Below are 72089 nucleotides of genomic sequence, written 5' to 3' on the forward strand. Positions count from 1 at the left end.
CTGGTGTTGAGCGCTGTCCGACATCGATAGCACCACCTTTGGATCAAGGCAACCTAACATGTCCGCCTGCATCTTCCTCACAGACCGGCAGTTTGCCGGGGACACCCTTATCAACCCCGTCTCAGCACAATAGCCAGCCCTCGGTCCCTCAGATGTGGATAAGTTAAAGACCATTTCCTCCTAGCCATGAGAAAGCTAAGAGGTTGAATTTCACCATCTGCAAGCTCTTGGCTACAGAAATGCTGCCTTTCCGCCTGGTGGACACAGAGGATTTTCGAGACCTTATGTCCGTCGCAGTGCCCCAGTACCAGATGCCCAGTCGGCACTACTTCTCAAAGAAAGGTGTGCCTGCGCTCCACCAGCATGTCACACACAACATCACCGCTTCTTTGAGAAACTCTGTGTGTGACAGGGTGCATTTCACCACAGACACTTGGATGAGTAGGCATGGACAGGGGCGTTACATGTCGCTGACTGAGCACTGGGTAACTATGGTGACAGCAAGACAAGGGGCTGCTGTCCAAGTCTTGCCGTCCCCACGAGTTGTGCGCCAATCCTCTTTATGTCAAAGTTCCTCCACTGCTTCTGCCTCCTCAACCTCCTCTCGGTCTTCCACCTGCACCCAAAGCCTGTCTGGTCATGCCACAAGCTTTCTAACTGCGCAGAAGGGATCCTGCACACCTCCTTACTATGCTGGCAGTAGGGCTCAACATCATCAGGCGGTTTTTACTTTGAAATGTCTGGGAAATGTGAGTCACACAGCTGAGGAGTTGTGGTCAGCTCTGGAGAACCAAATTCATGAATGGTTGTGTCCACTGGACCTGAAACCAGGGAAGGCCGTGTGCGACAATGCTGCAAACCTGGGTGCGGCCCTTCGCCGGGGCAATGTCACACACGTGCCTTGTATGGCTCACGTGTTGAACCTGGTTGTCCAGCAATTTTTAGCCCACTATCCCAGACTAGATGGCCTTCTGCAGAGGGCACGGTCGCTGTGTGCTCACTTCCGCCGTTCGCATCCCGCAGCTCAGCGACTTACATCTCTACAGAAGTCGTTGGGCCTGCCACTTCACCGGCTAAAATGCGATGTGCCTACCCGGTGGAATTCAACTCTGCACATGTTGCAGCGACTGTGGCAGCACCAACAAGCCCTGGTGCAATACGTTCTGATGTATAGCCTGGGCCAACGAGATCCAGACGTGGGGCAAATCACGCTGGAGGAGTGGTCTCAGATCAGGGACCTATGCACCCTTCTGCACAGTTTTGAAATGGCGACGAAGATGTTTAGTGCTGACGATGCCATTATCAGCATGACTATTCCGGTGATTTACATGCTGGAGCACATGTTAAACAGAATTCGGAGTCAGGTGGTGGCACAAGAGGAGGTGGAGGAAGTAGAGGAGGAATAGTTGTATGCGGAAGGGCTAACATCTGCAAGGTCCAGACGGTCGGCAGCACCAAGGCGGCAGGCATGTGAGGGTGGGGGAGATGGTTTTACCAGGGCGCATGGTAGCAGCCAAACTAGTGAGGAAGGTGCAGGAGCCCAGGAAGAAGTGGAGGACGAACTGATGGAAGACTCATCAGATGAGGGAGACCTTGATCACATTTCTGTTGTGCGAGGTTGGGGGGAGAGGACAGAGGAAGGAAACATGATTGTTACCTCGCCACCAACACAACAGGGACTTGGTGCTCCTGGATGCGCAACACACATGAGTGCCTTCTTGCTGCACTACCTGCAACATGACCCTCGAATTGGGAGAATTAGAAATAATCCTGACTACTGGGTTGCCACAATGTTAGATCCCCGGTACAAAAGTAAATTTGCAGAAATTATTCCTGCCATAGAAAGGGATGCACGCATGCAGGAGTATCAGCAGAGACTGTTGCAGAATCTTACATGTGCTTTTCCACAAAACACCAGTGGTGCACGTAGTGAATCTCACAGTTCCAACTTGCCAACCGTGGGACCGTCAAGTGTTCAGCACTCAAACCATAACAGAACCACAGTATCTGCTGGTAACATCAATTTTGCGCAATCATTTCACCACTTTTTTAGCCCATCCTTTGCAAGGCCACAGGAGACAAGAAGTCTGACACATAGTCAACACCTAGAGACGATGGTACAGGAGTATCTCCAAGTAAACATTGAAGCCATGACTGTGTCACTGGACCCTTGCTCTTTTTGGGCTTCCAATCTGGATAAATGGCCGGAGCTAGCCACTTACGCCTTGGAGATCTTGTCATGCCCCGCAGCCAGCGTTCTGTCTGAACGTCTGTTCAGCACTGCTGGTGGTGTGCTGACAGATAAGCGCACGCGGCTCTCCACTGATAATATAGACAGACTCACGTTCATAAAGATGAACAAATCATGGATCCGAAACGACTTTTCTACCCCTGTGTCATCCTGGGGAGAGTAAAAGATGGATGATTGGTTAAAATCACCCTACCAACTGTTTTAAGCTTTCAAATTACTAATCATGTTTATCTGTATCTTGACTGGAAAATAATTTGGGCTTTGTAGCAGTGTGCAGCACTGATTCTATTAGGCCATCTATAATAAGCTCCACCAGATTTAAAATTACTAATCATGTTTATCTGTATCTTGGCTGGAAAATAATTTGGGCTTTGTAGCAGTGTGCAGCACTGATCCTATTAGGCCATCTATACTAAGCTCCACCAGATTTAAAATTAATAATAATTTTTAGCTGCATCTAGCCCGGAAAATTATTTTGGGGCTCCGAGATGCGCAAGACACATAAGTGCCTTCTTGCTGCACTACCTGCAACATGACCCTCATATTGTCAGAATTCGAAGTAATCATGACTACTGGGTTGCCACACTCTTAGATCCGCCAAACTTTTCGATCAACCTTTTCATTTTAATAAAGACCAAAAAAATGGTCATTTTTGAAATTATAAGCATTAGCAGGTTATTAGAAACTGAAATCAAACAGTTTTCAACTCAAAACTTTATTCTAGGTGATGTTACATTTTCACATAGGACCCCTTGTTCGAAAGGAGCTTCTGAACTCTCTCGTCCATTGAATTTGTCAGGTTTTGGATGGTTTCTGCTTCAATTGTTTTGCATGAGGACAGAATACCCTCCCAGAGCTGTTGCTTAGATGTGAACTGCCTCCCGCCATCATAGACACTCCTTTTGATGATGCTCCAGAGGTTCTGAATGGGGTAGAGGTCAGGGGAGCATGGGGGTCACACCATAAGTTTGTCCCCTTTTATGCCCATATCAGCCAGAGATGTTTTATGTACAGCATGAGATGGTGCATTATCATGCAAAAAAATGATCTTGCTGTGAAACACACGGTTCTTCTTCTTGAACCATGGCAGGAAGTGCTGTTTGAGAAAATCCACATACATTATGGAGTTCATCTTTAGCGCCTTCAGGGATCCTAAAGGGGCCGACAATCTCTCTCCCCATGATTCCAGCCCAAAACATTACTCCACCTCCTCCTTGTTGGCGCTGTAGCCGTGTTTGCGTGGGGTGTCCATCAACCAGCCATCCTCCACTCCATCCATCTGGACCATCGAGCGCTGCACGGCACTCATCCGTGAACAAAACAGTTTTGAAATCAGTCTTCATGTAATGTTTGGCCCACTGGAGCCGTTTCTGCTTGTGTGAAGTGGATAGAGGAGGTCGACAGGATGGCGTATGCACAGCTGCAAACCTCTGAAGGACCCTGCATCTTGTTGTTCGGGGGACGTTGGAGGCACCAGCAGCTTCAAAAACTTGTCTGCTGCTATGACAAGGCTTTTTTGCCGCTGCTCTTTTAACCTGACGTAATTGCTTGTAGGAAAGAGTCCTCAATTTGCCCTTATCAGCACGCACACGTGTGTACTGTGAATCAGCTACATACTTCTTGATTGCCAAGACACTTCATCCTGATCATCGCACAATGTTGATTGTAGTCATGCCTTGACCTAAACACTCCACAATTTATTGCTTCTCAGCAGCCGACACATCCTTTTTCTTTCCCATTTTGGCAGAAAATGTAGGCTGCTTAATAATGTGAGACAGCCTTCTTAAGTAGTCTTGCCTTTCATTGGACACACCTGCCAAACTAATTAGCACAGGTGTCTGCAATTGCTTACAGTGATATAAAGAGCCCTGACACACATCACCATCAGTGAGTTTAACTGAAAAACAAACAAATTCTTCCCTTATCACTCCTAAACACTTTTTGCATAATAATTTGGAACACAGTGTACATGTGCTTTTCCACAAAACACAAGTGGTTCACGTAGTGAATCTTACAGTTCTAACTTGCCAACCGTGGTCTGTATGGAGTTGTTCAATAAAGGGCCCAAAATTAAGATAACATAGATGGGAGAGGTCTCTATGAATAGGAATTCCTAAGTATTTGATACCCTGTGAGGGCCAGGCAAAGGGAAAGTTGGACTGGATGGAATCCTATATGGATTTGGGGAGGGAGACATCGAGGGCCTCAGACTTCGCTGCATTGATTTTAAAATTTGACCATGTAACAAAGTGATCTATTTCAGCCATAACAGCATGGATGGATATATGTGATTGAGTGATATATACTAGGACATCATCAGCAAATAGAGAGCACTTGTACTCGGTGCCTCCCACCTCAATCCACCTAATATTGGGGTTATGGCGAATTGATGAGAGCAGGTGCTCCATCACTAGGATGTATAAGAGAGGGGACAGAGAACATCCCTGCCTTGTCCCATTGGTGATTGTGAAAGGTGATGAAAATGTTCTGACGCGCCCCCTGGGCCTTGGGACACCCGGAGCCGGACCCTTTTTGGTGGATGCTGGTGGTTGTAGTCTCCGTGGCGGCGACCCGGTTCCGTGGATCAGGGCGGTCAAACCAGTGGCGGAACTATTTATTTGGTTTTGATGTTTAAATGTCCGACTACGCCACCCGTGGATTGCGGTCAGAGTGAACCGCCGCTCCAGGGCAGACCGCTGAGGCTGGTGTTGTGGGTGCAGCAGAGCGTAGCATAACTCCCCACGGGAGGAGTATAGCCTCAGGGCAGTGTATGCGGAGGATGGGGTGATGGTGCAGGGCAGCAGCAGTAACGACACAGAGTCAGTGATGCAGTCCAGGGCCTTTACTCACAGTTCTTATTATCCAGACCACGTCTGCAGGTAACGGCTGCCCACGTCGTACTGTGCTCACCAGGTGAGGGGCTCAGACAACTCCCAGATAACTTTGGAGCGCTTCACAGGACCCCCTTTGTGTGTCCTTTGTCTGGCCTTTCTTACCAACCCTTCTGTCCGGCTGCCTCGGGCCTCCTCTTGGTAAACTTGGCGCCAGTTTCCCTGACCCTATGTGGTGCCTTCCTAGCGGGTGTAGCGAGGGGCTGCGCCACATAAAATGTCACAGCCTCCGGTTTCTAGCTGAGGGTCGTTTCCTGCCTCCACTAGTTTCGGGGACCGGTCTCCCCCTTTGGCCGGACGCCTCCACGCAGGTGGATTCGGGCGTGCGGTGGCGACTCGCCCGTCCGCACCCCTGGGATCCCTTCATTCCTCGTTCCTGGAGCCTTCTCCGCTCCTCTTCCTTCCTTCTCCCTCTTCCAGGCCTGGGCCTCTGTTACTAGGCCCGCCTCCAGAGCAGATCTCATGCAGAGCCCCTGCTCCCTGCCACTTCTGCTCAGACTTCTCTGCACTGAACTAAGATGGTGCCCACCTTTTATACTCCCTTCTCATTGCACCCAGGAACTGCTTCCTCCCTGCTCCTGCAGTACAGGGTTCCCCTTCCTCAGTGTTCCCTCCCCCCACTCCAGCCAGGGACAGGGACTGTCGTGCCCATCTCAGGGGCATATTGGTCGCCCTGCCCCACGGCAATGTGGTGTAATGCATGCAGGTGTCGGGTCCTGATCCACACTCCATCCTTACCTGAGAGTGAGATATCACACCTCTGGGTGAGGTGCAATACCTCTGTAGCAACCGAGCCCTCAGGGTGCTACAGTTCCATTTATCTTCAGCCTAGGTGACGTATTGCGATACAGGGCCGTGATTTTGGCTATAAAAGGGTCCCCTAGACCCCTACCCCAAGCTTTTAAAGAGAATCGTATATATCGTGCCAGGAGACTCTATGGAATGCTTTCTCAGCATCCAACGAGAGTATCTAATTACAAATTTTTAACTGCATCTAGCCCAGGAAATACTTTGTGCCTAGTAGCAGTGTCTGCTAGTCAGCGGATTATCCCGGCTGTTAAGCAAGCTACACCACCTGTAGTTTTGACACTTAATTTTTTCAAAGGAAATGCTTTGGGACCACAGGATACTCAGTGAAGAGCATCAGGAGGCACCCCAAGGCATAGGGGCTGGGACTGGCAGTAGGATGCCTTGCGGTGGACAGCCGAGCTCGATCCTTATAAAAGCTTTTTAACTGCAGCAGCTTTAGTGGACGCTACTGGAGCTGGAATTACGCAGCTGCTGGCATGAGACTTGCCCTCCAATAGATCCTTGTAAATGGATTTAAAGTGTATTCATTCAAATTAGAGAGACAATTTAAATTAAAAAGCTTAGAGCTGCCTCCACCACAGGGGGGCTCGCTCGACCCACCAGCGGACAGGCACCAGTATTGGGAGAGGGGGGCTGGCCGTCAGGGTTCACCGCGGCTCTGGCACAAACCCGGCGACACGGAGGTGGCACGGGCAGGAGCGGATTGAACGTGTCGGCTTCTCACTTTTTGGATTTTAGAAGGGCATGACATGCCTATATCTGTGTCTCCCCCTCCTTTTACTCCTCCACCTCTTTTCTTTTCGCATGACTATATGTACTTGTCACTTTTCCATGTGTTAGTTGTGTCTTCAGAGCAGTTTGTCAGCTTTTGGACACCTTTGAAGGTGTTTTCTATGTGTTTCTATGTGTTTTTGTTTGCCTGCCATTGGTTTTAACGGTGTTCGAAGGTGTTCGACGAACAGTTCGACGAACAGTTCGGCGAACACACGGGTGTTCGACGAACCGAACCGAACTCGAACACTACGGGGGTGGCTCAACACTAGACAAGAAGTCTGACACATAGTCAACGCCTAGAGACGATGGTACAGGAGTATCTACAAGTAAACATTGAAGCCATGACTGTGTCACTGGACCCTTGCTCTTTTTGGGCCGTACCGAACTCGAACACTACGGGGGTGGCTCAACACTACTCTCTATTTGCTGATGATGTCCTAGTATATATCACTCAATCACATATATCCATCCATGCTGTTATGGCTGAAATAGATCACTTTGTTACATGGTCAAATTTTAAAATCAATGCAGCGAAGTCTGAGGCCCTCGATGTCTCCCTCCCCAAATCCATATAGGATTCCTTCCAGTCCAACTTTCCCTTTGCCTGGCCCTCACAGGGTATCAAATACTTAGGAATTCCTATTCATAGAGACCTCTCCCATCTATGTTATCCTAATTTTGGGCCCTTTATTGAACAACTCCATACAGACCACGGTTGGCAAGTTAGAACTGTAAGATTCACTACGTGAACCACTGGTGTTTTGTGGAAAAGCACATGTACACTGTGTTCCAAATTATTATGCAAAAAGTGTTTAGGAGTGATAAGGGAAGAATTTGTTTGTTTGTCAGTTAAACTCATTGATGGTGATGTGTGTCAGGGCTCTTTATATCACTGTAAGCAATTGCAGACACCTGTGCTAATTAGTTTGGCAAGTGTGTCCAATGAAAGGCAAGACTACTTAAGAAGGCTGTCTCACATTATTAAGCAGCCTACATTTTCTGCCAAAATGGGAAAGAAAAAGGATGTGTCGGCTGCTGAGAAGCAACAAATTGTGGAGTGTTTAGGTCAAGGCATGACTACAATCAACATTGTGCGATGATCAGGATGAAGTGTCTTGGCAATCAAGAAGTATGTAGCTGATTCACAGTACACACGTGTGCGTGCTGATAAGGGCAAATTGAGGACTCTTTCCTACAGGCAATTACGTCAGGTTAAAAGAGCAGCGGCAAAAAAGCCTTGTCATAGCAGCAGACAAGTTTTTGAAGCTGCTGGTGCCTCCAACGTCCCCCGAACAACAAGATGCAGGGTCCTTCAGAGGTTTGCAGCTGTGCATACGCCATCCTCTCGACCTCCTCTATCCACTTCACACAAGCAGAAACGGCTCCAGTGGGCTAAACATTACATGAAGACTGATTTCAAAACTGTTTTGTTCACGGATGAGTGCCGTGCAGTGCTCGATGGTCCAGATGGATGGAGTGGAGGATGGCTGGTTGATGGACACCCCACGCAAACACGGCTACAGCGCCAACAAGGAGGAGGTGGAGTAATGTTTTGGGCTGGAATCATGGGGAGAGAGATTGTCGGCCCCTTTAGGATCCCTGAAGGTGCTAAAGATGAACTCCATAATGTATGTGGATTTTCTCAAACAGCACTTCCTGCCATGGTTCAAGAAGAAGAACCGTGTATTTCACAGCAAGATCATTTTTTTGCATGATAATGCACCATCTCATGCTGCACATAAAACATCTGCATCTCTGGCTGATATGGGCATAAAAGGGGACAAACTTATGGTGTGACCCCCATGCTCCCCTGACCTCTACCCCATTCAGAACCTCTGGAGCATCATCAAAAGGAGTGTCTATGATGGCGGGAGGCAGTTCACATCTAAGCAACAGCTCTGGGAGGGTATTCTGTCCTCATGCAAAACAATTGAAGCAGAAACCATCCAAAACCTGACAAATTCAATGGACGAGAGAGTTCAGAAGCTCCTTTCGAACAAGGGGTCCTATGTGAAAATGTAACATCACCTAGAATAAAGTTTTGAGTTGAAAACTGTTTGATTTCAGTTTCTAATAACCTGCTAATGCTTATAATTTCAAAAATGACCATTTTTTTGGTCTTTATTAAAATGAAAAGGTTGATCGAAAAGTTTGGCGGATCTAAGAGTGTGGCAACCCAGTAGTCATGATTACTTCGAATTCTGACAATATGAGGGTCATGTTGCAGGTAGTGCAGCAAGAAGGCACTTATGTGTCTTACGCATCTCGGAGCCCCAAAATAATTTTCCGGGCTAGATGCAGCTAAAAATTATTATTAATTTTAAATCTGGTGGAGCTTAGTATAGATGACCTAATAGGATCAGTGCTGCACACTGCTACAAAGCCCAAATTATTTTCCAGCCAAGATACAGATAAACATGATTAGTAATTTGAAAGCTTAAAACGGTTGGTAGGGTGATTTTAACCAATCATCAAGCTTTTACTCTCCCCAGGATGACACAGGGGTAGAAAAGTCATTTCGGATCCATGATTTGTTCATCTTTATGAACGTGAGTCTGTCTACATTATCAGTGGAGAGCCGCGTGCACTTATCTGTCAGCACACCACCAGCAGCGCTGAACACACTTTCAGACAGAACGCTGGCTGCGGGGCATGACAAGATCTCCAAGGCGTAAGTGGCTAGCTCCGGCCATTTATCCAGATTGGAAGCCCAAAAAGAGCAAGGGTCCAGTGACACAGTCATGGCTTCAATGTTTACTTGGAGATACTCCTGTACCATCGTCTCTAGGCGTTGACTATGTGTCAGACTTCTTGTCTAGTGTTGAGCCACCCCCGTAGTGTTCGAGTTCGGTTCGGTTCATCGAACACCCGTGTGTTCGCCGAACTGTTCGTCGAACTGTTCGTCGAACACCTTCGAACACCGTTAAAACCAATGGCAGGCAAACAAAAACACATAGAAACACATAGAAAACACCTTCAAAGGTGTCCAAAAGCTGACAAACTGCTCAGAAGACATAACTAACACATGGAAAAGTGACAAGTACATATAGTCATGCGAAAATAAAAGAGGTGGAGGAGTAAAAGGAGGGGGAGACACAGATATAGGCATGTCATGCCCTTCTAAAATCCAAAAAGTGAGAAGCCGACACGGCCAGTCCGCTCCTGCCCGTGCCACCTCCGTGTCGCCGGGTTTGTGCCAGAGCCGCGGTGAACCCTGACGGCCAGCCCCCCTCTCCCAATACTGGTGCCTGTCCGCTGGTGGGTCGAGCGAGCCCCCTTGTGGTGGAGGCAGCTCTAAGCTTTTTAATTTAAATTGTCTCTCTAATTTGAATGAATACACTTTAAATCCATTTACAAGGATCTATTGGAGGGCAAGTCTCATGCCAGCAGCCGCGGTAATTCCAGCTCCAGTAGCGTCCACTAAAGCTGCTGCAGTTAAAAAGCTTTTATAAGGATCGAGCTCGGCTGTCCACCGCAAGGCATCCTACTGCCAGTCCCAGCCCCTATGCCTTGGGGTGCCTCCTGATGCTCTTCACTAAGTATCCCATGGTCCCGAAGCATTTCCTTTGAAAAAATTAAGTGTCTAAACTACAGGTGGTGCAGCTTGCTTAACAGCCGGGATAATCCGCTTACTAGCAGACACTGCTACTAGGCACAAAGTATTTCCTGGGCTAGATGCAGTTAAAAATTTGTAATTAGATACTCTCGTTGGATGCTGAGAAAGCATTCCATAGAGTCTCCTGGCACGCCATATATGATTCTCTTAAAAAGCTTGGGGTAGGGGTCTAGGGGACCCTTTTATAGCCAAAATCACGGCCCTGTATCGCAATACGTCACCTAGGCTGAAGATAAATGGAACTGTAGCACCCTGAGGGCTCGGTTGCTAAAGACGTATTGCACCTCACCCAGAGGTGTGATATCTCACTCTCAGGTAAGGATGGAGTGTGGATCAGGACCCGACACCTGCATGCATTACACCACATTGCCGTGGGGCAGGGCGACCAATATGCCCCTGAGATGGGCACGACAGTCCCTGTCCCTGGCTGGAGTGGGGGGAGGGAACACTGAGGAAGGGGAACCCTGTAGTGCAGGAGCAGGGAGGAAGCAGTTCCTGGGTGCATTGAGAAGGGAGTATAAAAGGTGGGCACCATCTTAGTTCAGTGCAGAGAAGTCTGAGCAGAAGTGGCAGGGAGCAGGGGCTCTGCATGAGCTCTGCTCCAGAGGCGGGCCTAGTAACAGAGGCCCAGGCCTGGAAGAGGGAGAAGGAAGGAAGAGGAGCGGAGAAGGCTCCAGGAACGAGGAATGAAGGGATCCCAGGGGTGCGGACGGGCGAGTCGCCACCGCACGCCCGAATCCACCTGCGTGGAGGGGTCAGGCCAAAGGGGGAGACCGGTCCCCGAACTAGTGGAGGCAGGAAACGACCCTCAGCTAGAAACCGGAGGCTCTGACATTTTATGTGGCGCAGCCCCTCGCTACACCCGCTAGGAAGGCACCACATAGGGTCAGGGAAACTGGCGCCAAGTTTACCAAGAGGAGGCCCGAGGCAGCTGGACAGAAGTGTTGGTAAGAAAGGCCAGACAAAGGACACACAAAGGGGGTCCTGTGAAGTGCTCCAAAGTTATCTGGGAGTTGTCTGAGCCCCTCACCTGGTGAGCACAGTACGACGTGGGCAGCCGTTACCTGCAGACGTGGTCTGGATAATAAGAACTGTGAGTAAAGGCCCTGAACTGCATCACTGACTCCGTGTCGTTACTGCTGCTGCCCTGCACCATCACCCCCATCCTCCGCATACACTGCCCTGAGGCTATACTCCTCCCGTGGGGAGTTATGCTACGCTCTGCTGCACCCACAACACCAGCCTCAGTGGTCTGCCCTGTAGCGGCGGTTCACTCTGACCGCAATCCACGAGTGGCGTAGTCGGACATTTAAACATCAAAACCACATAAATAGTTCCGCCACTGGTTTGACCGCCCTGAGCCACGGAACTGGGTCGCCGCCACGAAGACTACAACCACCAGCATCCACCAAAAAGGGTCAGGCTCCGGGTGTCCCAAGGCCCAGGGGGTGCGTCAGAACATTTTCATCACCTTTCACAATCACCAATGGGACAAGGCAGTGATGTCCTCTGTCCCCTCTCTTATACATCCTAGTGACGGAGCACCTGCTTTCATCAATTCGCCATAACCCCAATATTAGGTGGATTGAGGTGGGAGGCACCGAGTACAAGTGCTCTCTATTTGCTGATGATGTCCTAGTATATATCACTCAATCACATATATCCATCCATGCTGCTATGGCTGAAATAGATCACTTTGTTACATGGTAAAATTTTAAAATCAATGCAGCGAAGTCTGAGGCCCTCGATGTCTCCCTCCCCAAATCCATATAGGATTCCATCCAGTCCAACTTTCCCTTTGCCTGGCCCTCACAGGGTATCAAATACTTAGGAATTCCTATTCATAGAGACCTCTCCCATCTATGTTATCTTAATTTTGGGCCCTTTATTGAACAACTCCATACAGACCACGGTTGGCAAGTTAGAACTGTAAGATTCACTACGTGAACCACTGGTGTTTTGTGGAAAAGCACATGTACACTGCGTTCCAAATTATTATACAAAAAGTGTTTAGGAGTGATAAGGGAAGAATTTGTTTGTTTGTCAGTTAAACTCATTGATGGTGATGTGTGTCAGGGCTCTTTATATCACTGTAAGCAATTGCAGACACCTGTGCTAATTAGTTTGGCAGGTGTGTCCAATGAAAGGCAAGACTACTTAAGAAGGCTCTCTCACATTATTAAGCAGCCTACATTTTCTTCCAAAATTGGAAAGAAAAAGGATGTGTCGGCTGCTGAGAAGCAACAAATTGTGGAGTGTTTAGGTCAAGGCATGACTACAATCAACATTGTGCGATGAACAGGATGAAGTGTCTTGGCAATCAAGAAGTATGTAGCTGATTCACAGTACACACGTGTGCGTGCTGATAAGGGCAAATTGAGGACTCTTTCCTACAGGCAATTACGTCAGGTTGAAAGAGCAGCGGCAAAAAAGCCTTGTCATAGCAGCAGACAAGTTTTTGAAGCTGCTTGTGCCTCCAACGTCCCCCGAACAACAAGATGCAGGGTCCTTCAGAGGTTTGCAGCTGTGCATGCGCCATCCTGTCGACCTCCTCTATCCACTTCACACAAGCAGAAACGGCTCCAGTGGGCCAAACATTACATGAAGACTGATTTCAAAACTGTTTTGTTCACGGATGAGTGCCGTGCAGCGCTCGATGGTCCAGATGGATGGAGTGGAGGATGGCTGGTTGATGGACACCCCACGCAAACACGGCTACAGCGCCAACAAGGAGGAGGTGGAGTAATGTTTTGGGCTGGAATCATGGGGAGAGAGATTGTCGGCCCCTTTAGGATCCCTGAAGGCGCTAAAGATGAACTCCATAATGTATGTGGATTTTCTCAAACAGCACTTCCTGCCATGGTTCAAGAAGAAGAACCGTGTATTTCACAGCAAGATCATTTTTCTGCATGATAATGCACCATCTCATGCTGCACATAAAACATCTGCATCTCTGGCTGATATGGGCATAAAAGGGGACAAACTTATGGTGTGACCCCCATGCTCCCCTGACCTCTACCCCATTCAGAACCTTTGGAGCATCATTAAAAGGAGTGTCTATGATGGCGGGAGGCAGTTCACATCTAAGCAACAGCTCTGGGAGGGTATTCTGTCCTCATGCAAAACAATTGAAGCAGAAACCATCCAAAACCTGACAAATTCAATGGACGAGAGAGTTCAGAAGCTCCTTTCGAACAAGGGGTCCTATGTGAAAATGTAACATCACCTAGAATAAAGTTTTGAGTTGAAAACTGTTTGATTTCAGTTTCTAACAACCTGCTAATGCTTATAATTTCAAAAATGACCATTTTTTTGGTCTTTATTAAAATGAAAAGGTTGATCGAAAAGTTTGGGGGATCTAAGAGTGTGGCAACCCAGTAGTCATGATTACTTCGAATTCTGACAATATGAGGGTCATGCTGCAGGTAGTGCAGCAAGAAGGCACTTATGTGCCTTGCGCATCTCGGAGCCCCAAAATTATTTTCCGGGCTAGATGCAGCTAAAAATTATTTTTAATTTTAAATCTGGTGAAGCTTTAGTATAGATGGCCTAATAGGATCAGTGCTGCACACTGCTACAAAGCCCAAATTATTTTCCAGTCAAGATACAGATAAACATGATTAGTAATTTGAAAGCTTAAAACGGTTGGTAGGGTGATTTTAACCAATCATCAAGCTTTTACTCTCCCCAGGATGACACAGGGGTAGAAAAGTCGTTTCGGATCCATGATTTGTTCATCTTTATGAACGTGAGTCTGTCTACATTATCAGTGGAGAGCCGCGTGCGCTTATCTGTCAGCACACCACCAGCAGCGCTGAACACACGTTCAGACAGAACGCTGGCTGCGGGGCATGACAAGATCTCCAAGGCGTAAGTGGCTAGCTCCGGCCATTTATCCAGATTGGAAGCCCAAAAAGAGCAAGGGTCCAGTGACACAGTCGTGGCTTCAATGATTACTTGGAGATACTCCTGTACCATCGTCTCTAGGCGTTGACTATGTGTCAGACTTCTTGTCTCCTGTGGCCTTGCAAAGGATGGGCTAAAAAAGTGGTGAAATGATTCCGCAAAATTGATGTTACCAGCAGATACTGTGGTTCTGTCACGGTTTGAGTGCTGAACACTTGACGGTCCCACGGTTGGCAAGTTGGAACTGTGAGATTCACTACGTGCACCACTGGTATTTTGTGGAAAAGCACATGTAAGATTCTGCAACAGTCTCTGCTGATACTCCTGCATGCGTGCATCCCTTTCTATGGCAGGAATAATTTCTGCAAATTTACTTTTGTACCGGGGATCTAACAGTGTGGCAACCCAGTAGTCAGGATTATTTCTAATTCTCACAATTCGAGGGTCATGTTGCAGGTAGTGCAGCAAGAAGGCACTCATGTGTGTTGCGCATCCAGGAGCACCAAGTCCCTGTTGTGTTGGTGGCGAGGTAACAATCATGCTTCCTTCCTCTGTCCTCTCCCCCCAACCTCGCACAACAGAAATGTGATCAAGGTCTCCCTCATCTGATGAGTCTTCCATCAGTTCGTCCTCCACTTCTTCCTGGGCTCCTGCACCTTCCTCACTAGTTTGGCTGCTACCATGCGCCCTGGTAAAACCATCTCCCCCACCCTCACATGCCTGCCGCCTTGGTGCTGCCGACCGTCTGGACCTTGCAGATGTTAGCCCTTCCGCATAAAACTCCTCCTCCTCTACTTCCTCCACCTCCTCTTGTGCCACCACCTGACTCCGAATTCTGTTTAACATGTGCTCCAGCATGTAAATCACCGGAATAGTCATGCTGATAATGGCATCGTCAGCACTAAACATCTTCGTCGCCATTTCAAAATTGTGCAGAAGGGTGCATAGGTCCCTGATCTGAGACCACTCCTCCAGCGTGATTTGCCCCACCTCTGAATCTCGTTGGCCCAGGCTATACGTCAGAACGTATTGCACCAGGGCTTGTCGGTGCTGCCACAGTCGCTGCAACATGTGCAGAGTTGAATTCCACCGGGTAGGCACATCGCATTTTAGCCGGTGAAGTGGCAGGCCCAACGACTTCTGTAGAGATGTAAGTCGCTGAGCTGCGGGATGCGAACGGCGGAAGTGAGCACACAGCGACCGTGCCCTCTGCAGAAGGCCATCTAGTCTGGGATAGTGGGCTAAAAATTGCTGGACAACCAGGTTCAACACGTGAGCCATACAAGGCACGTGTGTGACATTGCCCCGGCGAAGGGCCGCACCCAGGTTTGCAGCATTGTCGCACACGGCCTTCCCTGGTTTCCGGTCCAGTGGAGACAACCATTCATGAAATTGGTTCTCCAGAGCTGACCACAACTCCTCAGCTGTGTGACTCACATTTCCCAGACATTTCAATGTAAAAACCGCCTGATGACGTTGAGCCCTACTGCCAGCATAGTAAGGAGGTGTGCAGGATCCCTTCTGCGCAGTTAGAAAGCTTGTGGCATGACCAGACAGGCTTTGGGTGCAGGTGGAAGACCGAGAGGAGGTTGAGGAGGCAGAAGCAGTGGTGGAAAAATGACATAAAGAGGATTGACGCACAACTCGTGGGGACGGCAAGACTTGGACAGCAGCCCCTTGTCCTGCTGTCACCATAGTTACCCAGTGCCCAGTCAGCGACATGTAACGCCCCTGTCCATGCCTACTCGTCCAAGTGTCTGTGGTGAAATGCACCCTGTCACACACAGAGTTTCTCAAAGAAGCGGTGATGTTGTGTGCGACATGCTGGTGGAGCGCAGGCACACCTTTCTTTGAGAAGTAGTGCCGACTGGGCATCTGGTACTGGGGCACTGCGACGGACATAAGGTCTCGAAAATCCTCTGTGTCCACCAAGCGGAAAGGCAGCATTTCTGTAGCCAAGAGCTTGCAGATGGTGAAATTCAACCTCTTAGCTTTCTCTTGGCTAGGAGGAAATGGTCTTTTACTTGTCCACATCTGAGGGACCGAGGGCTGGCTATTGTGCTTAGACGGGGTTGATAAGGGTGTCCCCGGCAAACTGCCGGTCTGTGAGGAAGATGCAGGCGGACATGTTAGGTTGCCTTGATCCAAAGGTGGTGCTATCGATGTCGGACAGCGCTCAAGACCAGCTGGTGTTACCACCTCCAAAGAAAATGATGACCTGCCAATCACGCTGGCTGTTGCGGGTAAAGAGGTGGCAGGTCTGCGCCCCAAAACAGGTGTGACTGCTGTCCCCCCAGTCACAGAGGATGAAGAGGCCGCGGATGCACAAGATATGGCAGACGGTGGTTGGCCCGGCCGGCTAGACCGCATTGTAGCACACTGAGCTTCCCACTGCAACTTATGCTTCATGTCCATGTGCCGGTTCATGCATGAAGTACTCAAACTATGTATTTTTTGGCCTCTACTTAGCTTTTGCTGACAAATGTTACAGATAACACGAGTTGGGTCATCTTTATCGATCTGAAAAAATGCCCAGGCTATGCAAGGCTTAGCACCCATGCGACCTGAAGAGCCACCACGACTTGTGGTGAGAGGCAGAGTTGTGTTTGAGGATGCAGTTGTTGACGTGCTTCCAGTACTACGTCTCTGTCCAGGAAGGCGCAACCTGACCTCGTCGTCACTAGCATCTTCCTCCACCTCCTCTGCTGACCTCATCTCTTGGCTGACTGTGGGTTGACAGTAAGTGGGATCTCCGACCTCATCATCATCACCCTGTGCGTTATCACACCCGTCGTCCTCAGAGCCAACCTGTTCCTGCCCTGACAAAAAACTAAAGTTGTCGCTCCAATCAGGTATTTGAGTCTTATCATCGTCTTCCTCATTGTCTCCACCAACAGGAGTTACAGTTTGGGAATGAGGGTCTACATTATGGTCAGAACCTTCTGCGTCTGGTCCTGGATCCGACTCATAAAGATTCTGGGCATCAGTGCAGATCATTTCCTCGTCTGGATTCACAGAAGCGCTGGAGTCGACCTCTGATTCCCAGGCTATAGTATGAGTAAACAGCTCTGCAGACTCAACCATCTGTTCTACCTCATACTCAGACGGGCAGCTGGAGATTTGGGAGCTGTGAGGAAGCAAGTGCGATTTGGGTGACACCTTTGAGGACTGGAGTATTTGTGATGTTGAAGTTGATGTGGAGGAGAGCCCACTTAAAGGAGCACTTGATATCCGTTGAAGCACCTGCTGTTTTTGTGCCTCATCTGGAATTTGTAGCGATTGGCGTGGCCGTAAGAAAGGGATCTTATCACATTGTCCGCTAAAAGAAGTAGACATTTTAGTTTGGCTGGAAGATGGTCTTTCTTCTGCACCTACCCCACGGACACAACCTTTTTTCCCCTTCCCAACACGCCTATTCCCCTTTCCACCAGCAGCAGGCCTTTTTCCACTCATTTTGGTGGTTAACTAATTCACAACTCTGGAGTTGTTTGCACAAAAAAACAATGGATGGTAACCGAGCAGAGCTGAGTGGCCAAACTGTGGTATTAGGCCAAAACTATTGGCTGGGTTAAATGCAGAAAAAAATTATTTTTAATTTGCAACCTGATGGAGGTCAGTATAGATGGACTAATAGACCAAGTCCCACACACCGCTAGAAGCCCAAATATTTTTTCAGAGCTAGATGCAGAAAAAAATTATTTTTAATTTGCAACCTGATGGAGGTCAGTATAGATGGACTAATAGACCAAGTCCCACACACCGCTAGAAGCCCAAATATTTTTTCAGAGCTAGATGCAGAAAAAAATTATATTCAATTTGCAACCTGCTGGAGGTCAGTATAGAAGGACTAATAGAACAAGTCCCACACACTGCTAGAAGCCCAAATATTTTTTCAGAGCTAAATGAAGAAAAAAATTATTTTTAATTTGCAACCTGATGGAGGTCAGTATAGATGGACTAATAGACCAAGTCCCACACACCGCTAGAAGCCCAAATATTTTTTCAGAGCTAGATGCAGAAAATTTTTTTATTCAATTTGCAACCTGATGGAGGTCAGTATAGATGGACTAATAGACCAAGTCCCACACACTGCTAGAAGCCCAAATATTTTTTCAGAGCTAGATGCAGAAAAAAATTATTTTTAATTTGCAACCTGATGGAGGTCAGTATAGATGGACTAATAGACCAAGTCCCACACACTGCTAGAAGCCCAAATATTTTTTCAGAGCTAGATGCAGAAAAAAATTATTTTTAATTTGCAACCTGATGGAGGTCAGTATAGATGGACTAATAGAACAAGTCCCACACGCTGCTAGAAGCCCAAATATTTTTTCAGAGATAAATGAAGAAAAAAATTATTTTTAATTTGCAACCTGATGGAGGTCAGTATAGATGGACTAATAGACCAAGTCCCACACACCGCTAGAAGCCCAAATATTTTTTCAGAGCTAGATGCAGAAAAAAATTATTTTTAAATTGCAACCTGATGTAGGTCAGTATAGATGGACTAATAGACCAAGTCCCACACACTGCTAGAAGCCCAAATATTTTTTCAGAGCTAGATGCAGAAAAAAATTATTTTTAATTTGCAACCTGATGGAGGTCAGTATAGATGGACTAATAGACCAAGTCCCACACACTGCTAGAAGCCCAAATATTTTTTCAGAGCTAGATGCAGAAAAAAATTATATTCAGTTTGCAACCTGATGGAGGTCAGTATAGATGGACTAATAGAATGATGCTATGCCCAAAAGATTTTACTTCACTAGGTGCAGTAAAAAAATTGGTATTCTATACACAGGTGTTATATCTTGCAACACAGATAGGCTACTCCACTGACTAACACACTCTGCAATAGGCCAAAAAGGATTAGCTTTGCTAGATTCAGCCAAATGCTGTGAAAAAAACTTGCACAGCACTGGCACAGACCTGCCTGGCAAAAACTGATAGGAACTCATGTAACCTAGTCCTGAAAAGGACTCCAATTACAATTAGTCTTTACTCCCACAACCTATCTATTTAAGAGCACAGACCTCCCTGATAAAAGTCGTAGGAAATGCTGTAACCTAGTCCTTAAAAGGACTGCAATCACAACTATTCCCTACTCCCAAGCTATCTGTAGATTTCAGAGAAAATTGGCTTGAAATTAACAAGGTATAGCACACACAGCAACAGCGGTGCCGTCTAACACGCAGCTGCAGCAGTGAGAAAATGGTGGCGACGGGGAAAATGGCTTGGTCTTATAGGGCAAGGACATGTGACATACACTGCCAATCACACATGCCCTTGCTTGTGTGAAAAAAAGCACTTCGCTCCGTGTGTGCGCTGCTGATAGGCTGACAGATTGCACCTCCCCACTGGAAATGCGGGAAAGAGAAAAAAAAATGGAGATCTTCATTGTTCCTGCAGAGATCCATCCCCTGCCCCTCCCCCCGCCCCGCTGTACACTCAAACTGCGTATTAACATTAATTTTCATCATTACTGAGAAAAAATCCAGTTATGATTTTGGTGCACGAACAGTTATCGAACATAACCTCGAACAGCCGAATTTTTCTCAAATTGTTCGTGTTCGCCGACCGGCTCGAACACCGCCCAAAACAGCTCGAATTTGAGATTGGCGAACAGTTCGAGTAGAACAACGCTCATCTCTATTCTTGTCTCCTGTGGCCTTGCAAAGGATGGGCTAAAAAAGTGGTGAAATGATTCCGCAAAATTGATGTTACCAGCAGATACTGTGGTTCTGTTACGGTTTGAGTGCTGAACACTTGACGGTCCCACGGTTGGCAAGTTGGAACTGTGAGATTCACTATGTGCACCACTGGTGTTTTGTGGAAAAGCACATGTAAGATTCTGCAACAGTCTCTGCTGATACTCCTGCATGCGTGCATCCCTTTCTATGGCAGGAATAATTTCGGCAAATTTACTTTTGTACCGGGGATCTAACAGTGTGGCAACCCAGTAGTCAGGATTATTTCTAATTCTCACAATTCGAGGGTCATGTTGCAGGTAGTGCAGCAAGAAGGCACTCATGTGTGTTGCGCATCCAGGAGCACCAAGTCCCTGTTGTGTTGGTGGCAAGGTAACAATCATGCTTACTTCCACTGTCCTCTCCCCCCAACCTCGCACAACAGAAATGTGATCAAGGTCTCCCTCATCTGATGAGTTTTCCATCAGTTCGTCCTCCACTTCTTCCTGGGCTCCTGCACCTTCCTCACTAGTTTGGCTGCTACCATGCGCCCTGGTAAAACCATCTCCCCCACCCTCACATGCCTGCCGCCTTGGTGCTGCCGACCGTCTGGACCTTGCAGATGTTAGCCAATCCGCATACAACTCCTCCTCCTCTACTTCCTCCACCTCCTCTTGTGCCACCACCTGACTCCGAATTCTGTTTAACATGTGCTCCAGCATGTAAATCACCGGAATAGTCATGCTGATAATGGCATCGTCAGCACTAAACATCTTCGTCGCCATTTCAAAACTGTGCAGAAGGATGCATAGGTCCCTGATCTGAGACCACTCCTCCAGCGTGATTTGCCCCACCTCTGGATCTCGTTGGCCCAGGCTATACGTCAGAACGTATTGCACCAGGGCTTGTCGGTGCTGCCACAGTCGCTGCAACATGTGCAGAGTTGAATTCCACTGGGTAGGCACATCGCATTTTAGCCGGTGAAGTGGCAGGCCCAACGACTTCTGTAGAGATGTAAGTCGCTGAGCTGCGGGATGCGAACGGCGGAAGTGAGCACACAGCGACCGTGCCCTCTGCAGAAGGCCATCTAGTCTGGGATAGTGGGCTAAAAATTGCTGGACAAACAGGTTCAACACGTGAGCCATACAAGGCACGTGTGTGACATTGCCCCGGCGAAGGGCCGCACCCAGGTTTGCAGCATTGTCGCACACGGCCTTCCCTGGTTTCAGGTCCAGTGGAGACAACCATTCATGAAATTGGTTCTCCAGAGCTGACCACAAATCCTCAGCTGTGTGACTCACATTTCCCAGACATTTCAAAGTAAAAACCGCCTGATGACGTTGAGCCCTACTGCCAGCATAGTAAGGAGGTGTGCAGGATCCCTTCTGTGCAGTTAGAAAGCTTGTGGCATGACCAGACAGGCTTTGGGTGCAGGTGGAAGACCGAGAGGAGGTTGAGGAGGCAGAAGCAGTGGAGGAACTTTGACATAAAGAGGATTGACGCACAACTCGTGGGGACGGCAAGACTTGGACAGCAGCCCCTTGTCCTGCTGTCACCATAGTTACCCAGTGCCCAGTCAGCGACATGTAACGCCCCTGTCCATGCCTACTCGTCCAAGTGTCTGTGGTGAAATGCACCCTGTCACACACAGAGTTTCTCAAAGAAGCGGTGATGTTGTGTGCGACATGCTGGTGGAGCGCAGGCACACCTTTCTTTGAGAAGTAGTGCCGACTGGGCATCTGGTACTGGGGCACTGCGACGGACATAAGGTCTCGAAAATCCTCTGTGTCCACCAGGCGGAAAGGCAGCATTTCTGTAGCCAAGAGCTTGCAGATGGTGAAATTCAACCTCTTAGCTTTCTCATGGCTAGGAGGAAATGGTCTTTTACTTGTCCACATCTGAGGGACCGAGGGCTGGTTATTGTGCTTAGACGGGGTTGATAAGGGTGTCCCCAGCAAACTGCCGGTCTGTGAGGAAGATAAAGGCGGACATGTTAGGTTGCCTTGATCCAAAGGTGGTGCTATCGATGTCGGACAGCGCTCAACACCAGCTGGTGTTACCATCTCCAAAGAAAATGATGACCTGCCAATCACGCTGGCTGTTGCGGGTAAAGAGGTGGCAGGTCTGCGCCACAAAACAGGTGTGACTGCTGTCCCCCCAGTCACAGAGGATGAAGAGGCCGCGGATGCACAAGATATGGCAGACGGTGGTTGGCCCGGCCGGCTAGGCCGCATTGTAGCACACTGAGCTTCCCACTGCAACTTATGCTTCATGTCCATGTGCCGGTTCATGCATGAAGTACTCAAACTATGTATTTTTTGGCCTCTACTTAGCTTTTGCTGACAAATGTTACAGATAACACGAGTTGGGTCATCTTTATCGATCTGAAAAAATGCCCAGGCTATGCAAGGCTTAGCACCCATGCGACCTGAAGAGCCACCACGACTTGTGGTGAGAGGCAGAGTTGTGTTTGAGGATGCAGTTGTTGACGTGCTTCCAGTACTACGTCTCTGTCCAGGAAGGCGCAACCTGACCTCGTCGTCACTAGCATCTTCCTCCACCTCCTCTGCTGACCTCATCTCTTGGCTGACTGTGGGTTGACAGTAAGTGGGATCTCCAACCTCATCATCATCACCCTGTGCGTTATCACACCCGTCGTCCTCAGAGCCAACCTGTTCCTGCCCTGACAAAAAACGAAAGTTGTCGCTCCAATCAGGTATTTGAGTCTCATCATCGTCTTCCTCATTGTCTCCACCAACAGGAGTTACAGTTTGGGAATGAGGGTCTACATTATGGTCAGAACCTTCTGCGTCTGGTCCTGGATCCGACTCATAAAGATTCTGGGCATCAGTGCAGATCATTTCCTCGTCTGGATTCACAGAAGCGCTGGAGTCAACCTTTGATTCCCAGGCTATAGTATGAGTAAACAGCTCTGCAGACTCAACCATCTGTTCTACCTCATACTCAGACGGGCAGCTGGAGATTTGGGAGCTGTGAGGAAGCAAGTGCGATTGGGGTGACACCTTTGAGGACTGGAGTATTTGTGATGTTGAAGTTGATGTGGAGGAGAGCCCACTTAAAGAAGCACTTGATATCCGTTGAAGCACCTGCTGTTTTTGTGCCTCATCTGGAATTTGTAGCGATTGGCGTGGCCGTAAGAAAGGGATCTTATCACATTGTCCGCTAAAAGAAGTAGACATTTTAGTTTGGCTGGAAGATGGTCTTTCTTCTGCAGATGTTACTGTTGCCTTAACACCTACCCCACGGACACAACCTTTTTTCCCCTTCCCAACACGCCTATTCCCCTTTCCACCAGCAGCAGGCCTTTTTCCACTCATTTTGGTGGTTAACTAATTTACAACTCTGGAGTTGTTTGCACAAAAAAACAATGGATGGGAACCGAGCAGAGCTGAGTGGCCAAACTGTGGTATTAGGCCAAAACTATTGGCTGGGTTAGATGCAGAAAAAATTATATTCAATTTGCAACCTGATGGAGGTCAGTATAGATGGACTAATAGAACAAGTCCCACACACTGCTAGAAGGCCAAATATTTTTTCAGAGCTAGATGCAGATAAAAATTATTTTTAATTTGCAACCTGATGGAGGTCAGTATAGATGGACTAATAGAGAAAGTTCCACACACTGCTAGAAGGCCAAATATTTTTTCAGAGCTAGATGCAGAAAAAAATTATATTCAGTTTGCAACCTGATGGAGGTCAGTATAGATGGACTAATAGATCAAGTCCCACACACTGCTAGAAGCCCAAATATTTTTTCAGAGCTAGATGCAGAAAAAAATTATATTCAATTTGCAACCTGATGGAGGTCAGTATAGATGGACTAATAGAATGATGCTATGCCCAAAAGATTTTACTTCACTAGGTGCAGTAAAAAAATTGGTATTCTATACACAGGTGGTATATCTTGCAACACAGATAGGCTACTCCACTGACTAACACACTCTGCAATAGGCCAAAAAGGATTAGCTTTGCTAGATTCAGCCAAATGCTGTGAAAAAAACTTGCACAGCACTGGCACAGACCTGCCTGGCAAAAACTGATAGGAACTGATGTAACCTAGTCCTGAAAAGGACTGCAATTACAATTAGTCTTTACTCCCACAATCTATCTATTTAAGAGCACAGACCTGCCTGATAAAAGTCGTAGGAAATGCTGTAACCTAGTCCTTAAAAGGACTGCAATCACAACTATTCCCTACTCCCAAGCTATCTGTAGATTTGTGCGAAAATTGGCTTGAAATTAACAAGGTATAGCGCACACAGCAAAAGCGGTGCCGTCTAACACGCAGCTGCAGCAGTGAGAAAATGGTGGCGACGGGGAAAATGGCTTGGTCTTATAGGGCAAGGACATGTGACATACACTGCCAATGACACATGCCCTTGCTTGTGTGAAAAACATCAGTTCGCTCCTTGTGTGCGCTGCTGATAGGCTGACAGACTGCACCTCCCCACTGCAAATGCGGGAAAGAGAAAAAAAAATGGAGATCTTCATTATTCCTGCAGAGATCCATCCCCTGCCCCTCCCCCCACCCCGCTGTACACTCAAACTGCGTATTAACATTAATTTTCATCATTACTGAGAAAGAATCCAGTTATGATTTTGGTGCACGAACAGTTATCGAACATAACCTCGAACAGCCGAATTTTTCTCAAATCGTTCGTGTTCGCCGAACGGCTCGAACACCGCCCAAAACAGCTCGAATTTGAGATTGGCAAACAGTTTGAGTAGAACAACGCTCATCTCTACTGCATACCCTATAACTGTATAGCAGACCCTCTCCTTTCTAATGGAAAGATGTTGTTACTGTGGCCCAACGCTATGTGTCTTTAAATTGTTAGTAGGGTTTTGCCTAAATGTTGTCAGCAGTTGGACTCATTGCATACTCTACAACTTAATAGCAGATCCTATCTTTTCTAATGGGAACATGTCATACTCATTACTGTGGCCCAGCTCTACATGTCTTTAAATTGTTAGTAGGGTTTTTCCTAAATTTTGGCAGCTGTTGGACTCAGTACATACCCTATAACTGTATAGCAGACCCTCTCTTTTCTAATGGGAACATGTCATTATTGTGGCCCAGCTCTATATGTCTTTAAATTGTTAGTAGGGTTTTTCCTAAATTTTGGCAGTCATTGGACTCACTGCATACCCTATAACTGATTAACAGACTCTCTCCTTTCTAATGGGAACATGATATTACTGTGGCCCAGCTCTATGTTTCTTTAAATTGTTAGTAGGATTTTTCCAAAATTTTAGCAGCCATTGTACTCACTGCATATCATATAACTGAATAGTAGACCCTCTCTTTTCTAATGTGAACATGTTATACTCGTTACTGTGGCACAGCTCTATGTGTCTTTAAATTGTTAGTGGGGTTTTTCCTAAATTTTGGCAGCCGTTGGACTCACTGCATACCCTATAACAGTATGGCAGACTCTATCCATTCTAATGGGAACATGTTGTACTCGTTACTGTGGCCCAACTCTATGTGTCTTTAAATTGTTAGTGGGGGTTTTCCTAAATTTTGGCAGCTGTTGGACTCACAGCATACCCTATAACTGTATAGCAAACCCTCTCATTTCTAATGGTAACATGTCGTTACTATGGCCCAGCTCTAGGTGTCTTTAAATTGTTAGTAGCGTTTTTCCTAAATTTTGGCAGCCGTTGGACTCACTGCATACCCTATAACTGAATAGCAGACCCTCTCTCTTCTAATGGGAACATGTCGTACTCGTTATTGTGGCCAAGATCTATGTGTCTTTAAATTGTTAATGCGGTTTTTCCTAAATTTTGGCAGCCATTGGACTCACTGCATACCCTATAACTGTATAGCAAACCCTCTGCTTTATAATGGGAACATGTCGCTACTGTGGCCCAGCTATATGTGTCTTTAAATTGTTAGTGGGGTTTTTCCTAAATTTTGGCAGCCATTGGACTCACTGCATACCCTATAACTGAATAGCAGACCCTCTCTTTTCTAATGGTAACATGTCGTACTCATTACTGTAACCCAGCTCTATGTGTCCTTAAATTGTTAGTAGGGTTTTTCCTAAATTTTGGCAGTCGTTGCACTCACTACATACCCTATAACTGAATAGCAGACCCTCTCCTTTCTAATAGGAACATGTAATTACTGTGGCCCAGCTCTATGTGTTTTTAAATTATTAGTTGGGTTTTTCCTAAATTTGGGCAGTTGTTGCACTCACTACATACCCTATAACTGAATAGCAGACCCTCTCCTTTCTAATGGGAACATGTCATTACTGTGGACCAGCTCTATGTGTCTTTAAATTGTTAGTAGGGTTTTTCCTAAATTTTGGCAGCCATTGGACTCACTACATACCCTATAACTGAATAGCAGACCCTCTCCTTTCTAATAGGAACATGTAATTACTGTGGCCCAGCTCTATGTGTTTTTAAATTATTAGTTGGGTTTTTCCTAAATTTTGGCAGTTGTTGCACTCACTACATACCCTATAACTGAATAGCAGACCCTCTCCTTTCTAAAGGGAACATGTCATTACTGTGGACCAGCTCTATGTGTCTTTAAATTGTTAGCAGGGTTTTTCCTAAATTTTGGCAGCCGTTGGACTCACTGCATACCCTATAACTGAATAGAAGACCCTCTCTTTTATAATGGGAACATGTCGTACTCATTATTGTGGCCAAGCTCTTTGTGTCATTAAATTGTCAGTGGGGTTTTTCCTAACTTTTGGCAGCCGATGAACTCACTGCATACCCTATAACTGAATAGCAGACCCTCTCTTTTCTAATGGGAACATGTCGTACTCATTACTATGGCCCAGCTTTATGTGTCTTTAAATTGTTAGTGGGGTTTTCCTAAATTTTGGCAGCCATTGGACTCACCGCATACCCTATAACTGTACAGCAGACGCTCTCCTTCTAATGGGAACATGTCGTTACTGTGGCCCTGCTCTATGTTTCTTTATATTGTTTGTGTTTTTTTTTCCCAAATTCTGTCAGCCCTTGCAGTCACAGCATGGGCATTACCACTATAGGAGAACTGCTCCTTTATAATGAGAACATTTTTTTTACTGAAACCCTCCTCTATGTCTCTTCAAAGGGGTATTGGGTTGCGTCCAAATTTTTGGCAGCCCTTGCAGTCACTGCATACGCAATAACAGTATAGGAGACCCACTTGTTAATAATAGGAACAGCAAAGCATAGCCGGCTGATGGCTCTCTAACAATAGCGAGGGCCAACTACTGGCCCTTTAAGAATACTAAGGGCCACATGATGGCCACATAAAAATAGGCTTTGTGATTTTCAGAGTAGCTCCATCATAAATGAAACAGGATGTGTCTGATGATGTGTCACACACCACATAGGCAAATAAAGTTGTAAAATGTTAAAATAACATTTCCTCGTGAATGTATTTGTCTTGGTTGAAAGCAAAGCAAAAGTGCAAAAACGCATCAAAAATGCTACGTGTGAAGATAGCCCAAGGTGTGGAGGAGCATTTTTGTTTTTGGATATTTATTTTGCTTTATATACAAGTCATTACCTTGGAAAGGATGTTCCTTAACATATTTCCTGGAAAATCCAGTTTGGTTTAGTTTTTGTATTGTGAGTCCGTAAAAGTGGCGTAATGCCCCTGACAACATTGTTGATAGCATTGACCTGGGAGTCAGAAATGCTTCAAGGGGGTCTTCCCCATGCTGATCCCATGTCATTTGAGCACTGTTCCCATTGATTTGGGCAATTTTTAGACCCTCTTCAGACCGCCGGTGGGAGCCGCCGGCAAAATGCTTGAGTTTCCCATAGACTTACGTTGGGCTCATTACTCGGACCGAGCAATCGAGCATTCCAATTTGCTCGATTCGAGCAACAAGTACCCGAGCATTTTAGTGCTCGCTCATCACTAATAAGCACCTCATTTGGGCTAAATGTATTCACTCCATTTATATGAAGAGCTATTTACTTATTTATGTGTGTGGAATAGAGTAAGAATTCAGAATTTGAATTAGGTTGAATAGCTATTTGGAGATCTGAAGCCTCTGTCACTCCAGCTCTTTTCCCCACCCAGTGCCACCTCCTCCTGCTTCGCAGAGGGCTCCTTTGCCTGAAGTCACACAGCACAGAAGTTGTCACTCAAGCAGGAAGAGGCAGTACATTTGAGGCATAGAGCTGGAGTAATAAAGGCTTCTGATCTACCATAGACCTTCAGCCTTATTTGAACATGAATTTAATCACTGATTTGTCAGTAATGGAGGAACCAACAGCCAATGTAAAGGTATTGCTGGACTTGTCTTTGATAGAGCTACATGCACTTATAAATAGTTTGAGATGTGAAATCCCGCTTTTCCCTTTAAGATTATGCAGAATTCCCCTGACTCTTTTGGACTGGTTGTCATATGTCCCTATCACCTTTATTGGTTGTGCGGCATTCATTATGTTCTATGGTCTCAGCTCTCAGGCGTGATTCTCAACAACATTGTATGGCATAAAGTTCTCACTAGACAAGGGAAATGAGTACAGCTGTTGGGTAAATCTGACTCTCTAATTCCATGCGATCTATTTACAGATACATTTACCCAGGAACAAGACAGTGGTTGTAGAGGGTGCGACTGCAACCAGGCCTGTTCAGAAGGGGAACACACCAATGCCAGCACCTACTTCAGCCGGATGTGCATCCTCCAATGCACATCCAGCTGAAGTGTATTGCAGTACAGGGATCCTCGAGCTCCCTGCACTGCAATACACGCCATGGCCAATCAGAGGCCGGCAGATGATGTCAGTATGCCAGACATTGGTGTCTCATGGCAGTGATGTCATGCGTCGCCATAGTAGGCATGTTGGTGCCAGTTGCCGACCTCTGTGCCAGCTACAGAAGAAGATGACGAATATTGTGGGATTGGAGGAATGTTTTTGTTGGTTTTTTTTTGTTTTTTTTATGCAGAGGCAGAACGGGGGATATATATACCAGAAAGGGGCCCAGGATGGGGGACATATATAACAGATTGGGAGATATATATACTAAGAAGGGGCCCAGGATTGGGGACATATATGCCAGAAAGGGGCCCAGGATGGGGGGACATATACACCAAGATCGGGGATATATATATTAGGAGGGTGCCAATGAAGGGGGACAAGTACACCTTGAAGGGGACCAGCTTGGGGGACATATATACAAGGAAGGGGCCCATGATAGCAGACATTACTACATAATGAAGTGGGGGAGAACACATATGTCTCTATAGGATTTAGAATGCTACAAGAGCCCATACATTTGACCAACATGAAGGGGGGGGGTTCAGGTCCAAATTTTTTCAACAGGGTCTATCGGACACTAGTTAAGCCACTGCATTCACTCCTTCCTCATTCTAAGTGGGCATTCTACAGCTGGCACAAAGCTGAGGAAAAACACATTTACCTTTACAGCTCTTTGTTATTTATGGAAAAAATCATTCGCACCACGTTTCTCCAGATACTTTAAGTCATGTGTGTCCTACTTTGCTTATTTACACGAAAATCAAAGCATTTCTATTACCGTTGTTTTGTCTAAGCTGAGCAGCAGTAGAGCTAAAGCATTCATCATTATAGAAGGATCAATACATAATTATCAGCACAGCATGGGCCATATGAATAGAGACTTGGAGGAACGATTTAGTGATAAAAAGCAGACAAAAGAATGCAGCTCCCTCCGGCAGGTCTGGTCACTCTTTGTTTCTTGCTTTATAAAAAGAGAAATTGCAATCACTAAAGAATGAATCATCAAGAAAGTGAAAAGTAGTCATCTGTAAGTAAGGAACTTATCATTTCAGACCATGCTCAAAAATAACACCCAATCTGATTAGCTAATCACAACAGTTCCTGGCAATTTCTACACTGTATAAAACCTAAAAATTGGCTTACAAAAAGATTACGTAGATAATATATATGTAGAGAAAAACTGCGAAAGGAGAGACGTTTTCTACAGAAGCATCATGTTGGAGGCATGTGTGTATACGTCTCTGCCCATGGAAAAAAGAACTCAGGATTTGCTGGTCCCATCCAATTTACTACTGATTGCCAAGTAAGGCTACATTCCCAATGTCCACTTGTCATATGCACTTGAAAATCTGTCTAATGTACCCATATAGGCTGCAATTTACTAAATGGCAATAAAAAAAGTGTATCCCTTTGGCCTTTGTCAAACCAGTTTATTTCTATATAACTTTTGTTTTAGCTGTTTGGAAGTAGACTGCATTATTTCATGCAGAGACATCTTGTAATAAACCTTTATAACATGGCATGCAAAAAAAATTCAGGCAGCACTGAATGAGAAATGTACATAAGCTGTCTGGAGTCAAAACGTAGAATTGATATTGATATAGGTCAGTGGTTCTTAACCGGGGTTCTATCGAACCCTAGGGGTTCGGTGAGTCGGTCTCAGGGGTTCGGCGGAGCCTCCGCCACGGATGTCAAGACACACCCGACTCATTAAGTAAATTCGTGATGACACGCCCGGCTTGGCCATCACTTGCTGCAGATGATCACGTTACATTAATTGGCCAATCAGTGCTGCGAGAAATTTAGTGTGCTCAGTAATTCATACTAACTATGTCTAGCAAAAAAAGAAAGTGGTTGGACGAATATGTACAACATGGATTCACATGTATCACGGAACGTGAGGGGAGTCAGCGTCCTATCTGCATGATTTGCAATGCCAAGTTGAGCAACTCTAGTCTCGTACTGGCAAAACTGAAGGAATACTTCTTGAAGCTGCATGGAGATGGGGAATACAAGAACACAACGCTTGCTGAATTCAAGGTGAAAAGAGCCAGATTCGATGAAAGGGCCACTCTGCCTGCTCTTGGATTTGTACCCGTGAACAAACCGATCCTCACCGCATTGTACGAAGTTGCTTACCTGATCGCAAAGCAGGGCAAGCCGCACACCATCGGTGAAACACTCATAAAACCAGCAGCGTTAAAGATGGCGAATCTGATACTTGGAACAGCGGCCGAATGTAAATTATCCCAAATTCCTCTTTCAAATTACACCATCAGTGACAGAATAGAGTGCATGAGTAAAGACATCTTGGCTCAAGTAGTCGCAGATCTAATTTCAAGTCTGGCAAAATTCAGCCTTCAACTCGACGAGACCACAGACGTTTCTAATCTAAGCCATCTTGCTGTTTTCGTGCGCTATGTGAAAGACAACATGATAAAAGAAGAGTTTTTATTTTGTAAGCCTCTTACAACAACTAAGGCAGCCGTTGTGAAGAAGCTTGTGGATGACTTCCTCAGAGACAACAATCTTTCATGGGATATGGTTTCTGCAGTTTGTACGGACGGAACTCCAGTCATGCTGGGAAAAAAGTCTGGTTTTGGTGCGCTAGTAAAAGCCGATGCACCACACATCATTGTTACGCATTGTATTCTGCACAGGCATGCGTTGGCAACAAAAACCTTGCCTCCTAAAATGGCAGAAGTATTAACAACTGTAGTGGAATGTGTGAACTATGTGCGAAATAGTGCTCTGAGGCACCGCATCTTCAGTGAGCTGTGTAAATGTAGCACCCCGAGGACTCGGCTGCTACAGGGGTATTGCACCTCAAACCAGAGGTGTGGTATTCCACTCCCGGGTAAGGATGGAGGGTGGGACTGAGCTCAGCTAGTTGCTTGCACTACACTCATCCCATTTCCGGGGGACAGAACAACGGTACTCCCACCAGATAGATGTGCAGGTATGACAGCGTCTGTCCCTGGCTGGAGTGGGAGGGGGGGAGGAACATCCCAGTAGTGTAGGAGCAGTCAGGGGAGGGACTCTGGGCATAGGAAGGAGCCCATTGGGTGCTTGTCACCTGGGCTCGGGTGTCAGAGGGAGTATATAAGGTGGGCACCATCTTTAGACAGGGTCCTGTTCAGAGGAGAGTCTGTTCAGAGAGGAGCTCAGCCACAGAGGGCTGAGGGGGAGCTGTGGCTCCGTCTGGGCCCAGCTGCAGAGCCAGGCCTGAAGCAGAGAGAGGTAGAAAAGGGAACACAAGGAAAGGCCCAGAGACGCAAGCAGAGGGAACCCTGAGATCCCACGAGTGAACTAGAATGGGTGAGGGGTTGGCAGAGAAGGGTACCGGATCCCAAGCTGGTGGAGGCAAATCATCCTTAGCCAGGAACCGGAGGTCGTGGTCAAGATTTGGCGCGACCCCTCGCCACATCCACCAGGAAGGCACGCCACATAGGGTCAGGAAAACCGGAGAGAGGTTTTGCCCCATAAGGCCCGAGGAAGCCGGACATAGGTGGGTCCCTGGTGAGGACGGCCTGTAGGAAGGACGAGAGGGGAGCTCAGGACCACGCTCTGGAACTGCCTGGGAGTTGGCCGAGTCCCGCACCTGGTGGACGCAGCACGGCTCGGGTGGTCACCCTTGGCCGAAGTGACCGGAGCAACACCTGTGAGTAAAAGCCTTGAAACTGCACCACACGTCTCTGAGCTTCCTTGCTGCACCATCACTACCACTATCATCCACATCTGCTGCCCTGGGGCCATACCCCTCCCGTTGGGGGTTATACCATCTACGCTGCACAACCATATCACCGGCCTCAGCGGTCTGCCCTGCAGCGGCGGCTCCATAGCCGCATTCAACGGGTGGCGTAGTCGAACACTCTACCATCTTCTGCTAAACACTGCCGCTCAGTTTGACTCCCTGGGCACGGACCGGGTCACCGCCACGAGACTACTACCCCCATCTGATCCGGCTCCGGGTAAGCCCCCGTGCGCGCGATGCCGCACGACACAGCAGGCCCAGGGGCGCGTCAACTTTGGCGTAGTCGGCAGGATTACGTGCCCGCAACCACCGAGTACTACGTGCCTGAAGAAAAGTTCATATTTACCGTAAAAAGGAGTCTCCCGCCAATTCCAGAGGGTTCCCGCCATCGGACGCCATCTCGGGTCGTTTCCCGCCGTTTGCCCGCCATCTGCAGCCTTTTCCCGCCATCCACGGAGTTTCCCGCCATAAGGAGACGATTCCCGCCATCTGAGACGATTTCCCGCCCTGGCAGAGCGGACTCCATTATGGGCGTGCCAGAGGGTGGCAAGAGGCCACCTCCCATCGTGGGCCAGGTCCAGGAATGGCGCCAAAAGCGGAAACCGCCTCCACCAGCAGAGACTGCAATGCTAGAAATGTCCATCAGCGTGAGAGGGCTGCCCCTGGAACTGACAATCACTAAGTTGCCCCGGGACCACCCTCAATGGGGGTGGATACAGAACAAAACAGAGAAGATGGGTGCGGCCTGGAGGAGTCTGGACAGATCGCACCCGGAGATGGAGGAAGAGTCAATCAGCACCGACCCTGTGGTCCGGAACATGTTGCAGGCTGCCACCCCGGAAGGCCTGGTGGAGATCCTGGCACAGCTCCCCAGAAATCGGGAGCGTGCACAGACCGCGCTGGAGGCCTTGGCCCGGAAGATGGCCCGGGTACAGCAAGAAGCACTGGCCGAGTGGAGGAGAGAGATGGTCCAGCAGGCTGGAACCCGCCAGCAGAGGATGCCACCCGCAACGTGGAGCATGTCTGCCCCTGAGGATGGTGCAGGAGGAACGGAGGCCGGAGACGACGCCGCGGAGGGAGCCGCAGAGATGGAAGCAGGTAATGGGGACGTCATCACACCGTGCCCCGTAGCCGTAAGCCTGCCCCAGCTCCCCGTCGCAGAGCCCGAAGTTCCACTCACCGTGCCCGTTGCCGCACCGCCGCTGCTTCCAACTAGGCCTCAAGCGGCAGGAGCCGCGGTCGCGCCCTCTGTTACGCCACGCCCCTTGACCCTGAGCGCGGCAAAAGAGGAAGTGCCCCCGGCCTGGTCGCAGGGCCGAGTACCCCCGGGCGCCGCAGTCCCCACCGTACCCTTCACCTTCAGAGTGCCACCGGCCTGGTCGCAAGGCCTGGTGCATCCGGGCGCCGCTGCCCCCACCGCGCCCTCAACCTCCACAGTGCTGCCCCTGGGCGAAGGTCTGTTTGCGCAGCATACTAGCCCGGACGGGCTGCCTTTCGCTTGGCCACCGGAGTACGTCAACCCCCGACTCCAGAAGGAATGGCCTCTGTGTGAGCCTCTGATCCCGGCTCCGGCACCCGCCAAAATTGTTCCGCTCCCGCTGGAGGAGGCCCAATTTGCGTGGGACCCCACCGGCGAAGACCTCATGGGGTTCACCCAAGAGACCCGGGCGGCCGCAGCCCAACGTGAGGAGTGTTGCCAACAACAACTGGAAGTCTTTCAGAGGGAACGGCGAGAGAGGCGGGTCCGCGAGGAGCGGCTGCAGGTTCAAAGCGCGGAGCAGAAAAGCCGGACCCGACGAAACCGCCGTGCGGCCCACGGTCCCCGCGCCACCGGGACTGTAATAAAGTTTCAAATGGAGCACGGCTGGGGCTTTATCCGGGATCACAGAACCCCCGGTGATGTCTTTGTTACCCGCAGGGATGTTGAGAGCCACCTGCCGGAGGGACACCGAGGACGTGACCTCTACCCGGGTGATGAGGTCACCTTCACCCGGCACCAGTGTGCCAAAGGACCATACGCCCTTCACGTGCACCGGTTGACGGAGGAGGAGTTGCGGTATGAGGAAGATCAAGAGGACCCGGACGGGTCTGAAGACTACCCTCAGGAGGAGTCAAGGAGAGGACACCGCTACTAAAGGGGAGTAGCATAAGCAAAGTACTGTATATAGTTACCCGTCAGGGTATGAGAACTGTTGCTGAAACTGTTGCTGAGTGAAGTGTGGTCCCCGTTGGGACTAGTGTGGAACTGTTTAAAGGAACTGTTTCCTGTGTGCCCCTAATCCCTTACCAGGCTGAGGACTGTGAGCAGCCATTCCCCTATTCCCCACTGGCCAAGGACTGAGAGCGGCCATACCCTGTAAATAGTTGCGCTTCCTAAAACGCCCCCTTCTGGTTTTATAAAAAACTGTTTTTCTCTAGTGACTGTTGCAGTTTACCTGGTCACAAGTTGCACGGTGGCCAGGGATCGAGGACGTATTAGTCAAGAATGTTTTATATGAAAAGGTTTTATATTATGCTAAAAAAAAAAAAAAAGTTGATATATTTTATATGTAAGTGCACTTTAAAAAAAAAAATTTTTGTTTTGTTTTATTCTTTTACAGCCCGAGGACGTGCTGTGATTTACCAGGGGGGAATGTAGCACCCCGAGGACTCGGCTGCTACAGGGGTATTGCACCTCAAACCAGAGGTGTGGTATTCCACTCCCGGGTAAGGATGGAGGGTGGGACTGAGCTCAGCTAGTTGCTTGCACTACACTCATCCCATTTCCGGGGGACAGAACAACGGTACTCCCACCAGATAGATGTGCAGGTACGACAGCGTCTGTCCCTGGCTGGAGTGGGAGGGGGGGAGGAACATCCCAGTAGTGTAGGAGCAGTCAGGGAAGGGACTCTGGGCATAGGAATGAGCCCATTGGGTGCTTGTCACCTGGGCTTGGGTGTCAGAGGGAGTATATAAGGTGGGCACCATCTTTAGACAGGGTCCTGTTCAGAGGAGAGTCTGTTCAGAGAGGAGCTCAGCCACAGAGGGCTGAGGGGGAGCTGTGGCTCCGTCTGGGCCCAGCTCCAGAGCCAGGCCTGAAGCAGAGAGAGGAAGAAAAGGGAACACAAGGAAAGGCCCAGAGACGCAAGCAGAGGGAACCCTGAGATCCCACGAGTGAACTAGAACGGGTGAGGGGTTGGCAGAGAAGGGTACCGGATCCCAAGCTGGTGGAGGCAAATCATCCTTAGCCAGGAACCGGAGGTCGTGGTCAAGATTTGGCGCGACCCCTCGCCACATCCACCAGGAAGGCACGCCACATAGGGTCAGGAAAACCGGAGAGAGGTTTTGCCCCATAAGGCCCGAGGAAGCCGGACATAGGTGGGTCCCTGGTGAGGACGGCCTGTAGGAAGGACGAGAGGGGAGCTCAGGACCACGCTCTGGAACTGCCTGGGAGTTGGCCGAGTCCCGCACCTGGTGGACGCAGCACGGCTCGGGTGGTCACCCTTGGCCGAAGTGACCGGAGCAACACCTGTGAGTAAAAGCCTTGAAACTGCACCACACGTCTCTGAGCTTCCTTGCTGCACCATCACTACCACTATCATCCACATCTGCTGCCCTGGGGCCATACCCCTCCCGTTGGGGGTTATACCATCTACGCTGCACAACCATATCACCGGCCTCAGCGGTCTGCCCTGCAGCGGCGGCTCCATAGCCGCATTCAACGGGTGGCGTAGTCGAACACTCTACCATCTTCTGCTAAACACTGCCGCTCAGTTTGACTCCCTGGGCACGGACCGGGTCACCGCCACGAGACTACTACCCCCATCTGATCCGGCTCCGGGTAAGCAGCAGGCCCAGGGGCGCGTCATAAAGAAATAGGCTCTGATTTCGAGGTACTCCTGTACCATTCTAATGTTCGGTGGTTATCCCGGGGACAGGTGCTGAATCGTGTTTTTGCCATGCGTGAGGAATTAGCCCTGTTTTTTCAAGAGCACCAATATTGTCATGCAGATTGCTTCAAAAATCTCATTTTAGCGTACATGGCTGATATATTTGCAGCTCTAAATCATCTCAATCAGCAGATGCAGGGTGGTTGAGTCAACATCATAGAAGCAGAAGAAAACCTGAAGGCTTTTAAAAAAAAACTACCGGTATGGAAACGATGAACAAAGAACAATCACTTCGCAAACTTTCCCCTTCTGGACGACTGTGTAAGTAAGATCGAAGATGTGTCTGGAATCGGAGACATTTCTGTATCCATGGAACTGAAGCAAACAATTGCCACGCACTTAGATGAGCTTGCAAAGTCTCTCGACGAATATTTCCCTACAAGAGAGTCTTATCCTGCATGGGTGAGACAGGCGTTCCTGTTTGCTGTTGAGACAGCAGATGTCAATTCTGAATACCTCGACGAAATCATTGAAATTCAGCAGAGCCAGGTTCAACAGCAACTCTTCAGAACAACAACACTCTCAACGTTTTGGTGTCGACAGTTGGAAAAGTACCCAATTATTGCTAAGAAAGCCCTGGAATTTTTTAAACCATTTGTTACAACATATCTCGGCGAACAATCCTTTTTGAGGATGCTGGACATAAGAACAAAGAAAAGGAACAGACTTTGCTGTGAAAATGACCTGAGAGTAGCACTTGCCAAGGTGAAGCCACGCATATCTGAACTGGTCTCTCAAAAATAACAGCAGAAGTCACACTGATTTGCAGGTATGTAATTTGTTGTGAGTTCATGCACTGTGTTGGTTTTGTTCTTTGATCAAGGTGATGTTCATGCACGGTTCATTTTGGGTACCAGTAAAAAAACATATACCTATGTCTTGAATTTGGAAAAAAATCACATTTGATTTATCACTAAAGAAGGGTTCGGTGAATGTGCATTTGAAACTGGTGGGTTCGGTACCTCAACCAAGGTTAAGAACCACTGATATAGGTGAATAAAGTACCTCCACTTTTTTGCATTTCAAATTGGAAAGCTGCCTGCTTTTGTTTTTGTCTATCAAAGGGGTTGTCTGGGATTTTAACATTGATGTCCTTACAAAAAATAATCCAAAAGCATAAAAGGGAAACACCAGAGTATTCTGTTCAGGATGGCAATGCACCAAAACATTATGTGGAGCTCAATGTTATCTTTTATCTTTGATATCAAAATTCTCTCTTCTATGTATAGAATGCCACATAAGGGCTTGTTCACATGCTGTGCTTTTGCAGTTTTTTCTGCTCCTTTATCAAGGGTAAAAAATGTTGAACTTTACAGTACCAGCAAAGTGAATGAGATTTCTGAAATCTCATGCACATATTGCTTTATTTTTTTTGCCGGTTTGAACTATCAAAGCATTTTTGAAATCTGCAGCATGTCAATTTTTTCAGCTTTTTTGTAGCATTTGTCACCTATTCAAATAGATAGGAATAAGCAAGTAAAAAGCGCACATAAAATTGTGTCAAAAACACATTTTTTGGTGCCGAAAAAGCTGCTGTAAATACTCAACCTGTGTACATGCTCTGTGAATCAGAAATGCCCCAGGCTAGGGCTTTGTGGCAAAAGCACTGCAGGACACTGGGACAGGTAAGATGAGTATTCATCTTTATTTCTAACCTTTTGCTGGCCCCCTTTTTACTGATTCTGTATAGAGCGAATTGTATTCTGTAAAATATAAATTTCTGTAAAATTTGTTGAGAATTCAATTCCACTCAAATAAATTCAGTCCTCTTTAGACACAAGTAATTTTACTACAATTTCAAAAGTAGCGAATGTCTTTCAAACGGAACTCAATTCAATGAATGTACAGTATGTATCAATGTATTACATTTTTCACTGTGGCTTTTAGTAAATGTGCGGCCCTAGTCTATATTAGAACTGCAGGTAAAAATCAAAATTCTAATTTGAACACATGTGAACAAAACATTTTCAATTACTCACAATGAACAAATAAATGCGAGTAGAATTGAACTGTACTCGAATTATATAAAAATCAATATTTGCCAAATTGCAATTTTTTTGTAAAACGCTTCTACACGGATTCAGCAAAATGGCGGCCACAGTTTGCGTTTTTTCTGAACCATAAATGGCCATCAAAATTTAAAAAAAATCTTAAAAAATTTATACTTACTTCACCGCTCAGCTTTCTGGCCTCTCGACACCCATCTGGACTTCGTCACATTTTTGAATCACTGTTGGCAGCGTTAAAATCCTTGCAGGCCTCTCATTCTAGGCCATGGCTTCTGGGTTTGGTTCTGCGCATGTGCCCATAAAGGTAATGGCATCAGGATGTCACGGCATGCATTGTAACCTTTGTAAAAGCATGCGCACAATATTGCCAGGGATTTCAAAGGATTTCAGCACAGCTGATCACTATCGAAAGGACCAAATAGATCACGGTGCGGAGCAAAGAAGCTAGAGATGTGAGCAGTGAGGTGAGTATCACAATTTTTTTTTTTACATATTACATTTATTATGCTCTGGGGTCTAGAGAGACCCCAAAGCATAAAAAGGGACATTTAATTTGCAGAGAAAAACTTCTTTGCAAATTGAATTTTATGGGAAAAAATGTGCCAACAGGTGAATTTGAATTTTGGCTGATGTGCTCATCTCTAATGTCTACCCCCAATACCATTAGAGAAAACAATGGGGGAGAATTATCATGACAGTAAGTTTTGCTTGGGGGCTCTTTGCTGTTACGCTGGTATTTGCAGCCATTTATTCAGCGTCACACTTTGTATGAAAAATGTGACGCATCTTCAGATATAACACTCCTATCTTTATAGCCATTTTTACACTTTTTTTAATGCCCCTTACTGGATTATTTTGCAACATCATAAAAATGTCATAATTTATAAATCTAGCTTTGGCATATTTGCATAGCTTACAATTTTCATTTCCACTTCCAAATTTCAAAAGTGGTGAGAGTCTTAAAAATTTGCATACAAATGGTATGCATCAAAATTTGTAATTTCATGACACAAGAAAACTGTCACAAAAGCCTTGAGAAATTTCCCTCAATATGCTCAAAAATGATTTTTTTCCCTGACTAAAACACTGGATCCTGTAGAGACAACATTTCATATATTTGTACATGAATGACATTTGCTTCCTTTACTCTTCTTGACATCTTCAACCTCTAATGACATGTTAGAAATGTTGGCACCCCATGAATCATGCCAAGCACAATGATCTTCTCTTTCCTATACATGAATTATATTCTCTTCATTTCTGGAAGAAGATAAAACATTGACTTTGTAACAATAAAGATGTTTTATTTTATGTGATCTCATTTATTCAGTTATTATTTGTATGGAGAACACTGTATTCCATCATCTGATAAAATGCAAACATTAAAAAATAAAAGTGAAAAATAAATGAAAAAATTCACACTCTGCTTGAGGCTCTGTTCTGCGGTGGCAGTTTAAGGGGGTTATGCAGGGGCGTATCTAGGGGGGAAAAAGCAAACGGAGCAAGTTCCCTGAGCAAAGTCAGCAGAGGGGTGAAGTCGGGCCTCCTAATGCAGCGATCCAAGGTGTCGCCCCAGTGGCTGTATTTTGCCAAGTGGGATTTGTTCGTTCTCTGATCCAGCTGAGAAGATATAACACATCAATTCCCAGCAATCAATTGTACTCACGTTTTTCAGCCCTGACCTCCGGTACTTCCGGATCAGGGCGATGTCAGCAACATGAACAGGTCATCTAATTATGCTGCTGATGTGACCCTTCGGCACTGCTGAGGCGCGGTGCACTCACATCAGTACTGTAAGCTCTTCAGGGGAGCTAAAGAATCCAAAGATTTATTGTACTAGGAAATTTGTGAGAGGACATTATAGGGGTGGTGGTAGGAGCAGATTGATGACACAGTATGAATAGGGGGAAAAGTGTGAGGAAACAATATGGAAAATGGGGGATGGGTGAGGAAACAGTATGAGGAGCGGGGATATGTGAGGAGACAGTATGGCGAGCAAAGGGAACGTGTGAGGACACAGTATGGGAAACAGGAGAAAAGTGTGAGGAGACAGTATGTGAAGTAGGGGGATGTGTGAGGAGACAGTATCAGGGAGAAAAGTGTGAGAAGGCACAGTATAGATACTGGGTAGTGTTGGGGGCTGTATATAGAGGGGGCAACATGAGGTGACAGTGTAAGGGAACAGTATGCAGAGGGGGGAGTGTGAAGGACATACTGGGAATCTCCTTATCATTGTTAAGGGCATACTGGGAATTGTAGGTTCATGTGATAGAAATGTATTTGTGACTGACCTGGCATTACAAGTGATCGCTGTACTAAGCTAGGTAATATAGTCATGCATGGTTCTAGTTATGCATTCCTGTACTGATGAGGGTTCTGGTGCTGTATGTATGGACTGATAGGGGTTGTGATGCTGTAAGTTTGTACTGCTGGAGGTTCTAGCGATGTATTTCCATACTGATGATGGTTCTGGTGATATATTTCTGTACTGTTGGAGGTTCTGGTGATGTATTCCTGTACTGATGGGGGTTCTAGTGATGTATTTCTGTACTGATGGTGGATCTTCTGATATATTCCTGTACTGATGGTATTTCTGTAATGTTGGAGGTTCTGGTCATGTATTCCTGTATTCCGGTGGTTTTGTTGATGTATTATTGTACTAATTGGAGCTGTATTCTGTAATGATGGTGGTTATGGTGACATATTTCTATGCTGTTATTGGTTCTAATCCTGTACACATGTAACAATTTGTGATGATTGATCACTAAAATGCTCAAATGCTCGGTATTCGAATCAAGCAGGTCAGAAAGCTCGGACAGGCTCAACTCGAGTAATGAGTATAAAGGAGGTGAATGGGAAACGCAAGCGTTTTTATGGAAAATCCTAATAGGAGGGTTGAGGGGCATGAATATCGCTGAAATGGATGGAAATAGTGCTGAAATAGATTTGAAACAGAATGTGGAAGACACCTGGATGCATCTCTGACTCCCAAGATTTATTGTACTAGGTAATCTTGTGAGTACTGATGTTAAGAGAAGATTGATGACACAGTATGAATAGTGGGAAACAATATAGGAAATGGGAAATGGGTGAGGAAACAGTATGAGGAGCAGGGATATGTGAGGAGACATTATGGCGAGCAGGGGGAATGTGTGAGGACATAGTATGGGAAGCATGGGGAAAGTGTGAGGAGACAGCATCGGGGAGGCAAGTGTGAGGAGGCACAGTATAGACAGTGGGTTGTGTGGGGGGCACTATATAGATGGGGGAACATGAGGTGACAGTGTAAGGAAACAGTATGCAGAGGGGGGAGTGTGAGAAGGGGGCACAGCATACAGACAGGGCAGTATAGGGGGGACACAATATGGAAAGGAGAGGACAGTGTGGAGGCCATTCCCCATAAGAAGGACAGTGTGGGGGGATCATATTTTGTGCAGGGAACACAGTGAGAGGCAATTACACTGCTCAAAAAAAATAAAGGGAACACTCAAATAACACATCCTAGATCTGAATGAATGAAATATTCTCATTGAATACTTTGTTCTGTACAAAGTTGAATGTGCTGACAACAAAATCACACAATAATCATCAATGGAAATCAAATTTATTAACCAATGGAGGCCTGGATTTGGAGTCACCCCCAAAATTAAAGTGGAAAAACACACTACAGGTTGATCCAACTTTGATGTAATGTCCTTAAAACAAGTCAAAATGAGGCTCAGTATTGTGTGTGGCCTCCACGTGCCTGTATGATCTCCCTATAATGCCTGGGCATGCTCCTGATGAGGTTGCGGATGGTCTCCTGTGGAATCTCCTCCCAGACCTGGACTAAAGCATCAGCCAACTCCTGGACAGTCTGTGGTGCAACATGACATTGGTGAATGGAGCGAAACATGATGTCCCAGATGTGCTCAATCATATTCAGGTCTGGGGAATGGGCAGGCCAGTCCATAGCTTCAATGCCTTCATCTTGCAGGAACTGCTTACACACTCCAGCGACATGAGGTCTGGCTATGTCCTGCATTAGGAGGAACCCAGGGCCAACCGCACCAGCATATGGTCTCACAAGGGGTCTGAGGATCTCATCTCGGTACCTAATGGCAGTCAGGCTACCTCTGTCGAGCACATGGAGGGCTGTGCGGCCCTCCAAAGAAATGCCACCCCACACCATTACTGACCCACTGCCAAACCGGTCATGCTAAAGGATGTTGCAGGCAGCAGATCGCTCTCCACGGCGTCTCCAGACTCTGTCACGTCTGTCGCATATGCTCAGTGTGAACCTGCTTTCATCTGTGAACAGCACAGGGCGCCAGTGGCGACTTTGCCAATCCTGGTGTTATGTGGCAAATGCCAAGCGTCCTGCACGGTGTTGGGCTGTGAGCACAACCCCCATCTGTGGACGTTGGTCCCTCATACCACCCTCATGGAGTCAGTTTCTATCCGTTTGTGCAGACACATGCACATTTGTGGCCTGCTGGAGGTCATTTTGCAGGGCTCTGGCAGTGCTCCTCCTGTTCCTCCTTGCACAAAGGCGAAGGTAGCAGTCCTGCTGCTGGGTTGTTGCCCTCCTACGGCCCCCTCCACGTCTCCTGGTGTACTGGCCTGTCTCCTGGTAGTGCTTCCAGCCTCTGGACACTACGCTGACAGACACAGCAAACCTTCTTGCCACAGATCGCATTGATGTGGCATCCTGGAGGAGATCCCACAGGAGACCATCCGCAACCTCATCAGGAGCATGCCCAGGTGTTGTAGGGAGGTCATACAGGCACGTGGAGTCCACACACAATACTAAACCTCATTTTGACTTGTTTTAAGGACATTACATCAAAGTTGGATCAGCTTGTAGTGTGTTTTTCCACTTTAATTTTGGGGGTGACACCAAATGCTGGCCTCCATTGGTTAATGAATTTGATTTCCATTGATGATTTTTGTGTGATTTTCTTGTCAGCACATTCAACTTTGTACAGAACAAAGTATTCAATGAGAATATATCATTCATTCACATCTAGGATGTGTTATTTGAGTGTTCCCTTTATTTTTTTGAGCAGTGTATTTATTCATGGGCACAAATATTTTTATCCAGCAGCATCATAATGACACTGTTTTTTTAAGGGCACCGTGTCAGTATGTTCTGCCAAAGATTGCAGAAGATGGAAGTCTGCAGAGACAAGCTGTGGATGTGAAAAGTCTTCATGGCATCTGGACAAAATGGAGAAAAAAAGGAAAACGACTCTATTCAGAAAAAATGTCACCTCTAAGGTACCTGGATGTAAATGTTTATTTGTGATACTACCTGAGTCTCATCAGTACACTGGTTCCTGTATGCATGGTGATGATGATGACTGATAACAATAACTCCCACCATCTCCTTACCATTGTTAAGGGCATACTGGGAATTGTAGGTTCATGTGATAGAAATGTATTTGGGGCTGACCTGGCATTGCAAGTGATCGCTGTACTAAGCTAGGTAATGTAGTCATGTACTAATGATGGTTCTACTGATATATTCCTTTACTGATGGTGGTTCTCGTGCTTTATGTGTGGATTGATAGGGGTTGTGATGCTGTAAGTCTGTACTGCTAGAGGTTCTAGTTATGTATTTCCATACTGATGATGGTTCTGGTGATATATTTCTGTACTGTTGGAGGTTCTTGTGATATATTCCTGTACTGCTGGCATTTCTGTAATGTTGGAGGTTCTGGTGATGTATTCCTGCATTTCGGTGGTTGTGCTGATGTATTATTGTACTAATTGGAGTTGTGATGCTGTCTTCCTGTAAAGATGGTTGTTATGGTGACATATTTCTATGTTGTTAGTGGTTCTAATCCCGTACACATATAACAATTTGTGATGATCGAGCCCTAAAATTCTGAAGTGCTCGGTACTTGAATCGATCAGTTCAGAACGCTCGGACAGACTCAACTCGAGTAACGAGTATAATGGAGGTGAATGGGAAACGTGAGCGTTTTTATGGAAAACCCTAATAGGAGGACTGGGTGGCAGGAATATCACTGAAATGGGTGGAAATACCGCTCAAATAGATTTGGAACAGAATGTGGAAGACACCTGGATGCATCTCTGACCCCCAGGTCGCTGCTGGGAACAATGTTGTAAGAGTATTACTCCACTTTTATGGACTGATATAGAACATACACATCCTGTAAAAATTATGAAGGAGGGCATCATGCACACCCTTGAGAGTGATGATAGCCTGAGGACCCTCTAAAGATTTTGAGTGAGGGACGCCTAATGACCCACTAAAGATTTTGAATGAGGGCCGCCTGATGACCCTCTAAAGATTTTGAGTGAGGGCCGCCTGACGACCTTATAAAGATTTTGAGTGAGGGCCTCCTGATTACCTTCCAAAGATTCTAAGTGAGGGCCGCCTGATGACCCAATCAAGATTTTGAGTGAGGGCCGTCTGATGACCCTATAAAGATTTTGAGTGAGGGCCATCTGATGACCCTACAAAGATTTTGAGTGAGGACCGCATGATGACCCAATAAAGATTTTGAGTGAGGGCCGCCTGATGACCCAATAAAGATTTTGAGTGAGGGCCGCCCGAGGACCCTCTATAGATTTTAAGTGAGGGCCACCTGAGGACCCAATAAAGATTTTGAGTGAGGGCCAACTGATGATCCAATAAAGATTTTGAGTGAGGGCTGCCTGATGAACCTCTATAGAATTTGAGTGAGGGCCGCCTGATGACCCAATAAATATTTTGAGTGAGGGATGCCTGATGACACTATAAACATTTTGAGTAAGGACTGCCTAATGACCCTACATTTGAATTGGCTTTATGTTCCGCTGCTGTCATCCGGTGAGGTTGACAAGTCTGGGCCAATCCAGCCCTTGCTCGTTTTGATAAGAGTCAGCCTGTTGGCATTTTCAGTTGACAGGCGGATGCACCTATCAGTTTTTATGCCCCCAGTGAAACTAAAAATCCACTGTGACAAAACACTAGTGACAGGGCAGGCCAGCACCTCCAAGGCTTAGAGGGACAGTTCATGCAATGTGTTCAACTTGGATACCCAATAGTTATACGGCACAGAGGAATCATGGAGGACACTGGTATGGTCGGCAAGGTATTACGTCCCAATCTTCAAAAATGTTTCCCTCCTTATCAGAGTACCCTGCGCATCAGGGCCTGGGTGCTGGGAGGGTCTCATAAAACTGTCTCAGATCTATGATAGTGTTCCCCTGCCTCTGTTGAACCTGGAACATGTCTCCCTCGTGTCTCCTCCTTGGTTGCCCAAGGATATATGACCTCTGCTGCCAGCATTGTCAGATGGGAATTTTTTGTGCTAATTGTTTGACTAGGGCCTTCTGGTATTGCCCCATTTTACTCGCCCACAGGAAGGAGAGATAGAAATTTATCCTTGTAGTGTGGGTCAAGAAGGGTGAACAACCAGTAATTAGTGTTAGCCAAAATGCATATAATGTGAGGGTCACGGCAAAGGCAGCAGGACTACAGTCTGTCATATGTGTCAGACTCCCAACAGGCAAGACTTCCTTGTCCCCACCAGGAGAATGACTCTCCATCTCCTCCTCCCTCTCTTCCTCCTCTTCAGCCCATCCATGCTGAACAGACGGGATGAAGCTGGTGTGGGTAGTACCCTCTGTAGCACAGGAACCATCTCCTGTTCCTCCTCCTCAGCTTTCTCTTCCTCATTATTACCCAATCCGTGCTAAGAAGATGAGTTGAGGCTGGGCTGGGTAGTATCCCTTTTTATACTTTCTTCCTCCGTCTCCACCTGGTCCACATTCAAAGCTTCCTCTTTAATTGTGAGCAGTGATAGTTTGAGTAGACACAGAAATGGGATGGTTACACTGATTATGTCATCATCGCCATTAACCATCTTGGTTGATTATCAAAGTTTTGTAGAATCTCACAGATGTCAAACATCAATGCCCACTCGTTGGCTGTTATGTGTGGAGGTTGAACGGAATATTGATGGGCATCTTGTAGCTGGTATTCAAATACTGTCCAGTTATGTTGTTTATCTGATCAAGTGTCCTTGCGGTCTCGGATATGTTGGGGAGACCACCCAGCATATCCGAGACCGCATCTCACAACATAAATCCACCATTTGATGTGGTCGCACTTTATTACCTATCCCAGCCCACTTTGCTGCCATGTCGCATACTATATCGCAATTAAGATATCAGGTCATTGACCACATCTCCCAAAATAGGAGAGGTGGAATCATATCAAAAGTGTTAAAGAATGAGAAGCCTTTTGGAAACATACTCTTCAAACCCTAGCACCAAGGGGCTTAAACAGGATAGGGAGGTTTTCAGAAACCGCTGAACCACTACTTACGGAGTACAATATTGAGTTTTTAAGAAACCTTGTAATTTGATAATTATTACTAAGGGTCTATATTAGTATCATATATCTGTTACCACAGAAACTGTTTATTTGTGTTTTTTTTTATATTATACTTTATGTACATCTGACCCTTTTCCTTCTGTGTTTTTTCTTATTTGTCCCGAACTAGTCTTTGTTCCTATATATAGAAAATAAGGGTGGCTGAGACCTTGTGTAATATACACCACACATAGGGGATATTTATTAGAGTCTGGGACATAGACTCTCATTTCCATTGGAGTTATGTCCCTTTAATTAGGGTATCCTATGATTGGCCACCTTTTTCTTAGTCCCTCTCCCTGGACAATGACTACTTCCCCTTGCATTGCACCAGCGATGCGGTGCGCTCCAGCGCTAGACCGGAAGTTTAATGTGCGCATGTCCGGATATTACCTGCTCTCCATTAGAGTTGAGCCACCCCCGTAGTGTTCGGGTTCAGTTCGGTTCATCGGACACGGGTGTGTTCGTCGAACACCGGTGTGTTCGTCGAACTGTTCGTCAAACTGTTCATCGAACACCGTTAAAACCAATGGCAGGCAAACAAAAACACATAGAAAACACCTTCAAAGGTGTCCAAAAGCTGACAAACTGCTCAGAAGACACAACTAACACATGGAAAAGTGACAAGTACATATAGTCATGCGAAAAGAAAAGAGGTGGAGGAGTAAAAGGAGGGGGAGACACAGATATAGGCATGTCATGCCCTTCTAAAATCAAGAAAGGCTGGAGTAAAAATCTAAAATCAGCCTACCAACACCCTGACGTCGTGACAAGAAAATTAAAAAAAGAAATATCTTTAGTAGAGATGAGCATTGTTCGACTCGAACTGCTCGCCAATCTCAAATTCGAGCTGTTTTGGGCGGTGTTCGAGCCGTTCGGAGAACATGAACGATTTGAATAAAATTCGGCTGTTCGAGGTTATGTTCGATAACTGTTCGTGCACCAAAATCATAACTGGATTTTTTCTCAGTAACGATGAAAATTAATGTTAATACGCAGTTTGAGTGTACAGCGGGGCGGGGGGAGGGGCAGGGGATGGATCTCTGCAGGAATAATGAAGATCTCCATTTTTTTTTCTCTTTCCCGCATTTACAGTGGGGAGGTGCAATCTGTCAGCCTATCAGCAGCGCACACACGGAGCGAAGTGCTTTTTTCACACAAGCAAGGGCATGTGTCATTGGTAGTGTATGTCACATGTCCTTGCCCTATAAGACCCAACCATTTTCCCCGTTGCCACCATTTTCTCACTGCTGCAGCTGCGTGTTAGATGGCACCGCTGTTGCTGTGTGCGCTATACCTTGTTAATTTCAAGCCAATTTTCGCACAAATCTACAGATAGCTTGGGAGTAGGGAATAGTTGTGATTGCAGTCCTTTTAAGGACTAGGTTACAGCATTTCCTACGTCTTTTATCAGGCAGGTCTGTGCTCTTAAATAGATAGGTTGGGAGTAAAGACTAATTGTAATTGCAGTCCTTTTCAGGACTAAGTTACATCAGTTCCTATCAGTTTTTGCCAGGCAGGTCTGTGCCAGTGCTGTGCAAGTTTTTTTCACAGCATTTGGCTAAATCTACCAAAGCTAATCCTTTTTGGCCTATTGCAGAGTGTGTTAGTCAGTGGAGTAGCCAATCTATGTTGCAAGCTACACCACCTGTGTATAGAATACCAATTTTTTTACTGCACCTAGTGAAGTAAAACCTTTTGGGCATAGCATCATTCTATTAGTCCATCTATACTGACCTCCATCAGGTTGCAAATTAAAAATATTTTTTATCTGCACCTAGCTCTGAAAAAATATTTGGGCTTCTAGCAGTGTGTGGGACTTGGTCTATTAGTCCATCTATACTGACCTCCATCAGGTTGCAAATTCAATATAATTTTTTTCTGCATCTAGCTCTGAAAAAATATTTGGGCTTCTAGCAGTGTGTGGGACTTGGTCTATTAGTCTATCTATACTGACCTCCATCAGGTTGCAAATTGAATATAATTTTTTTCAGCATCTAGCTCTGAAAAAATATTTGGGCTTCTAGCAGTGTGTGGGACTTGGTCTATTAGTCCATCTATACTGACCTCCATCAGGTTGCAAATTAAAAATAATTTTTATCTGCATCTAGCTCTGAAAAAATATTTGGGCTTCTAGCAGTGTGTGGGACTTGTTCTATTAGTCCATCTATACTGACCTCCATCAGGCTGCAAATTGAATATAATTTTTTTCTGCATCTAGCTCTGAAAAAATATTTGGGCTTCTAGCAGTGTGTGGGACTTGGTCTATTAGTCCATCTATACTGACCTCCATCAGGTTGCAAATTGAATATAATTTTTTTCAGCATCTAACCCAGCCAATAGTTTTGGCCTAATACCACAGTTTGGCCACTCAGCTCTGCTCGGTTCCCATCCATTGTTTTTTTGTGCAAACAACTCCAGAGTTGTGAATTAGTTAACCACCAAAATGAGTGGAAAAAGGCCTGCTGCTGGTGGAAAGGGGAATAGGCATGTTGGGAAGGGGAAAAAAGGTGTCTGTGGGGTAGGTGTTAAAGCAACAGTAACATCTGCAGAAGAAAGACCATCTTCCAGCCAAACTAAAATGTCTACTTCTTTTAGCGGACAATGTGATAAGATCCCTTTCTTACGGCCACGCCAATCGCTACAAATTCCAGATGAGGCACAAAAACAGCAGGTGCTTCAACGAATATCAAGTGCTCCTTTAAGTGGTCTCTCCTCCACATCAACTTCAACATCACAAATACTCCAGTCCTCAGAGGTGTCACCCCAATCGCACTTGCTTCCTCACAGCTCCCAAATCTCCAGCTGCCCGTCTGAGTATGAGGTAGAACAGATGGTTGAGTCTGCAGAGCTGTTTACTCATACTATAGCCTGGGAATCAGAGGTCGGCTCCAGCGCTTCTGTGAATCCAGACGAGGAAATGATCTGCACTGATGCCCAGAATCTTTATGAGTCGGATCCAGGACCAGACGCAGAAGGTTCTGACCATAATGTAGACCCTCATTTCCAAGCTGTAACTCCTGTTGGTGGAGACAATGAGGAAGACGATGATAAGACTCAAATACCTGATTGGAGCGACAACTTTCGTTTTTTGTCAGGGCAGGAACAGGTTGGCTCTGAGGACGACGGGTGTGAGAACACACAAGGTGATGATGATGATGTTGGAGATCCCACTTACTGTCAACCCACAGTCAGCCTAGAGATGAGGTCAGCAGAGGAGATGGAGGAGAATGCTAGTGACGACGAGGTCAGGTTGCGCCTTCCTGGACAGAGACGTAGTACTGGAAGCACGTCAACAACTGCATCCTCAAACACAACTCTGCCTCTCACCACAAGTCGTGGTGGCTCTTCAGGTCGCATGGGTGCTAAGCCTTGCATAGCCTGGGCATTTTTTCAGATCGATAAGGATGACCCAACTCGTGTTATCTGTAATATTTGTCACCAAAAGCTAAGTAGAGGCCAAAAAATCCATAGTTTGAGTACTTCATGCATGAACCGGCACATGGACATGAAGCATAAGTTGCAGTGGGAAGCTCACTGTGCTACAATGCAGCCTAGCCGGCCGAGCCAACCGCCGTCTACCACATCTTGTGCATCCGCGGCCTCTTCATCCTCTGTGACCGGGGGGACAGCAGTCACACCTGTTTTGGGATGCAGACCTGCCACCTCTTTACCCGCAACAGCCAGCGTGATTGGCAGGTCATCATTTTCTTTGGAGGTGGTAACACCAGCTGGTGTTGAGCGCTGTCCGACATCGATAGCACCACCTTTGGATCAAGGCAACTAAACATGTCCTCCTGCATCTTCCTCACAGACCGGCAGTTTGCCGGGGACACCCTTATCAACCCCGTCTAAGCACAACAGCCAGCCCTCGGTCCCTCAGATGTGGACAAGTAAAAGACCATTTCCTCCTAGCCATGAGAAAGCTAAGAGGTTGAATTTCACCATCTGCAAGCTCTTGGCTACAGAAATGCTGCCTTTCTGCCTGGTGGACACAGAGGATTTTCGAGACCTTATGTCCGTCGCAGTGCCCCAGTACCAGATGCCCAGTCGGCACTACTTCTCAAAGAAAGGTGTGCCTGCGCTCCACCAGCATGTCACACACAACATCACTGCTTCTTTGAAAAACTCTGTGTGTGACAGGGTGCATTTCACCACAGACACTTGGACGAGTAGGCATGGACAGGGGCGTTACATGTCGCTGACTGGGCACTGGGTAACTATGGTGACAGCAGGACAAGGGGCTGCTGTCCAAGTCTTGCCGTCCCCACGAGTTGGGCGTCAATCCTCTTTATCTCAAAGTTCCTCCACTGCTTCAGCCTCCTCAACCTCCTCTCGGTCCTCCACCTGCACCCAAAGCCTATCTGGTCATGCCACAAGCTTTCTAACTGCGCAGAAGGGATCCTGCACACCTCCTTACTATGCTGGCAGTAGGTCTCAACGTCATCAGGCGGTTTTTACTTTGAAATGTCTGGAAACTGTGAGTCACACAGCTGAGGAGTTGTGGTCAGCTCTGGAGAACCAATTTCATGAATGGTTGTCTCCACTGGACCTGAAACCAGGGAAGGCCGTGTGCGACAATGCTGCAAACCTGTGTGCGGCCCTTCGCCGGGGCAATGTCACACACGTGCCTTGTATGGCTCACGTGTTGAACCTGGTTGTCCAGCAATTTTTAGCCCACTAACCCGGACTAGATGGCCTTCTACAGTGGGCACGGTCGCTGTGTGCTCACTTCCGCCGTTCGCATCCCGCAGCTCAGCGACTCACATCTCTACAGAAGTCGTTGGGCCTGCCACTTCACCGGCTAAAATGCGATGTGCCTACCCGGTGGAATTCAACTGTGCACATGTTGCAGCGACTGTGGCGGCACCGACAAGCCCTGGTGCAATACGTTCTGACGTATAGCCTGGGCCAACGAGATCCAGAGGTGGGGCAAATCACGCTGGAGGAGTGGTCTCAGATCAGGGACCTATGCACCCTTCTGCACAGTTTTGAAATGGTGACGAAGATGTTTAGTGCTGACGATGCCATTATCAGCATGACTATTCCGGTGATTTACATGCTGGAGCACATGTTAAACAGAATTCGGAGTCAGGTGGTGGCACAAGAGGAGGTGGAGGAAGTAGAGGAGGAGGAGTTGTATGTGGAAGGGCTAACATCTGCAAGGTCCAGGCGGTCGGCAGCACCAAGGCGGCAGGCATGTGAGGGTGGGGGAGATGGTTTTACCAGGGCGCATGGTAGCAGCCAAACTAGTGAGGAAGGTGCAGGAGCCCAGGAAGAAGTGGAGGACGAACTGATGGAAGACTCATCAGATGAGGGAGACCTTGATCACATTTCTGTTGTGCGAGGTTGGGGGGAGAGGACAGAGGAAGGAAGCATGATTGTTACCTCATCACCAACACAACAGGGACTTGGTTCTCCTGGATGCGCAAGACACATGAGTGCCTTCTTGCTGCACTACCTGCAACATGACCCTCGAATTGTGAGAATTAGAAATAATCCTGACTACTGGGTTGCCACACTCTTAGATCCTCGGTACAAAAGTAAATTTGCAGAAATTATTCCTGCCATAGAAAGGGATGCACACATGCAGGAGTATCAGCAGAGGCTGTTTCAGAATCTTACATGTGCTTTTCCACAAAACACCAGTGGTGCACGTAGTGAATCTCACAGTTCCAACTTGCCAACCATGGGACCGTCGAGTGTTCAGCACTCAAACCGTAACAGAAACACAGTATCTGCTGGTAACATCAATTTTGCGGAATCATTTCACCACTTTTTTAGCCCATCCTTTGCAAGGCCACAGGAGACAAGAAGTCTGACACATAGTCAACGCCTAGAGACGATGGTACAGGAGTATCTCCAAGTAAACATTGAAGCCATGACTGTGTCACTGGACCCTTGCTCTTTTTGGGCTTCCAATCTGGATAAATGGCCGGAGCTAGCCACTTACGCCTTGGAGATCTTGTCATGCTCCGCAGCCAGCGTTCTGTCTGAACGTGTGCTCAGCGCTGCAGGTGGTGTGCTGACAGATAAGCGCACCCGGCTCTCCACTGATAATGTAGACAGATTCACGTTCATAAAGATGAAGAAATCATGGATCCGAAACGACTTTTCTACCCCTGTGTCATCCTGGGGAGAGTAAAAGCTTGATGATTGGTTAAAATCACCTCACCAACCGATTTAATCTTTCAAATTACTAATCATATTTATCTGTATCTTGGCTGGAAAATAATTTGGGCTTTGTAGCAGTGTGCATTACTGATTCTATTAGGCCATCTATACTAAGCTCCACCAGATTTAAAATTACTAATCATGTTTATCTGTATCTTGGCTGGAAAATAATTTGGGCTTTGTAGCAGTGTGCAGCACTGATTCTATTAGGCCATCTATACTAAGCTCCACCAGATTTAAAATTACTAATCATGTTTATCTGTATCTTGGCTGGAAAATAATTTGGGCTTTGTAGCAGTGTGCAGTACTGATTCTATTAGGCCATCTATACTAAACTCCACCAGATTTAAAATTAATAATAATTTTTAGCTGCATCTAGCCCGGAAAATAATTTTGGGGCTCCGAGATGCGCAAGACACATAAGTGCCTTCTTGCTGCACTACCTGCAACATGACCCTCAGATTGTCAGAATTCGAAGTAATCCTGACTACTGGGTTGCCACACTCTTAGATCCCCCACACTCTTCTTTCAACCTTTTCATTTTAATAAAGACCAAAAAAATGGTCATTTTTGAAATTATAAGCATTAGCAGGTTATTAGAAACTGAAATCAAACAGTTTTCAACTCAAAACTTTATTCTAGGTGATGTTACATTTGCACATAGGACCCCTTGTTCGAAAGGGGCTTCTGAACTCTCTCGTCCATTGAATTTGTCAGGTTTTGGATGGTTTCTGCTTCAATTGTTTTGCATGAGGACAGAATACCCTCCCAGAGCTGTTGCTTAGATGTGAACTGCCTCCCGCCATCATAGACACTCCTTTTGATGATGCTCCAGAGGTTCTGAATGTTATGATCTGCTACAGAGACTAAGGAAAGACAGGAGATCTGTCCCTACAATAGAACTAAACTAGATCCCTACGATGTAACGGGGAACCTGATCCTGCGATCAGACCCGCTAAAGTCCTCGGCTAGTCTGTACGAAGACCTATAGATGTGAGGGAGGAATCCCTACAAGAACTAGGGACTGGGAAAAGTTGGACACCTCCTAGCAGAAATCGTAGCAGTCAAAGACAAACACACAACAAAAAGTAAAGAGGTCAGAAGACCTAGCAAAACTAACAGAGAACGGCAACAGAGCACCAAGCTAGCTCAACAGTAGGAAATACAAATGAAGTCCAGCAATGCCAGGAGGGCGGAGCCGGATTAAATAGGCAAAACTGGTCATGTGACCAGCAAACTAAAAAAAACCTAACAGGAGAGTTGTAACAGTACCCCCTCTTCTTAGAGGATCCTCCGGATCCCCTAGGCCTTGGCTTACCAGGAAACCTCCTGTGAAATGCTCGGACAAGTCTGGAAGCAGAAACATCATCCGCCCTCACCCATGAGTTATCCTCAGGTCCGAAACCCTTCCAAGCGACGAGATACTGCAAACTCCCTCTATACCGTCTAGAATTTAGGATGCGGGAAATTTCATATTCCCCGTCCTCCACCACCGGAGGAACAGTGGCAGAGGCGTCACCATCCGACACATCAGCTTTTTTCAACAGAGAAACATGAAACACCGGATTAATCCTCCAGGACGTAGGAACCTCCAGCCTAACAGCAGATTGGTTAACTATCTGAAGCACCTTAAAGGGCCCTACGAACTTGGGACCCAATTTTTTAGAAGGAATCCTCAATCACAGATTCTTAGAGGACAACCAAACCATGTCACCAACAGCAAACAAAACCTCTTGCCGTTTCCTATCAAAGTACCTCTTCGATTTTTTGTTAGCCTCCTGAAGATTACCATGCACATCGGTCCAAACTCTCTCCAAATCACCGGAAAAACTCTCCTCCTCAGGCACAGCCGAAACCAATTTGGAGAATGACCCAAAAGACGGATGTCTCCCAGAACAACAAAAAAAAGGCAAACACCCAGCAGAAGAGGATGTATGGTTGTTAAGAGCAAATTCAGCAAGTGGCAGAAACTCAGACCACCCCTCTTGATTGTCTGCCACAAAACAACGCAAGAACTGCTCAACATCCTGGTTCTTCCTTTCTGTCTGGCCATTAGACTCAGGATGATATCCGGATGAAAATGACAAATGGACTCCCAACCTGTCACAAAAGGCACGCCAAAAACGAACCACGAACTGAGGTCCCTTATCAGAAACAATGTCAGTAGGAACACCATGTAGTCTGACAATCTCCTTGACAAAGGCCTTAGCGAGTGTCTTAGCGCAAGGCAGTCTGATAAAGGGAACCAAGTGACACATCTTGCTAAAACGGTCCACGACCACCCAGATGACCGTGAAACCTTCAGAGGGAGGAAGGTCAGTAATAAAGTCCATAGCCAGATGTGTCCAAGGTGCACTAGGAACCTCCAGAAGGCAAAGCAACCCTGCAGCAGGAGCATGCGAAGACTTGGATCTAGCACACACAGTACATTGGTGCACCCACTTAATGACTTCCTTCTGCCATCCAGGCCACCAAAAACTGCGACCCACAAGTCTCTTGGTCTCAGAAATTCCTGGATGACCTGCCAACCGAGACTCATGACACTCAACAAACAAATCTCTCCTAAAGGTCCTAGGCACAAACAACCTCCCATGGGGAGTGTTAGATGGGGCATTCTCCTGTGCTTTAAGAATCTCATCCTCCAAAACGGAGTCCAAAGCAGCAATCACAACACCTTCTTGTAAAATGGTCTCCTCTTCCTCCTCAACACCGACCATGGGAGAAAAGCTGCGAGACAAAGCATCCGCTTTAACATTCTTGGTACCCGGGATGTAAGTAATGGAAAAATTAAACCGCGAGAAAAAAAGTGCCCACCTAGCCTGACGGGCATTCAAGCGCTTGGCAGCATCAATATAGATCAGATTTTTATGATCAGTGAAAACCTGAATGGAAAAATCAGCACCTTCCAAGAGGTGACGCCAGTGTTCAAATGTGAGTTTAATCGCCAGCAATTCCCGATTACCAATATCGTAATTAAGTTCAGTCTCGGAAAATTTTTTTGAAAAAAAGGCACAGGGATGTACTCCATCCTTGTTTTCCTGAGACAACACCGCACCAACCCCCACCGAAGAAGCAACAACCTCAACCAAAAACGGCTTAGTCACATCAGGCTGCATAAGGATGGGAGCAGAGGTGAACCTCTCCTTTAAAAACACAAAAGCTTCAATGGCCTCAGAAGTCCACTGAACCGCATTAGCACTAGAGATGAGCGTTGTTCTACTCGAACTGTTCGCCAATCTCAAATTCGAGCTGTTTTGGGCGGTGTTCGAGCCGGTCGGCGAACACGAACAATGTGAGAAAAATTCGGCTGTTCGAGGTTATGTTCGATAACTGTTCGTGCACCAAAATCATAACTGGATTTTTTCTCAGTAATGATGAAAATTAATGTTAATACGCAGTTTGAGTGTACAGCGGGGCGGGGGGAGGGGCAGGGGATGGATCTCTGCAGGAACAATGAAGATCTCCATTTTTTTTTCTCTTTCCCGCATTTGCAGTGGGGAGGTGCAATCTGTCAGCCTATCAGCAGCGCACACACGGAGCGAAGTGCTTTTTTTCACACAAGCAAGGGCATGTGTGATTGTCAGTGTATGTCACATGTCCTTGCCCTATAAGACCAAGCCATTTTCCCCGTCGCCACCATTTTCTCACTGCTGCAGCTGCGTGTTAGACGGCACCGCTGTTGCTGTGTGCGCTATACCTTGTTAATTTCAAGCCAATTTTCGCACAAATATACAGATAGCTTGGGAGTAGGGAATAGTTGTGATTGCAGTCCTTTTAAGGACTAGGTTACAGCATTTCCTACGACTTTTATCAGGCAGGTCTGTGCTCTTAAATAGATAGATTGTGGGAGTAAAGACTAATTGTAATTGGAGTCCTTTTCAGGACTAGGTTACATCAGTTCCTATCAGTTTTTGCCAGGCAGGTCTGTGCCAGTGCTGTGCAAGTTTTTTTCACAGCATTTGGCTGAATCTAGCAAAGCTAATCCTTTTTGGCCTATTGCAGAGTGTTTTAGTCAGTGGAGTAGCCTATCTGTGTTGCAAGATATACCACCTGTGTATAGAATACCAATTTATTTACTGCACCTAGTGAAGTAAAATCTTTTGGGCATAGCATCATTCTATTAGTCCATCTATACTGACCTCAATCAGGTTGCAAACTGAATATAATTTTTTTCTGCATCTAGCTCTGAAAAAATATTTGGGCTTCTAGCAGTGTGTGGGACTTGGTCTATTAGTCCATCTATACTGACCTCCATCAGGTTGCAAATTAAAAATAATTTTTTTCTGCATCTAGCTCTGAAAAAATATTTGGGCTTCTAGCAGTGTGTGGGACTTGGTCTATTAGTCTATCTATACTGACCTCCATCAGGTTGCAAATTAAAAATAATTTTTTTCTTCATTTAGCTCTGAAAAAATATTTGGGCTTCTAGCAGTGTGTGGGACTTGTTCTATTAGTCCTTCTATACTGACCTCCAGCAGGTTGCAAATTGAATATAATTTTTTTCTGCATCTAGCTCTGAAAAAATATTTGGGCTTCTAGCGGTGTGTGGGACTTGGTCTATTAGTCCATCTATACTGACCTCCATCAGGTTGCAAATTAAAAATAATTTTTTTCTGCATCTAGCTCTGAAAAAATATTTGGGCTTCTAGCGGTGTGTGGGACTTGGTCTATTAGTCCATCTATACTGACCTCCATCAGGTTGCAAATTAAAAATAATTTTTTTCTGCATCTAGCTCTGAAAAAATATTTGGGCTTCTAGCAGTGTGTGGGACTTGGTCTATTAGTCCATCTATACTGACCTCCATCAGGTTGCAAAATGAATAAAAAAAATTTCTGCATCTAGCTCTGAAAAAATATTTGGGCTTCTAGCGGTGTGTGGGACTTGGTCTATTAGTCCATCTATACTGACCTCCATCAGGTTGCAAATTAAAAATAATTTTTTTCTGCATCTAGCTCTGAAAAAATATTTGGGCTTCTAGCAGTGTGTGGGACTTGGTCTATTAGTCCATCTATACTGACCTCCATCAGGTTGCAAATTGAATAAAAAAAATTTCTGCATCTAGCTCTGAAAAAATATTTGGGCTTCTAGCGGTGTGTGGGACTTGGTCTATTAGTCCATCTATACTGACCTCCATCAGGTTGCAAATTAAAAATAATTTTTTTCTGCATCTAGCTCTGAAAAAATATTTGGGCTTCTAGCAGTGTGTGGGACTTGGTCTATTAGTCTATCTATACTGACCTCCATCAGGTTGCAAATTAAAAATAATTTTTTTCTTCATTTAGCTCTGAAAAAATATTTGGGCTTCTAGCAGTGTGTGGGACTTGTTCTATTAGTCCTTCTATACTGACCTCCAGCAGGTTGCAAATTGAATATAATATTTTTCTGCATCTAGCTCTGAAAAAATATTTGGGCTTCTAGCGGTGTGTGGGACTTGGTCTATTAGTCCATCTATACTGACCTCCATCAGGTTGCAAATTAAAAATAATTTTTTTCTGCATCTAGCTCTGAAAAAATATTTGGGCTTCTAGCGGTGTGTGGGACTTGGTCTATTAGTCCATCTATACTGACCTCCATCAGGTTGCAAATTAAAAATAATTTTTTTCTGCATCTAGCTCTGAAAAAATATTTGGGCTTCTAGCAGTGTGTGGGACTTGGTCTATTAGTCCATCTATACTGACCTCCATCAGGTTGCAAATTGAATAAAAAAAATTTCTGCATCTAGCTCTGAAAAAATATTTGGGCTTCTAGCGGTGTGTGGGACTTGGTCTATTAGTCCATCTATACTGACCTCCATCAGGTTGCAAATTAAAAATAATTTTTTTCTGCATCTAACCCAGCCAATAGTTTTGGCCTAATACCACAGTTTGGCCACTCAGCTCTGCTCGGTTACCATCCATTGTTTTTTTGTGCAAACAACTCCAGAGTTGTGAATTAGTTAACCACCAAAATGAGTGGAAAAAGGCCTGCTGCTGGTGGAAAGGGGAATAGGCGTGTTGGGAAGGGGAAAAAAGGTTGTGTCCGTGGGGTAGGTGCAGAAGAAAGACCATCTTCCAGCCAAACTAAAATGTCTACTTCTTTTAGCGGACAATGTGATAAGATCCCTTTCTTACGGCCACGCCAATCGCTACAAATTCCAGATGAGGCACAAAAACAGCAGGTGCTTCAACGGATATCAAGTGCTCCTTTAAGTGGGCTCTCCTCCACATCAACTTCAACATCACAAATACTCCAGTCCTCAAAGGTGTCACCCAAATCGCACTTGCTTCCTCACAGCTCCCAAATCTCCAGCTGCCCGTCTGAGTATGAGGTAGAACAGATGGTTGAGTCTGCAGAGCTGTTTACTCATACTATAGCCTGGGAATCAGAGGTCGACTCCAGCGCTTCTGTGAATCCAGACGAGGAAATGATCTGCACTGATGCCCAGAATCTTTATGAGTCGGATCCAGGACCAGACGCAGAAGGTTCTGACCATAATGTAGACCCTCATTCCCAAACTGTAACTCCTGTTGGTGGAGACAATGAGGAAGACGATGATAAGACTCAAATACCTGATTGGAGCGACAACTTTAGTTTTTTGTCAGGGCAGGAACAGGTTGGCTCTGAGGACGACGGGTGTGATAACGCACAGGGTGATGATGATGAGGTCGGAGATCCCACTTACTGTCAACCCACAGTCAGCCAAGAGATGAGGTCAGCAGAGGAGGTGGAGGAAGATGCTAGTGACGACGAGGTCAGGTTACGCCTTCCTGGACAGAGACGTAGTACTGGAAGCACGTCAACAACTGCATCCTCAAACACAACTCTGCCTCTCACCACAAGTCGTGGTGGCTCTTCAGGTCGCATGGGTGCTAAGCCTTGCATAGCCTGGGCATTTTTTCAGATCGATAAAGATGACCCAACTCGTGTTATCTGTAACATTTGTCAGCAAAAGCTAAGTAGAGGCCAAAAAATACATAGTTTGAGTACTTCATGCATGAACCGGCACATGGACATGAAGCATAAGTTGCAGTGGGAAGCTCAGTGTGCTACAATGCGGTCTAGCCGGCCGGGCCAACCACCGTCTGCCATATCTTGTGCATCCGCAGCCTCTTCATCCTCTGTGACTGGGGGGACAGCAGTCACACCTGTTTTGGGGCGCAGACCTGCCACCTCTTTACCCGCAACAGCCAGCGTGATTGGCAGGTCATCATTTTCTTTGGAGGTGGTAACACCAGCTGGTCTTGAGCGCTGTCCGACATCGATAGCACCACCTTTGGATCAAGGCAACCTAACATGTCCGCCTGCATCTTCCTCACAGACCGGCAGTTTGCCGGGGACACCCTTATCAACCCCGTCTAAGCACAATAGCCAGCCCTCGGTCCCTCAGATGTGGACAAGTAAAAGACCATTTCCTCCTAGCCATGAGAAAGCTAAGAGGTTGAATTTCACCATCTGCAAGCTCTTGGCTACAGAAATGCTGCCTTTCCGCCTGGTGGACACAGAGGATTTTCGAGACCTTATGTCCGTCGCAGTGCCCCAGTACCAGATGCCCAGTCGGCACTACTTCTCAAAGAAAGGTGTGCCTGCGCTCCACCAGCATGTCGCACACAACATCACCGCTTCTTTGAGAAACTCTGTGTGTGACAGGGTGCATTTCACCACAGACACTTGGACGAGTAGGCATGGACAGGGGCGTTACATGTCGCTGACTGGGCACTGGGTAACTATGGTGACAGCAGGACAAGGGGCTGCTGTCCAAGTCTTGCCGTCCCCATGAGTTGTGCGTCAATCCTCTTTATGTCATTTTTCCTCCACTGCTTCTGCCTCCTCAACCTCCTCTCGGTCTTCCACCTGCACCCAAAGCCTGTCTGGTCATGCCACAAGCTTTCTAACTGCGCAGAAGGGATCCTGCACACCTCCTTACTATGCTGGCAGTAGGGCTCAACGTCATCAGGCGGTTTTTACATTGAAATGTCTGGGAAATGTGAGTCACACAGCTGAGGAGTTGTGGTCAGCTCTGGAGAACCAATTTCATGAATGGTTGTCTCCACTGGACCTGAAACCAGGGAAGGCCGTGTGCGACAATGCTGCAAACCTGGGTGCGGCCCTTCGCCGGGGCAATGTCACACACGTGCCTTGTATGGCTCACGTGTTGAACCTGGTTGTCCAGCAATTTTTAGCCCACTATCCCAGACTAGATGGCCTTCTGCAGAGGGCACGGTCGCTGTGTGCTCACTTCCACCGTTCGCATCCCGCAGCTCAGCGACTTACATCTCTACAGAAGTCGTTGGGCCTGCCACTTCACCGGCTAAAATGCGATGTGCCTACCCGGTGGAATACAACTCTGCACATGTTGCAGCGACTGTGGCAGCACCGACAAGCCCTGGTGCAATACGTTCTGACGTATAGCCTGGGCCAACGAGATTCAGAGGTGGGGCAAATCACGCTGGAGGAGTGGTCTCAGATCAGGGACCTATGCACCCTTCTGCACAGTTTTGAAATGGCGACGAAGATGTTTAGTGCTGACGATGCCATTATCAGCATGACTATTCCGGTGATTTACATGCTGGAGCACATGTTAAACAGAATTCGGAGTCAGGTGGTGGCACAAGAGGAGGTGGAGGAAGTAGAGGAGGAGGAGTTGTATGCGGAAGGGCTAACATCTGCAAGGTCCAGACGGTCGGCAGCACCAGGGCGGCAGGCATGTGAGGGTGGGGGAGATGATTTTACCAGGGCGCATGGTAGCAGCCAAACTAGTGAGGAAGGTGCAGGAGCCCAGGAAGAAGTGGAGGACGAACTGATGGAAGACTCATCAGATGAGGGAGACCTTGATCACATTTCTGTTGTGCGAGGTTGGGTGGAGAGGACAGAGGAAGGAAGCATGATTGTTACCTCGCCACCAACACAACAGAGACTTGGTGCTCCTGGATGCGCAACACACATGAGTGCCTTCTTGCTGCACTACCTGCAACATGACCCTCGAATTGTGAGAATTAGAAATAATCCTGACTACTGGGTTGCCACACTGTTAGATCCCCGGTACAAAAGTAAATTTGCAGAAATTATTCCTGCCATAGAAAGGGATGCACGCATGCAGGAGTATCAGCAGAGACTGTTGCAGAATCTTACATGTGCTTTTCCACAAAATACCAGTGGTGCACGTAGTGAATCTCACAGTTCCAACTTGCCAACCGTGGGACCGTCAAGTGTTCAGCACTCAAACCGTAACAGAACCACAGTATCTGCTGGTAACATCAATTTTGCGGAATCATTTCACCACTTTTTTAGCCCATCCTTTGCAAGGCCACAGGAGACAAGAAGTCTGACACATAGTCAACGCCTAGAGACGATGGTACAGGAGTATCTCCAAGTAAACATTGAAGCCACGACTGTGTCACTGGACCCTTGCTCTTTTTGGGCTTCCAATCTGGATAAATGGCCGGAGCTAGCCACTTACGCCTTGGAGATCTTGTCATGCCCCGCAGCCAGCGTTCTGTCTGAACGTGTGTTCAGCGCTGCTGGTGGTGTGCTGACAGATAAGCGCACGCGGCTCTCCACTGATAATGTAGACAGACTCACGTTCATAAAGATGAACAAATCATGGATCCGAAACGACTTTTCTACCCCTGTGTCATCCTGGGGAGAGTAAAAGCTTGATGATTGTTTAAAATCACCCTACCAACCGTTTTAAGCTTTCAAATTACTAATCATGTTTATCTGTATCTTGACTGGAAAATAATTTGGGCTTTGTAGCAGTGTGCAGCACTGATCCTATTAGGCCATCTATAATAAGCTTCACCAGATTTAAAATTAAAAATAATTTTTAGCTGCATCTAGCCCGGAAAATAATTTTGGGGCTCCGAGATGCGCAAGACACATAAGTGCCTTCTTGCTGCACTACCTGCAGCATGACCCTCATATTGTCAGAATTCGAAGTAATCATGACTACTGGGTTGCCACACTCTTAGATCCCCCAAACTTTTCGATCAACCTTTTCATTTTAATAAAGACCAAAAAAATGGTCATTTTTGAAATTATAAGCATTAGCAGGTTGTTAGAAACTGAAATCAAACAGTTTTCAACTCAAAACTTTATTCTAGGTGATGTTACATTTTCACATAGGACCCCTTGTTCGAAAGGAGCTTCTGAACTCTCTCGTCCATTGAATTTGTCAGGTTTTGGATGGTTTCTGCTTCAATTGTTTTGCATGAGGACAGAATACCCTCCCAGAGCTGTTGCTTAGATGTGAACTGCCTCCCGCCATCATAGACACTCCTTTTAATGATGCTCCAAAGGTTCTGAATGGGGTAGAGGTCAGGGGAGCATGGGGGTCACACCATAAGTTTGTCCCCTTTTATGCCCATATCAGCCAGAGATGCAGATGTTTTATGTGCAGCATGAGATGGTGCATTACCATGCAGAAAAATGATCTTGCTGTGAAATACACGGTTCTTCTTCTTGAACCATGGCAGGAAGTGCTGTTTGAGAAAATCCACATACATTATGGAGTTCATCTTTAGCGCCTTCAGGGATCCTAAAGGGGCCGACAATCTCTCTCCCCATGATTCCAGCCCAAAACATTACTCCACCTCCTCCTTGTTGGCGCTGTAGCCGTGTTTGCGTGGGGTGTCCATCAACCAGCCATCCTCCACTCCATTCATCTGGACCATCGAGCGCTGCACGGCACTCATCCGTGAACAAAACAGTTTTGAAATCAGTCTTCATGTAATGTTTGGCCCACTGGAGCCGTTTCTGCTTGTGTGAAGTGGATAGAGGAGGTCGACAGGATGGCGTATGCACAGCTGCAAACCTCTGAAGGACCCTGCATCTTGTTGTTCGGGGGACGTTGGAGGCACAAGCAGCTTCAAAAACTTGTCTGCTGCTATGACAAGGCTTTTTTGCCGCTGCTCTTTCAACCTGACGTAATTGCCTGTAGGAAAGAGTCCTCAATTTGCCCTTATCAGCACGCACACGTGTGTACTGTGAATCAGCTACATACTTCTTGATTGCCAAGACACGTCATCCTGATCATCGCACAATGTTGATTGTAGTCATGCCTTGACCTAAACACTCCACAATTTGTTGCTTCTCAGCAGCCGACACATCCTTTTTCTTTCCCATTTTGGCAGAAAATGTAGGCTGCTTAATAATGTGAGAGAGCCTTCTTAAGTAGTCTTGCCTTTCATTGGACACACCTGCCAAACTAATTAGCACAGGTGTCTGCAATTGCTTACAGTGATATAAAGAGCCCTGACACACATCACCATCAATGAGTTTAACTGACAAACAAACAAATTCTTCCCTTATCACTCCTAAACACTTTTTGCATAATAATTTGGAACGCGGTGTACATGTGCTTTTCCACAAAACACCAGTGGTTCACGTAGTGAATCTTACAGTTCTAACTTGCCAACCGTGGTCTGTATGGAATTGTTCAATAAAGGGCCCAAAATTAAGATAACATAGATGGGAGAGGTCTCTATGAATAGGAATTCCTAAGTATTTGATACCCTGTGAGGGCCAGGCAAAGGGAAAGTTGGACTGGATGGAATCCTATATGGATTTAGGGAGGGAGACATCGAGGGCCTCAGACTTCGCTGCATTGATTTTAAAATTTTACCATGTAACAAAGTGATCTATTTCAGCCATAACAGCAGGGATGGATATATGTGAATGAGTGATATATACTAGGACATCATCAGCAAATAGAGAGCACTTGTACTCGGTGCCTCCCACCTCAATCCACCTAATATTGGGGTTATGGCGAATTGATGAGAGCAGGTGCTCCGTCACTAGGATGTATAAGAGAGGGGACAGAGGACATCCCTGCCTTGTCCCATTGGTGATTGTGAAAGGTGATGAAAATGTTCTGATGCACCCCCTGGGCCTTGGGACACCTGGAGCCGGACCCTTTTTGGTGGATGCTGGTGGTTGTAGTCTTCGTGGCGGCGATCCGGTTCCGTGGCTCAGGGCGGTCAAACCAGTGGCGGAACTATTTATGTGGTTTTGATGTTTAAATGTCCGACTACGCCACCCGTGGATTGCGGTCAGAGTGAACCGCCGCTACAGGGCAGACCGCTAAGGCTGGTGTTGTGGGTGCAGCAGAGCGTAGCATAACTCCCCACGGGAGGAGTATAGCCTCAGGGCAGTGTATGCGGAGGATGGGGGTGATGGTGCAGGGCAGCAGCAGTAACGACACGGAGTCAGTGATGCAGTTCAGGGCCTTTACTCACAGTTCTTATTATCCAGACCACGTCTGCAGGTAACGGCTGCCCACGTCGTACTGTGCTCACCAGGTGAGGGGCTGAGACAACTCCCAGATAACTTTGGAGCGCTTCACAGGACCCCCTTTGTGTGTCCTTTGTCTGGCCTTTCTTACCAACACTTCTGTCCGGCTGCCTCGGGCCTCCTCTTGGTAAACTTGGCGCCAGTTTCCCTGACCCTATGTGGTGCCTTCCTAGCGGGTGGAGCAAGGGGCTGCGCCACATAAAATGTCAGAGCCTCCGGTTTCTAGCTGAGGGTCGTTTCCTGCCTCCACTAGTTTGGGGACCGGTCTCCCCCTTTGGCCTGACCCCTCCACGCAGGTGGATTCGGGCGTGCGGTGGCGACTCGCCCGTCCGCACCCCTGGGATCCCTTCATTCCTCGTTCCTGGAGCCTTCTCCGCTCCTCTTCCTTCCTTCTCCCTCTTGCAGGCCTGGGCCTCTGTTACTAGGCCCGCCTCCGGAGCAGAGCTCATGCAGAGCCCCTGCTCCCTGCCACTTCTGCTCAGACTTCTCTGCACTGAACTAAGATGGTGCCCACCTTTTATACTCCCTTCTCAATGCACCCAGGAACTGCTTCCTCCCTGCTCCTGCACTGCAGGGTTCCCCTTCCTCAGTGTTCCCTCCCCCCACTCCAGCCAGGGACAGGGACTGTCGTGCCCATCTCAGGGGCATATTGGTCGCCCTGCCCCACGGCAATGTGGTGTAATGCATGCAGGTGTCGGGTCCTGATCCACACTCCATCCTTATCTGAGAGTGAGATATCACACCTCTGGGTGAGGTGCAATACGTCTGTAGCAACCGAGCCCTCGGTGCTACAGTTCCATTTATCTTCAGCCTAGGTGACGTATTGTGATACAGGGCCGTGATTTTGGCTATAAAAGGGTCCCCTAGACCCCTACCCCAAGCTTTTTAAGAGAATCATATATGGCGTGCCAGGAGACTCTATGGAATGCTTTCTCAGCATCCAACGAGAGTATCTAATTACAAATTTTTAACTGCATCTAGCCCAGGAAATACTTTGTGCCTAGTAGCAGTGTCTGCTAGTAAGCGGATTATCCCGGCTGTTAAGCAAGCTGCACCACCTGTAGTTTAGACACTTAATTTTTTCAAAGGAAATGCTTCGGGACCATGGGATACTTAGTGAAGAGCATCAGGAGGCACCCCAAGGCATAGGGGCTGGGACTGGCAGTAGGATGCCTTGCGGTGGACAGCCGAGCTCGATCCTTATAAAAGCTTTTTTAACTGCAGCAGCTTTAGTGGACGCTACTGGAGCTGGAATTACCGCGGCTGCTGGCATGAGACTTGCCCTCCAATAGATCCTTGTAAAAGGATTTAAAGTGTATTCATTCAAATTAGAGGGACAATTTAAATTAAAAAGCTTAGAGCTGCCTCCACCACAGGGGGGCTCTCTCGACCCACCAGCGGACAGGCACCAGTATTGGGAGAGGGGGGCTGGCCGTCAGGGTTCACCGCGGCTCTGGCACAAACCCGGCGACACGGAGGTGGCACGGGCAGGAGCGGACTGGCCGTCTCGGCTTCTCACTTTTTGGATTTTAGAAGGGCATGACATGCCTATATCTGTGTCTCCCCCTCCTTTTACTCCTCCACCTCTTTTCTTTTCGCATGACTATATGTACTTGTCACTTTTCCATGTGTTAGTTGTGTCTTCTGAGCAGTTTGTCAGCTTTTGGACACCTTTGAAGGTGTTTTCTATGTGTTTCTATGTGTTTTTGTTTGCCTGCCATTGGTTTTAACGGTGTTCGAAGGTGTTCGACGAACAGTTCGACGAACAGTTCGGCGAACACACGGGTGTTCGACGAACCGAACCGAACTCGAACACTACGGGGGTGGCTCAACACTAATTAGCACCTTTCCTGGTGAGATCGGTCAGCGGTTTGACAATAATAGAAACATTTTTTATGAATTTTCTGTAATAATTGGCGAAACCCAAAAACCTCTGTATCGATTTCAAACCAATAGGCCTAGGCCATTCCTGTACAGCCTGAACCTTCACCGGGTCCATCTCAAAACCTTCACTGGAGATAATGTAGCCCAAAAAACTAATTCTCTGTACAGCGAACTCACATTTCTCCAGCTTAGCAAAAAGCGAATTGTCCATTAATAACTGTAATACCTCACGTACGCTCCGCCAATGAGACTCCAGATCAGGCGAATAAATCAAAATGTCATCCAAATACACAACCACATTTTTGCCGATTAAAGGTCGAAGGATATCATTAATAAGATTCTGAAAAAATGCTGGAGCATTGGTGAGACCAAAAGGCATAACCAGATTCTCAAAATGACCCACAGGAGTGTTAAAAGCAGTCTTCCATTCATCACCCTCCTTCATGCGCAACAAATTGTATGCCCCCCGGAGATCAATTTTAGAGAACCACTTGGCCCCCACTAACTGGTTAAATAAATCAGGAATCAATGGCAGTGGGTAAGGATTGTGTACAGTAATTTTTTTAATCTCACGAAAGTCCAGACAAGGACGTAAACCGCCATCTTTTTTTTTTACAAAAAAAAATCCAACAGCCACAGGAGACTTGGAAGGCCTAATGTGACCAGCGGCCAAGCTTGTCTGTATGTATTCCTCCAAAGCCTTTCTCTCAGGAATAGTAAGATTAAATAAACGACTCTTAGGAAGTGTCGCTCCAGGGACAAATTCAATGGTACAATCATAGTCTCTATGGGGAGGCAAAACCTGCGACTCCTCCTCAGAAAAAACTCTCCAAAAATCCTGAATAGGTACAGGCAATTCCCCTCTATCCACAGCAGCAATGCGAATGTTACAACACTTGTCATAACACTTAGGGCTCCAGGACTTAATTTCATTGGTAGACAAATCCAGTACAGGATTGTGCAATTTTAACCAGGGTAACCCCAATATTACTAGAGAAGGCAAATTATCCAATACCACCAAATCCAAATTCTCTTGATGAATACCATTAATAGTGAGGGGAAATTCACAGACCTTGTGAGTAGAGATGAGCGTTGTTCTACTCGAACTGTTCGCCAATCTCAAATTCGAGCTGTTTTGGGCGGTGTTCGAGCCGTTCGGCGAACACGAACAATTTGAGAAAAATTCGGCTGTTCGAGGTTATGTTCGATAACTGTTCGTGCACCAAAATCATAACTGGATTTTTTCTCAGTAATGATGAAAATTAATGTTAATACGCAGTTTGAGTGTACAGCGGGGTGGGGGAAGGGGCAGGGGATGGATCTCTGCAGGAACAATGAAGATCTCCATTTTTTTTTCTCTTTCCCGCATTTGCAGTGGGGAGGTGCAGTCTGTCAGCCTATCAGCAGCGCACACACGGAGCGAAGTGCTTATTTTCACACAAGCAAGGGCATGTGTCATTGGCAGTGTATGTCACATGTCCTTGCCCTATAAGACCAAGCCATTTTCCCCGTCGCCACCATTTTCTCACTGCTGCAGCTGCGTGTTAGACGGCACCGCTGTTGCTGTGTGCGCTATACCTTGTTAATTTCAAGCCAATTTTCGCACAAATATACAGATAGCTTGGGAGTAGGGAATAGTTGTGATTGCAGTCCTTTTAAGGACTAGGTTACAGCATTTCCTACGACTTTTATCAGGGAGGTCTGTGCTCTTAAATAGATAGATTGTGGGAGTAAACACTAATTGTAATTGGAGTCCTTTTCAGGACTAGGTTACATCAGTTCCTATCAGTTTTTGCCAGGCAGGTCTGTGCCAGTGCTGTGCAAGTTTTTTTCACAGCATTTGGCTGAATCTAGCAAAGCTAATCCTTTTTGGCCTATTGCAGAGTGTGTTAGTCAGTGGAGTAGCCTATCTGTGTTGCAAGATATACCACCTGTGTATAGAATACCAATTTTTTTACTGCACCTAGTGAAGTAAAATCTTTTGGGCATAGCATCATTCTATTAGTCCATCTATACTGACCTCCATCAGGTTGCAAACTGAATATAATTTTTTTCTGCATCTAGCTCTGAAAAAATATTTGGCCTTCTAGCAGTGTGTCGGACTTTCTCTATTAGTCCATCTATACTGACCTCCATCAGGTTGCAAATTAAAAATAATTTTTATCTGCATCTACAGTACCTCTGTAAAAATATTTGGGCTTCTAGCTGTGTGTGGGACTTGTTGTATTAGTCCATCTATACTGACCTCCATCAGGTTGCAAACTGAATATATTTTTTTCTGCATCAACCTCTGAAAAAATATTGGGCTTCTAGCTGTGTGTGGGACTTGTTGTATTAGTCCATCTATACTGACCTCCATCAGGTTGCAAACTGAATATATTTTTTTCTGCATCTACCTCTGAAAAAATATTGGGCTTCTAGCTGTGTGTGGGTCTTGTTCTATTAATCCATCTATACAGACCTCCATCAGGTTGCAAACTGAATATAATTTTTTTATGCATCTAGCTCTGAAAAAATATTTGGCCTTCTAGCAGTGTGTGGGACTTTCTCTGTTAGTCCATCTATACTGACCTCCATCAGGTTGCAAACTGAATATAATTTTTTTCTGCATCTAGCTCTGAAAAAATATTTGGCCTTCTAGCAGTGTGTCGGACTTTCTCTATTAGTCCATCTATACTGACCTCCATCAGGTTGCAAATTAAAAATATTTTTTATCTGCATCTACAGTACCTCTGAAAAAATATTTGGGCTTCTAGCTGTGTGTGGGACTTGTTGTATTAGTCCATCTATACAGACCTCCATCAGGTTGCAAACTGAATATATTTTTTTCTGCATCTACCTCTGAAAAAATATTGGGCTTCTAGCTGTGTGTGGGTCTTGTTCTATTAATCCATCTATACAGACCTCCATCAGGTTGCAAACTGAATATAATTTTTTTCTGCATCTACCTCTGAAAAAATATTGGGCTTCTAGCTGTGTGTGGGTCTTGTTCTATTAATCCATCTATACAGACCTCCATCAGGTTGCAAACTGAATATATTTTTTTCTGCATCTACCTCTGAAAAAATATTGGGCTTCTAGCTGTGTGTGGGTCTTGTTCTATTAATCCATCTATACAGACCTCCATCAGGTTGCAAACTGAATATATTTTTTTTCTGCATCTACCTCTGAAAAAATATTAGGCTTCTAGCTGTGTGTGGGTCTTGTTCTATTAATCCATCTATACAGACCTCCATCAGGTTGCAAACTGAATATATTTTTTTCTGCATCTACCTCTGAAAAAATATTGGGCTTCTAGCTGTGTGTGGGTCTTGTTCTATTAATCCATCTATACAGACCTCCATCAGGTTGCAAACTGAATATAATTTTTTTCTGCATCTACCTCTGAAAAAATATTGGGCTTCTAGCAGTGTGTGGGACTATTTGTATTAGTCCATCTATACTGACCTCCATCAGGTTGCAAATTCAAAATAATTTTTTTCTGCATCTAACCCAGCCAATAGTTTTGGCCTAATACCACAGTTTGGCCACTCAGCTCTGCTCGGTTACCATCCATTGTTTTTTTGTGCAAACAACTCCAGAGTTGTGAATTAGTTAACCACCAAAATGAGTGGAAAAAGGCCTGCTGCTGGTGGAAAGGGGAATAGGCGTGTTGGGAAGGGGAAAAAAGGTTGTGTCCGTGGGGTAGGTGTTAAAGCAACAGTAACATCTGCAGAAGAAAGACCATCTTCCAGCCAAACTAAAATGTCTACTTCTTTTAGCGGACAATGTGATAAGATCCCTTTCTTACGGCCACGCCAATCGCTACAAATTCCAGATGAGGCACAAAAACAGCAGGTGCTTCAACGGATATCAAGTGCTCCTTTAAGTGGGCTCTCCTCCACATCAACTTCAACATCACAAATACTCCAGTCCTCAAAGGTGTCACCCAAATCGCACTTGCTTCCTCACAGCTCCCAAATCTCCAGCTGCCCGTCTGAGTATGAGGTAGAACAGATGGTTGAGTCTGCAGAGCTGTTTACTCATACTATAGCCTGGGAATCAGAGGTCGACTCCAGCGCTTCTGTGAATCCAGACGAGGAAATGATCTGCACTGATGCCCAGAATCTTTATGAGTCGGATCCAGGACCAGACGCAGAAGGTTCTGACCATAATGTAGACCCTCATTCCCAAACTGTAACTCCTGTTGGTGGAGACAATGAGGAAGACGATGATAAGACTCAAATACCTGATTGGAGCGACAACTTTAGTTTTTTGTCAGGGCAGGAACAGGTTGGCTCTGAGGACGACGGGTGTGATAACGCACAGGGTGATGATGATGAGGTCGGAGATCCCACTTACTGTCAACCCACAGTCAGCCAACAGATGAGGTCAGCAGAGGAGGTGGAGGAAGATGCTAGTGACGACGAGGTCAGGTTGCGCCTTCCTGGACAGAGACGTAGTACTGGAAGCACGTCAACAACTGCATCCTCAAACACAACTCTGCCTCTCACCACAAGTCTTGGTGGCTCTTCAGGTCGCATGGGTGCTAAGCCTTGCATAGCCTGGGCATTTTTTCAGATCGATAAAGATGACCCAACTCGTGTTATCTGTAACATTTGTCAGCAAAAGCTAAGTAGAGGCCAAAAAATACATAGTTTGAGTACTTCATGCATGAACCGGCACATGGACATGAAGCATAAGTTGCAGTGGGAAGCTCAGTGTGCTACAATGCGGCCTAGCCGGCCGGGCCAATCACCGTCTGCCATATCTTGTGCATCCGCGGCCTCTTCATCCTCTGTGACTGGGGGGACAGCAGTCACACCTGTTTTGGGGCGCAGACCTGCCACCTCTTTACCCGCAACAGCCAGCGTGATTGGCAGGTCATCATTTTCTTTGGAGGTGGTAACACCAGCTGGTGTTGAGCGCTGTCCGACATCGATAGCACCACCTTTGGATCAAGGCACCCTAACATGTCCGCCTGCATCTTCCTCACAGACCGGCAGTTTGCCGGGGACACGCTTATCAACCC

General features: G+C 46.6%; 1 protein-coding gene across 1 annotated transcript; it reads left to right on the forward strand.

Moving 5' to 3' along the window:
• Positions 1-30519: 30519 nt before the first annotated feature.
• Positions 30520-37116, forward strand: LOC141248001 (protein FAM200C-like). The gene is made up of 2 exons (XM_073669315.1): positions 30520-31299; positions 36595-37116. Exons 1-2 carry the CDS (start codon positions 30520-30522, stop codon positions 37114-37116), a joined length of 1302 nt encoding a protein of 433 aa, XP_073525416.1.
• Positions 37117-72089: the final 34973 nt, after the last annotated feature.

This window comes from Phyllobates terribilis, unplaced genomic scaffold (assembly GCF_046119375.1).
Source record: "Phyllobates terribilis strain yellow unplaced genomic scaffold, ASM4611937v1 Scaffold_2__4_contigs__length_985480577, whole genome shotgun sequence".
Taxonomy (NCBI): domain Eukaryota; kingdom Metazoa; phylum Chordata; class Amphibia; order Anura; family Dendrobatidae; genus Phyllobates; species Phyllobates terribilis.

Excerpts from the sequence above, each read along its gene's own strand:
- LOC141248001 (XM_073669315.1), top strand. The coding sequence starts at position 30,520 with ATGTCTAGCAAAAAAAGAAAGTGGTTGGACGAATATGTACAACATGGA. Across the intron at positions 31,300-36,594 it reads AGTCTGGTTTTGGTGCGCTA|AACAATCACTTCGCAAACTT; the intron begins GTAAAAGCCGAT and ends CGATGAACAAAG.